The sequence below is a fragment of the Schistocerca piceifrons genome, chromosome 1 (genome assembly GCF_021461385.2).
Source record: "Schistocerca piceifrons isolate TAMUIC-IGC-003096 chromosome 1, iqSchPice1.1, whole genome shotgun sequence".
NCBI classification, from domain to species: Eukaryota; Metazoa; Arthropoda; class Insecta; order Orthoptera; family Acrididae; genus Schistocerca; species Schistocerca piceifrons.
The window spans coordinates 733956985-734029073 of NC_060138.1; positions in this window are offsets into that span (position 1 = coordinate 733956985).

Consider the following 72089-nt stretch of genomic DNA (forward strand, 5'->3'; position numbering starts at 1 on the left):
CAGCAGAAGTAATCTGCTCCCAATCTCTACGCTTCTGATATTCCGTGCTCTCACTCACAGAATGTTACCCTTTCGTTAGCTATTCAATCTTTTTCCAATATTCGCCTCCCTCTTAACAGTCTCGTCCCAGACATCTGAATTGAGGGGGGGGGGGAAATAACCTGAAATCTTTTTCCATGGAGTGATCGTCATGAAACTTCTTCACTTACAGGCAACATAACCTGTGGATTTACAATGTGTCTTTAATGCAGTGCCCTCCAGTTCCTTTTGCAGTCACTTGCCCTTGATCACTGCTGATTCTCCCGGCTGTTAATGGCATTTTCCTACCCTAAGGGCAAGCGGATGTCCTGAGTTTTCTGCACTATTCCTGCCTCTTTGAAAGGCAAATGCTAAATGATTTTTATTCGAAATATAACCACTGGTTGGGATCGAACCCGGAGCCCAAACCGTCTTTTTATTACTCGTTAAAGACAGCACCTCTAGGCTACAGTAACCACCAGTGCCGTTATGTAATCAGAACAGATTTGACTACCTTCTGAATTAAAACCAGTATCAATAATAAATCAAATACTTTCCTAATATTTTTAGAAGGACAATGAACCATGTGTAATTCACTGTTAAATTTTTTTCTTCCAAGGAACAACTTTCATAAGTTAAGGTATATAATACAGCAAAATATTCCTTTTAAGTACTTACGAGACGTACAGAAATCGTATAAACAATTGAAATAACATGAGTAAATAGTTCAAGTGTCTTATAGTTTCAGATTTTTCTCTGAAACCTGACTTTAATAGACATGGTCCACTATAATTCTGAATCGTTTATTTATTAGTCTTGCTATCACGTATTTAATCTATTTGTTTTCTTTCGTATATACCGAGCGACAATTCCTCGAAACGAGACATGGAAATTCGTTTTCACGATTCAGTGTTTTCTAAGGGATCTCTAAATAGTCATGGGCAGTTACATCTTCCTGCTATGGTATGCTGCTTATGTAAAGCTGTCTTTTCCAGCAACAGAGTAAGAACTTTTAGGTTTTTGGTCATGTCGTTAACATCATGTCGGATGGAATAAGTGTATCTTTAAGGAACTGAGAAAACCTGCAGAAAATAACCATCCTAATCTGTAGATAGCAAATAAATGTATGGTGAACTACTGGTCTGGACAAAAATGCTGGCATAAAATCTCATAAAATATGTCTTCAGACCAATAGAGACACAATGAAGTCACGGAGTACGTATTCTGAATGAAGTGTGTTTCCAACAATCACAGTAATTTCGAATTCACTGATGATCCAAAACATCATGACCACCTGTTTGATACCATGTTGGTTCACTTTTGGACAGCAATATTGCCATGACTGTGCATGGAATCTACATCTGCATGGATACTCTGCAAATCACGCTTAGGTGCCGGGGCAGGGGGTTCATCGAACTATCTTTGTAATAATTCTCTATTATTCCACTTCCGAACAGCGTGCGGGAAGAAATGAACGTCTATATCTTCCCGTGAGAGCTCTGATTATCGTTATTATGACCATAGTTTCTCCATAGGTCCCATCAACAAAATATTTTCGCGTACGGAGGAGAAATTTGATGACTGAAATTTTGTGAGAAGATTCTGCCGCAACGAGAAACGCCTTTGTTGTAACGAGTCCACCTCAAATCCTGTATCACGTTCGTGACACTCCCTCTCCTATTTCTTGATAATATAGAACTTGATGCCCTTCTCTGAACTTTCTCGATGTACTGTGTTCACCCTATCTGGTAAGGATCCAACACTGTAAAGCAGTGCTCCTAGAGAGGACGGACGAACGTAGTGTAGGCAGTCTCTTTAATACATCTGTTGCAACTTCAAAGCGTTCGTGAAATAAAACACAGTTTTTGGCTCGCCTTTCCCACAAAAGTTTCTGCGTGTTTTTCCAATTTAAGTTGTTCGTAATTGTAATTTCTAGGTATTTAGTTTATTTTACGGCCTTTAGATTTGTTTGATTTATCGCGCAACCGTAGTTTAACGGATTCCTTTTAGCAGCTATTTGGATAACCATATTTGGATAACCCCCCCCCCCCCCCCCGTTTCATTTTTCATTATTTTCACCACACAATACAGACACCTTATCGAAATCGTTTTTGTTTTTATCTTCTGATGGCCACCATTCCTACATTAAAGATTTATAACTAAAATGAATATTCTAATTGATGGGTTATGTCTGCTGACACTAATGCTTATCATTTTTAAATATATATCTTATGAACATCGACCTATTTGTGCTTATAGCGCATCCTCATTCATATTGCAATCAGCATTGACAACAGATTAATAAATCTATTCACTAATAACACAGTGCTTCATTTTATCAGTGTAATTGTGGAGAACCATCTGGTTTGACAGCCTCAGACATGAAAGTTTCATATTATAAATTATTTAACAACAATGTAATATCCGTTGTTTCTCCACTATGGCTACTGTGCAGTGCCATTATCGGCCATATGGTTTATTGTGTATCATGAGTTTATGCACCACTCAGTACGTGTAAACATCAGCGGTGTAAATATGATTATGATTGCATTTGGCAATATTTGATGCTATGTATTGCACTATAATTGACCTAATGCTCTTGCATTTACTGTACCAGTCTTCTTAGTGTCGTTTCACGTTGTTAAAGTGCGTGACATGTGTGCCGTTAGCAAGCCGTATACTTTAGGATCCAACAACCTGCGGTTCAAATGGCTCTGAGCACTATCGGACTTAACTTCTGAGGTCATCAGCCCCCTAGAACGTAGAACTACTTAAACCTAACTAACCTAAGGACGTCACACACATCCATGCCCGAGGCAGGATTCGAACCTGTGACCGTAGCGGTCGCGCGGTTCCAGACTGTAGCACCTAGAACCGCTCGGCCACAACACCCTGCGGTCCATCGCGGCTGTCCTGGTGGCATCTGTAACCGCTGTTCTTGTAAAATCCTTTTGCTCGCTGTCATTGTCCGTAGACCACCTCCATACCCGCTTAGTTATTATAGTCCTGTAAGCGCATCCTCAATCGCTCAACAAACGTTAACTACACGTTGGGTTCAGTTCCACCAAGGGTTTCTCCCTAGGCTCGTTAAGCCACATGGTGTAACATGATACGGGATTCATCTGACCAGGAGACACATTTGCATTTATACACTGTCCAGTATCGATGATCTCATACCCACTGCAGCTGTGATAGATGATATCGAGGGTCAAAATGGGAACACAGAGGAGCCATCTGTTGTGGAGTCACATTCTCTACAATGTACGCAGAACGGTGAGCTCCACAGCAGTAATGTCTGCAGCAGCATTATACTCTGTCGTCGGACCTGACAGAGATCGCCTCCTACCTTCCTTCACAGAGCATGCAAGTCTGTGACCTCCACGTCCTTTGATCAGGTGTGGTCGTCCAACAGCATGTCGCCAACTCGTGGTATCACAGTGTTTCAGCCACTTTCTGTATATATGTACGACGGTCGAATCCGTGTAGGATGTGGTGGTCGATGTGCAGTGACCAATTTTAGTCCAAAGCGCTGGGAGAGTTTATTCTTTGTTCAGAAGGGGAGACCGTCAGTGTTTGCCACCTTTCGGCCAATCGGAGGTGCCAGGATGGGGACGCACGCCCTGCAATCTTTCTCAGTCGTTTTTACGGAAACTATTCAGTAAAAAAAAAAAATATTTTTACCTTACTTATAGAAATATATGACAGATTCATGATGATGCATCCATCATTTCATTAATGGTCATAGTTATTGTGATATTTACGTAGAAGTTAGACCAAGAGCGACGTTCGAAAACATTGGCAATTAAACTTAGGGGTTTCTATGATTTTGTGTGTGGTGCGGTTTCATAACACGTTGCTGCATATTACATTTATCTAACATACTGAATTTTTCTTTAGACGTGGATGGAGGTCTGTATTGACGCAAATCTCGAGAAAATTGATGTGATGTAACACACTCATTTGGCATTATGCTGCATGAGCGATTCAGCCAGAGTGAAATACATCTACATCTACATCCATACTCCGCAAGCCACCTGACGGTGTGTGGCGGAGGACGCTTTGTGTACCTCTATCGGTTCTCCCTTCTATTCCAATCTCGTATTGTTCGTGAAAAGGTAGATTGTCGGTATGCCTCTGTGTGGGCTCTAATGTGTCTGATTTTATCCTCATGGTATCTTCGCGAGATATACGTAGGAGGGAGCAATATACTGCCGGCCGCGGTGGTCTCGCGGTTCTAGGCGCTCAGTCTGGAACCGCGCGACTGCTACGGTCGCAGGTTCGAATCCTGCCTCGGGCATGGATGTGTGTGATGTCCTTAGGTTAGTTAGGTTTAAGTAGTTCTAAGTTCTAGGGGACTGATGACCACAGATGTTAAGTCCCATAGTGCTCAGAGCCATTTAACCCATTTTGAGCAATATACTGATCGATTCCTCGGTGAAGATATGTTCTCAAAACTTCAACAAAAGCCCGTACCATGCTACTGAGCGTCTCTCATGCAAAATCTTCCACTGGAGTTTATCCATCATCTCCGTAACGATTTCGCGATTACTAAATGATCCTTTAACGAAGCGCGCTGCTCTCCGTTGGACCTTTTCTATCTCTTCTATCAACCCTATCTGGTACGGATCCCACACTGCTGAACAATATTCAAGCAGTGAGCGAACAAGTGTACTGTAACCTACTTCCTTTGTTTTCGGATTGCATTTCCTTAGGATTCTTCTAATGAATCTCAGTCTGTCATCTGCTTTACCGACGATCAACTTTATATGATCATTCCATTTTAAATCACTCCTAATGCGTACTCCCAGATAATTTGTGGAATTAACTGCTTCCAGTTGCTGATCTGCTATATTGTAGCTAAATGATTAAGGATCTTTCTTTCTATGTATTCGCATCACATTACACTTGTCTACATTCAATTGCCATTTCCTGCACCATGCGTCAATTCGTTGCAGATCCTCCTGCATTTCAGTACAATTTTCCATTGTTACAAGCTCTTGATATACTACAGCATCATCCGCAAAAAGCCTCAGTGAACTTCCGATGTTATCCACAAGGTCATTATGTATATTGTGAATAGCAACTGTCCTACGACACTCCCCTGCGGCGCACCTGAAATCACTCTTGCTTCGGAAGACTTCTCTCCATTGAGAATGACATGCTGCGTTCTGTTGTCTAGAAACTCTCCAATCCAATCACACAATTGGTCGGATAGTCTATTCCTAATATTTCAGAAACGATTTGAGACATCGAAATGAGATTTCAGAAAATCTTAGCACGCAATGAGGTGGGTATTTTTTCATGTGGATATCGTGCAAAACTTAATTATTTACCGTGTTACTCCACCAACTGCTAACTTTCGTCCGAAAAGAATGTAATTTTAAGTGTAATCGATATCTGGTGAAACGAGAAATGCTATGGGTTTTGGAAAAACGTAAGTGAAGACATACACATTTAATCTGTACCGACGATGTGCATTTTCATAAGCTACCGACTTTACATTTCCTCAGTTCCTGGCTTAACAAACTTAGAAAACCACTGTTTCATAATTCTCTCGCAAATGCGTCTGCACAACGTGTTAAAGAGGTGAGACAATGTAAACTCAGCTGTCTTTTGGCAAAAGAAGCAAATTCTAACGCGTTAACAATGTTAACGAGAGAAACATGTAGGTTTTACTCAAAATTTACCACTCACAACGCTTCTCTGAAAGTTACAAGTGGTTAGCGAGCCAGGTGAAAATAAACCCGCTACATTTTCAGCAGAATTCTTTTTAGATATTAGCCTAATTAGAAGTGACATCCTTTTGAATGGTCGCCATCGAAGTGTGGGCGTGGAGGGACTCTACTTGATATTCAGAAAAAATGAAAGCGCAGGCTCCAGTTTAAAACTGCACTTCCCCTCCGGCACTCAGCATTTCGGCTACGGCCCTGCCGGCAACCCCCACCTCTACTGCTCTCCCCACAGGTTCCCGGCCGACTGTGCATTTACCGGCCACTGTATTTTGCACAGATTCTGTAGCATGTGAACAGCCGGCAGGCTTCCCCGAGTTCGAGACTCCTGTTCCAGGGCACCAGACCACAACAATGTGCCTTTGTTAAAGTTGGTTATGTCATTCCTCACTCTCGGTCCATGCCATCGCGAGAGTGAGTCCTCATTCGTCGCTTCACCAATCATAAACTTGAATCACTATGCCACCAGGGACATTCAGTCTCGCGACGGTCAACAGATATAATGATCTCACTCATCGTAGTCTGTAACACTGGAAGGAAAATTGACAAAGATTACATTATTAGCTGAAGTCTTAGCATGAGACTGAAAGGAATGAAGAACTGAGGGGTAAAAATGTTATACAACTTACGTAGTGCTCTGAAGGATGCAACAAGATGTATGTACCAATATTAATTAATCCTGTTTGTGACTCCATCAATTACACATAGAGTTGCACTCTATAAAAATGCGGTTCAGTGGTTTTGATACCATACATAAATGACGTAGTAAGTAACAGGATTACCGGTAGTATTGACAGCATCGGTAGGGAAGGAAACATAAACGAGTGTATGAGAGAGAAAGTGCAAGTCAACGACTTCTCTTTGTTTTGCACATCATTAGAACCTCACATCATTCAAATGTTACTTCAGTGTGTATTTTTATAACCTTACAAGACACATATTGCATTTTATAAGGATCAAAATTAATATCGTAACCTCTGCGCATTTATGTGACCAAATCAATTACTTTTGATCCAAGTACAGTTTACATGCTCAAATACAAAAAAAATTAAATAATGATTGTTGTTATTTTGTACCCTATCATGTTCAGAGGAAAGAGCTTCCTGTTATTATTGATAAGTATGAAAATTGTTTACCAATAAGCGAATCAGGTTTTATAAAAGCTCGATGAAGTATTGCAGCGATGTTTGATATGTTTTTTTCAGCTTCTTTTATTTTGATGTTTCATCTGGAAATTGCATTTGCTAGCGCTACATGATAAATCTGTGTTCTTTTTTTATTTTACTCCAACCTCCCTCTGTTTCACTTACACAACACCAATTTTGACATTTTCAATTTTTCTGTAAATTCTATACATTTTTAAGTAATAGACAGAAGGATAACTGTATACAACAAAAATGTTCCATAGGTTACGCGGTCCTTTGCAAATCTCCTCTCATTTTCTAGACGGTTCACCGCTTCTAGTTTCTAGCGGAATCTAGCAAGACTGATTTCAAACGCAAACAAAGCTATCGAAACGAGGTAACGCTCGATAGGTAGGCAACACACCTAACTTACCGGTAATGCGGTTAAGGTCTTGAATAACCAAGACTACTAGGGGAACTGCCGTAGTCTATGCTTACTTATGATAGTCTACGGTAGCGTATGGCACTTTAAGACTAATTATATGACACAGTTTTACGACAGCTATTTCTTTTCCGCACTGCTAAACAGAGAAATTTAAGCTGCTTTTCATTGGCAAATGAGAAATCAAGATAATTACATAATGATCATAATTTTAGCACAGTCTCATTTTCAACAGAATAAAACAGAATATACTTTCCACGTCAGTAATAAATCATAATTTTGCAGTATAAGAGGCGTGGGAGAAATAATAATCTAAATCAGACTAATCTCATCGTGAGCTTATATTACGTCATCGTAAACAGTAATAAGGTAATCTTCTCACACACGAACGAGACAGGCGTAGAATTAGCATTCTGTTGGCATTTTATGCAGACCAGGACGGTAGTATAAACATGAAAAGCAAAAACACCTTGCTATTTGAAGTGCCGTCGTTTGGGGCAGCACAGCGCGTTTAACGGCGCTCGGCGACGAGTAGGAGGTCGTACTAGACGCTATGGCGCGATTGAACAATACGAGAGCGCAGTGCCGTTTACTCTGAACACCGGTCTCAAGGCACAGGCAATTACAGTGCTGCTACCTTCTGCAAGCACCCGGTTATTTTCCGAGATGGCGCAATGCCGATCCTGAACCGTGAATAATCCGCCGGTGGATGTGGGAAACTCACCAATTACGGAGGGGTATAGAGGCCACTGGGATAGGGTAAGATTAAAGTTACCAGTTCCACGTCGATGAATGGGTCAACATTCAATTGAGACAGCAAAACAATGAATTTTAAGTGTTAACCTCTACACAAATATGTTCTTCTGAAAGTTCCAAATCCCTCGCCATTTCGTAAGAGTTTAATCCTTTGATGCCTGATACAGCCGCACGGTATAGCCTCACCTACACAAGGGCTCTTCGCTGTACACGGAGAACGAGCCAACGATAGTAGTTGACTCACCACCCTACCTGCGTAATAAGTGGTACCCTATTTTATATGTGTTATTAACTACTGCACGATCTATTCCAGCTGTAATTTCGTTATTTCATTTAATTATCAATCTACAGTCTAGAAACAAAAGATAAATTAACAGAAATTTGGCCAGATTTATTGTTTCAATAAAACTGAGTTTATATATGAATTCACTCATAACACATCCGTCGGGAATACGCATACACAATGTAAAAATAGATATAGGTATGTTCCGCATCTGCTCCTAAACCACTGGATCGATTTTAACCACACTTGGTACATACATACCTTACTGTCAGGCTACAATCGCTATCGGGGTAAGAACCACCTACATCACATTTAAAGAGATATGGCGTCATAAACAATGAGTTGCGTGACGTTTAAATTTGTTACTCCTGTGCAACTAATTCTACACGCAAAACATTTTGTATTACAGTATCAACATGTGCCGCTGAATGTAACTACAAAGTTATATCATAGGACAAAAATGATTAGGAGATATGACGTCATGAACACTGACATCTTGCATGACGTTTAAATTTATTACTTCTTTCCTACCAACTCTATTCGCATCATATTTCGCAGACTGTATCCATATATGCCCCTTAATGTATCTACACAAATATATCAGTGTTAAAGAGGTATGACGTCATAAATACCGATATAGTGAAAAAAAAAGCCGCACCGTACACGAAGTTTCATTCATTCATCTTGAATGAACTGTGATAGGAGCCCGAACAACAGGGGTTGACTTACTAGAGCATGTGTTAAAACTCTGAAATACTGCATTAATGGGTTACTTACAAGCCAAAATCTGTATAGGCTTTAGTACAGCCAAAGAGGAAAGACTGAATGCTGCTTTCCATCATTTTCAAAGTCGTATCAGACGTTGAGTGCATTCCATATTCCCAACGGAAGGTAATTTGATAATACATTTAATCTTTGCTACTAACAGACTCCCATAGTCGAAAAAACTAAAGGAAATTCCAGACAACTGGCAACGCTTTTGACGGCTTTCAACTGAGAACACAAACGGCTGTAGGCGAAATCAGTACCAATCTGTGCAGTTGTGGAGAGTCGTTTACAAAACCTTGTTATAGACACATGAAGCAGGAGTACATATACATTTGTACGTTGTGAATATGTCTCTTTATGACTGTTTCATAGTCGGGAGGAGTGGCCGCGTGGTTTGAGACGGCACGTCACGGACTGCGCGGCCCCTCCCACCCGAGGTTCGAGTCCTCCCTCGGGCATGGGTGTGTGTGTTGTCCATAGTTTATGTTAGTTTAAGTAGTGTCTAAGTCTATGGACCGAGGACCGAAGCAGTTTGGTCACTTAGGAATTCACACACATTTCAGCACTTTTCAACTGTTTCATAATTTCAAAAATGTTTTCAGTATTACACTGCAGAAATAGCTCATTTTTTTATTCCAGTAGAAAACTGTCAAAATGAATACCCGGGCAGTGCCGGGTTTGTTACGTAACTAAGAACGAAAGTTGGAAGGATTGGAAACGTAGGCTGGGTTAATTTAATAACATAAATGGTGACGTTACTGAATGACTTAAAAATTTTATTTAGGGTGGTGTATTTCGAGTGAGGATTGCACAATCACAAATGTTATATTAAAGTGACAGGGATGATACAACGCCTGCACTAACGAACAATTGCTATTGGCGGCCGTCATATGATGGGCCTCTTACTGAATGCGAATTGAATGCCACCATCATTGTGACTTCAGACGACAGTCGGTTAGAAGGAATCTGTAAGAGTATAGTGCCACATTGCAGTACACTCGCAGTCTTTAGTAACCACAGGAAATGTAATTTATTCTTTTGTGTTTGAGGCATTAGCAAGACTAAACCATAGTTTGAGGACAGTAGGTATTTTTGTTTGATTTAGCAAAAGCGTTTGATTGTATGAACCATGCAGTGTTTTAAGTTGGAACATTATGAGATTAATCAGAAGTCCCAAAAACAGTTCACTTCATTTCAAGAAAGTAGAAGCATGAAATTGTTCTGTAGAGTCAACATACATGAAGAGATTTAAACTTGAATGGGATTATGTTAAGTTGAGCCGTGTGTGATTAGCCGAGCGGTCTCAGGCGCTGCAGTCATGGACGGTGCCGCTGGTCCCGGCGGAGGTTCGAGTCCTCCCTCGGGCATGGGTGTGTGTGTTTGTCCTTCGGATAGTTTAGGTTAAGTAGTGTGTAAGCTTAGGGACTGATAACCTTAGCGGTTAAGTCCCATAAGAAACTTCCTGGCAGATTAAAACTGTGTTACGGACCGAGACTCGAACTCGGGACCTTTGCCTTTCGCGGGCAAGTGGTCTACCAACTGAGCTACCCACGCACGACTCATGCCCCGTCCTCACAGTTTTACTTCTGCCAGTACCTCGTCTCCTACCTTCCAAACTTTACAGAAGCTCTCCTGCGAAACTTGCAGAACAACAACTCCCGAAAGGAAGGATATCTCATTCTGGAAACATCCCCCAGGCTGTGGCTAAGCCATGTCTCTGCAGTAACCTTTTTTTCAGGAGAGCTAGTTCTGCATGTTCGCAGGAGAGCTTCTGTAAAGTTTGGAAGGTAGGAGACGAGCTACTGGCAGAAGTAAAGCTGTGAGGAGGGGGCGTGAGTCATGCTTGGGTAGCTCAGTTGGCAACGCACTTGCCCGCGAAAGGCAAAGGTCCCGAGTTCGAGTCTCGGTCCGGCACACAGTTTTAATCTGCCAGGAAGTTTGAAGTAACTTTTATTGAACGCTGCCCTACCCGTAAAAGTGACACAGATGCTTAACATTATTTTTCAACACAGGCTCCAGACGTCTGCAAACAACGGTCGGAAATTTCTACCAGCCGTTGAATTCCTCGACGACAGATATCAGCTCCTTTGTCACGGAGCCATTTAAAAACTGCTGTCTGAACGTCCTCATCGCTGGAAAAATCTCTATCCTTCCAGATGTTCTCTGAGGTTGTCGAAAAGATGGAATTCGCATGCTGCAAGATCTATATTTCCCTGTCGGCATCACACACGTCTGTGCGGTCTTGGTCAATTTGTTGGTTTCACTATGGCTAGACAGGAAATTGCATTTGGTGCACACGCCACCAGAATTTCAGGGTTTACGTGAGTGCTATTTAAAAGTTTTGCCCACAAGAGTCGCATTGCCCACGTACTTAAACTTTGGAGTACGTTTCCAATAGCCACGACAGTTCAGACACACTCTGAGGCACCCGTTATCCGTACCACAGGAGAACTCAGCAGAAAATCTGGATCATTTGCTTTATATGCCAATGCTCCAGTTTTGGAGCACTATGTCTTTAGCATGCCGTGACGTATGTAACTTGTATTTTTTGAAGTCCCTAAGTAGTAGGGAAATCGGTAACATCAGAATACGGCTTTCAGAGAACAGAATAACGATTACTGCAATAAAACCCAACGTATACAGTTTGACATGCAAATCTTGTAAGAGTTAAATTTTACTCTCCCAAGATGGTCAAAATGTCACAGACGCATTTCAAATGCGTAGATGTGCTGGTGTAAGCTGTCGCCAGCACGCCGGTCGGCAAAGAGGTTGCAATTAGATCGGTAACAGGAGCTGAATCAAGCGCACCTATCAGGAGAGAGGCCAAACACAGACTCGCAAGCAACGCGCCGCAAACACCCCCTCCACCGCCAGTATTTAGATCGCCGCCGCGGGCCGGAGTGCCCAGTCGAGACATCAGTCGCAGCCCAGTCAGTCGCAGACAGTAATCCAGTCGCAGTCACAGAGAGTCAGAGTCTTAGTCTCAAGCTCTGTGTCAGTCAGTACCTAGCGACCAGAATAGTGCACATAGTGGGACTTGTGCTTCACCAGAATGAGTCTAATGCGGATTGTTAAGGAAGAGCTTGTACCACAACCACTTGCTGAAAGATAAGTTACTTCTCTTTCTTATGAATAAAGAACCCTGTTAATACATGCATTTAGCTTGTGTTGTAGATGAGGATGCCATCCACCAAACATAATCTCACTTGCTTTCCCTGGTACAAGACTCTATAGTGTCAACCTCGACACAAAAATAGGAATGAATGTACATGGAAGGCTTTCTTGGAAGTATCACGTTCAAGATCTGATGCAGAAATCGAATGCTGCTATTGTCAGTATACGAATGTTGTCTGCTATCTCTAACGCTGAAACGCGAAGACTTGTTGACTCTACGACCGTCCGAACGAATAACCAACGGTCGTTCCGGCTCCAGTCTCCTTCCGTCGGACAGTGCATGTGTGTCGCCAGCGGTCGGCGAGTACTGGGTGTCCGCACCTTACTGGCGCTGCGTGCCGACTCCCTCCAGACGCACGACGACACAGAGACACTGGCTCGTACCCAACCATGCGGAGGGAACAACGACCATTAGCCACCCGACATCTTTGCACAAGATGACCAGGGGGCCAAGAAGCGGTCGGAAGACCAAATACACGTCGCCCGATGAGACGACCGACCGAACGACCAACCAACGGTCCTCGCCGCTCAAGTCTCCTTCCGTAGGACAGTGGGTGTGTTTCGCCAGCGGTCGGGTGAGTACTGGCTGTGCAGACCTCACTGGAGCTCCATCCCGACTGAACTCACTGCGAACCACGACCCGGAAATACTAGCGGTTGCTCCAAAGATAGTACGACAGTGCTTTATCGATAGCGCTGCTGCTGCACTCTCAGGCAGGCAGGCCAGCAACTTAGTGACGCCAGTAAATCGAATAAGAAACAGGACGGCAGTACCGCAAAGACAAGATGTCAAGTAATGAACGCCACGAACACGAGTCGCGCACGGCTCACAGATCTTACACATCCGCCCTGCTGCTGCGACAGTACCGCGACTTACGATCGACCACACTGTTGCATCTGATTCAACATGTCCGCCTGCAGTTATTACAATAATGAGCGGCTTATCGTTGGATCTAGCCTCCACTATGAGATCGGCTGCTCCTAGTGTATATCTATTTAAGAGCGCCCACCGTTATTGTAGAATGGCATTAGCTGAAGCGTACGTTCGCTCTCGAATGGCCAAAATGAGACGTGTGGGTCTTCTGCGACCTCTCCCCGGGTCAAATTCAGTCTCTCTGTCGTCACCAGGACTGCTTTGCTTGCTGAGTCGCCTGTACGCCACAGCAACGTATTCGCTGAAAATTACTGTGTACTATGCACCAGGATGTTGACATTTTGACAAGGAGACAGAACCTTAAACTAATAAGTGAGTGATGCTGGGAAAGCGGACTGCGTGGCGCCACTGGGGGGAGGTGTGTTGCCTTCCGCAAATGGGTTAAAACCGCCAGGAGACCCTCTGAATCCTGGAAATCTTCGGACTTGTCCCGAAGTGCTCTTGTGACTCAGAGGCACCTGCGTGGGGTGGGGATCGCAATGTCCTATTCCGTGGTCTCAACGTTTCCCTGGCGCTCAGAAGTCTCCCTGGATGGGGTGAAGCTAACACGGGGAGGGTTGGGTGAGACATGGTCAGTCATGATCTCCCAGTACATGTGAAGGCCCTCCGGGGAACGTAACTCGGGTTTGAGGGCCGCACCATCTCGTTGATGTCAAACTCCACAACATAAGGTCTGGACCAACATCATTTTACATCTCCTGGCTGCGTTGTATGATGAGGGTTGTTGTTTGTCAAGGAAGGACGTTAAACTCGCGTCAAGGTAGGACGTTAAACGCCCCCAACCCAAAGCAAAGGTTGCGAGGCGCAGGAGAAGCTGCATTACGAGAGACAAACCATCTGTCTCTCCTGAGTTGAGTGGCGGCGGTAGGGCGGGGATGTGAGGGCAAGTCTAATGACGAGCCCGAGCTCCTGCGTTCTGGCTGCTGCCGCTCCTCACGTCCTGGACGACGTTAAAAGTCTCCCAACCCAAGGCGGAAGCAAAGGGTGGGTGGCGCAGGAAGAGCTGCGCAAAAGGGACACAACATCTGTCCCTCCTGCGTCGATCAGCGGTGTAGGGCGGGTGCGGCGTGTTGCTGACCTTGGCTGCGACGTGCTGCGCTGACCTGGTGTTGCTGTTCCCTAGAATACAGGGAGACGCCTCCATCTGTGTCTCTGCTGCCGGTAGCCTGGTTTGCTATCGTGAGATCCTGTCCCAAGTCGGCAAGTCTGCCTCGCCGCACCTCTGGTCTTCCGAGGCATCTTCCGTTAAGCCCAGGAGGTGGTAACACAGCCCGGGTTAGGTTAGATGGCTCCAGCCCCAGAACGACTGGGTGACCAGCCCACCACCTGAGTAGGCGTAGGTCCTAGGCCGCAAGGTGGAAGCTTGGGTTAGTAGGGGCCGAATAGGAAGAGGTGCATCCAATTCTCCGGAGTGCAGGGTGCACTTGCCAATGCGGGATGAGTGAAATCGGTTGTGACCCGGTACTGAAGGGGACCAGTGCACTGGAAACAGCGTGTCGAACCCGGCAGCTCAGAGGGGTCCTTGGTCTAGGGGCGAGGGCGGTGGGCGAGCTAGTCCTCGCCCCCCCCCCCCCACCCTCCCGCACCCCGTCCATGCCAGAGAAATACATTATGGCTACCAAAGAGACAAGCGGTTCCGGTGCGCCCATAAGGGCTTCGATGCTAGCTGATCCCTCGTCACAAGATAGCCTGGGTCAGGCAATGGAGGATAACAGGCATACAAGGATCACTCAGAGCCTTGATCAGAGCATTAGAAATGGGAAAATTCGTCAGGCCACTGTCCAGGCCATCAAAAATGAGCTGGCGGCATGGGAAATTGCCAACGCCATGTTACAAGGTCGAACTGTGGAGTTGGAGAAAGAAAATGGTAGATTGAGAAAGCAGCCTGTTAGAACATGAGCTGGCGTGGCTGCACAAGCAGCAGCTAAGGCCCTGTCAACGAAGGACACAATAGCCAAGGTCCCAACGGCCGGACACCGCAGTCCTTCTAAAACCCATGCTCGGCCAAGACGTTAAGAAAGTACAGGAGATTTTTGCCACAACAGTAAACCCACCTAGAGGAAAAATTAAAATAAATAAAGCCACCAAAACAGTCGTTATGGTTGATGTTTCCACAGAGGAAGATAAAAATAAACTGTTAGCCAGTCAGAAACTGTGCAAGTTCGTCAGATGCGAACCACCTGGGAAACGTAACCAATTGGTTATCATGTAAGATGTTCCCACGTCCTTAAAGGATGTGGACTTATGTAAAACCTTGTATCAACAAAACTTAGGCGACATTGACATTAACACCTTTATGAAAGACTTCAAGTTAAGGTTCAGGACAGGGCCTAGGGACCGAGATATAGTCCATCACGTCGCTGAAGTCTCAGGGGCCCTGTGGAAGAAACTGACAACCATGTGCAATGTTTACGTAAGTTTCTAGGATACAAATGTTAAAGATTACCTCGTGGTACCTCGTTGCCACAACTGCTGGGGCATAGATCATGTACACAAATACTGTAGCAGGAGCTGAGGAACATGTAAGGAAAGACTGTAGAAAATCAAACGTCTGCAGTCCATACAGGCGTAGGAGCAAAAAGACTTGCGGTGCCACTGGTAGAAATTGCCGAACATATAAAATGCTGGAATAGAGTTTGATATCTAGAATATACTATGGCTGAAGCTGTCATTGGGACCAAGATAGTCAAGTAAAGAAAGTCCCAGAGTTAGAGGAGGATGGATGCGGAGAGGGCATGCTAATTCAAAGACTTTCGAAAGTCTCCATCAGAGATGAGAGAGCCAGTGGTTCAGGCTCCCCTTGGTGTCTCCTTCTCCCTCAACCGGGGGCACAGATTAAAAGAGGAAGCGAAAAGACATGCGGGGCGACCAGTGGTAGTTCGCCGGCCAGTTATAATTCAAGGCGGTGAAGTACTAGGTAACCGCTCGCGTGGCAGTACAATTAACAGCACTACACCCGCAGAAGAAGGACAGTCACAACAAATAATACAGAATAGTACAGTTACCAGCACGATGCACCTAAGGCCAGCACAGCGAATAAGAGCTACGGGAGCAGACCCAATAAGGGTGTACCCTAACTTAGAACATGCTATGCAGCTCTCGCGTTTGGAGCAGCCGGCTGTCCTGACAACTGCACTCAGACACGTCGTTTGCGTAGGACATAAATATGGCAGAAAGGTCAACTTGTCGACAAGGGAGGCTCTGGACAAAATACAGCTAAAGTCGGTGAATCTCACCACTGACTTCGGTGCCCTGAGTGGTCTCATCAAAAAGGTATTCGAAAGAAGAAACGAAAGATTTGACCTGGAGGAAATCCATAAACAGTCTGTTTTAGTAAATGGACGCATTGCGCTCGATTGGAAAAACACCTGGCCTGATTGCAATGTGCACACGTATTTCCCATAATATCACGTGAAATAAACATTGGACATGTAAATGCACATAATAGTCGCTTGGGCATGCAGAGGTAGTGGAGGAGTGGAGTCTGGATGTAATCTGGCTGCAGGAGCCATCCTCCCAAGTTGGGCAAATTTTCTTTATGACTGCCACTTGGCAGGTAATTTACACTGGAGAAGAGCCTCAAGCACCTTTAATTGTAGTGAACAAGGCCCGACGGGTCACTACCCTGACACAAGTATCAAATAGCCATTGCAACGTCGTGGAACTACAGTCCCATGTGGGGCACGTCTATGTCATCAACATGTACTTCCAATACGGAGGTAACTGAAGATTTTTCGTATCATCTCACGCCAGTCACCGTTGGGAGGGCGTAAGATTATCATAACCTCCGATATGAGTGCAAAATCCCCCCTATGGTACAGCGGCACTAGAGATGGAGAAGGCTGAAGAGCTAATAATGGCCTCCCACCTAGTTGTGGCAAATAGACCAGTGAATCACCCCACCTATAGAGGTGTAGGTGGTTTTGGAACGAACATAGATGTCACCTTGTCAACATCCAGTACTATCATCAACATTAAGAACTGGAGAGTCCTAGATCAAGTCGCAACAAGTGACCACAATCTGATTGTTTTCGGCGTAAGTGATGAGAAGTGCCGCTGGGTGGGAGGTTCAATATAATTTCAATAAGGCAGATTGTAAATGCCTTTCTTGGGAATGTGATGTTCCCATATTACCTGAAGGTGGCGTAGACTTGGATAGGCCGGCCGGAGTGGCCGAGCGGTTCTAGGCGCTACTGTCTGGAACCGCGCTACCGGTACGGTCGCAGGTTCGACTCCTGCTTTGGTCATGGATTTGTGTGATGTCCTTAGGTTGGTTAGGTTTAAGTAGTTCTAAGTTCTAGGGGACTTCTGACCTCAGCAGTTGAGTCCCATAGTGCTCAAAGCCATTTGAACCATTAGAACTTGGATAGGTACGCTGAAGAGCTGATGGGGTCAATAGTTAGGGGTGAAAGCTGCTGTGCCAACCAGGAGGAGAGCCGTTGCGGCCTTCCCATCTCCATGGACCTTGAACGTACGTCTAGCCTGTAAGACGGGAGAGGAGGTACTACCAGCACAGCGATCCCGAGAAGCTAACCCGCGGTTCTTTCGACCATCAGGGATGGAGGCCGAATGACAGAGTATGGCAGGAGACTGCCGAGGTCCTCCTTCGAACTCGAAACCCAACGTCAGAACCGCAGGAACTATCTTGATGAGTGCACCAACAACACTGTATGTACCATTTCTCGGAGGAAGAAGTGGCGGCACATATCAAATCTCTTGAAACGGCGAAGGCTCCAAGCCAGACGGCATAGTAGCGGAGATTGTGCTATTCCTTACCCGTCAGCTAAATGCACGTCTCATAGGGTTCTTCAACGAGTGCCTAAGGCTAGGCATATTCCTGAAAATCTGTAAAAGGGCTAATATGCTAATTATAAAGAAAGGGAAAGACAAGGACCCCATGGAAGCCAAGTCATACAGGCCAATATATCTCCTGGATATCCTGGGGAAAATATTGGAGAGGCTATTGGCTGACAGACTGACAGCACACAGGATACTGCGCGGGATGAGATACAGACAGTTTGGCTTTCGACCAGAGCGATCAGCGTCTAACGAAATTGCCCTGGCTGCGGAAGTCTGCAGCTCAGCCCCGCACAAGTATGTGGTGGGCATCATGGTAGATATCGGTGGCCCCTTCGACAACCTGTGGTGACCCTCGCTCTTCTCCCGCTTGCGTGAGAAGGAGTGCCGAGGGTCCTTCTATGAACGTCTGAGGAGCTGTTGTGAGGACAGGGATCTGTCCTGGGGCCTCTCTTTTGGGATATAAATATAGGACCTCTACTAGAAACACTAAAACTCAGTGAGGATGTGCTAGACGTGATAGCCTGCGCAGACGACCTCCTGCTGCTGGTCGGCGGCCGTAGCCGTGAGGACCTAGAACCCAAAGTGGAAAGGACAATAACACTGCTTGTTGAATGGTGCCATAAAACGAAAATGAAGGTTGCACCACACAAATCTACGCATCTACTGTTGAAAGGTAGTATTATTAGGAATCCAACTGTAAGAATTGAGGGAAAACCAATTCTTTGGCGCCTCGAGGCTAGATACCTAAGGTTTATAATAGACAAAAACTGGAACTACACATCTCATATAGATACTATAGCTCAACGAGCGCTGGAAGTCTTACATAATCTCATCAACATTGGCCACAATACATTCCATCTGCCAGACAATCTCATTAAACTTTATAACAACAGCATTTTAACATCAATATCAGGATACTGGGCTGGGATCTGGGCACACAGGCTTAGGAGGGTGATGCCTGCCATGACTGTAAGAAGGGTGTAGCGGAAAATGTTACGCTCTGTTGGGGCGCCCCGGGCAACTCCTCTGAGGAGCTTCATTAGTGTTACTGAGGCTATGTCCATTAGACATCAGGATATGGGAACACGCAGCATGGTATTGGATAACCAAAGGGAAGATTGAAAAGACCAGGGAGATCATGGGTGCACAAGTAGGCGACAAATTTAATGTTAGGAGAAGGGGGGAGGAGCTATGGCAGGAGACATGGGAGAAAGAGGAAACGGGGCGAAGGGTATTTCAGCTGCTGCCTAATATTAAGGAGAGACTACAGATGGATTATTTCGAGCCAAGTAGGGGTCTGCTGCACTTCCTTACAGGGCAAGGACCATATCAGACATACTTACGTTGCTTTGGGAAAAGGGCTACACAAGTGTGTGACTGTGGCGCTCAGGACGGAACACCCGACCACATCTTTTATGAATGTCCAATGTACGTCGATGTGGTGACCGAACTTAGACATCAACTACCGAATCGTGACATATATTCACAATGTGCTGATTCCTATCATGTCCTAAATACACTGGCAAACGAGGTATCACGTAAGAACATGAAGGAATTCATTAGGAACCATAATGGTCAATCAATAAAAACTGATGAAGATTTGAGGTGCACCTGTCCGATACCGTTGGGTGCGGAATGGCCGGTCGCCGTTACGTCCGAGATCCGTCGCGCTTCAGGATCAGGAAGGCACGTGTATCAAAAATATACCTATCTGTTACAGCACTTCTATTTAAATATTAGGTATCAGAAGTGAAAATAGAATGTAGAAATAAACTAACAACACCGACACGATTGGGGACTGCAGTGGCTCAAGTAATTTGGGCCAGCCCAGTGCCAGGGGCACGCCCCCTGGGATTAACTCGGTGGGCAGGCCAAAAATAGTAGGTTTGAAGTACCTGTACCGCTGCAGAATAGACTGGTATTTGTAATTTGTAGAATAGATTAACAAATTCGCGTAACCCTTGTCCATAGCAATAGTGTGAGCCACCATGTAAAGTATAAACTGCATTTGTCATTGTAATAATTAAAGGCCCACTAATTAGTTTTGTGGTGCGTTATTTTGTATAATTATCATTGAATTGTATTGTTTTTATAAAGTTTTCTTTTTTTGTGACTCCTAATTTCACACCAAAATTCTAGTGGAACATTTTCATTCTAGTGAACTGCTTTACAATTAGAAACTTGACAAATCATACCATAAAAGCAGTTAGTATAAATAACAGAAAAGGATAATATCTTGGTCCTTAAGAAAAATTACTGGAGGAAACAACCAGAAAATAGAGTTTCAAGGACATATGATACTCTCAGTGAGACTAAACTAAATCAAATAATGAATAAATTGTCAAAATGCGACGGTGCAAAAGCATATTAGAATTTCAAGCGATCAGACTAGTCTCATACTGGGTACAGCCATCAAAAACATGTCCATTATTGTCTCTCTGTCCCTGAATCTATAGCAATGCTAAACTAATGTGTTAAAAAACGCCACGCACAGAAATGGGGTTTTCCAGCGCTGATACCTCCATTTCTATTGATGATAAAACGTTTTGGATAGCCCTTGGGTTAGGGACGATTTGCATACCAAGCAGGAGGATCGTCGCAGTATCCTGCAGCACGGGGTAAAATATGATCTGAGGTGCATAATTAGTGTTATGCTATTTCAATTTCACATACGTAAACTATCTAAATTATATTGAGCAATACGTTTCTTTTCGTATGAGTGTCGTGACCTGGTGTAACCGGTAAAAGAAGGGAACCAGCGAAAAAATGTTCACATCGGAAGACAAAAAAGGCGAATATGCTGCCGTTTATTTAAAAGACTAATTGGAAAGTGGAGTACCAGCACACTACCTACCTCAGCATCTTTAAAATATTTCCCAAAAATTTGGGCATGAGAACTTATTCGCGCTTTTTTCATGCTGAGAGAGGAGAAGACAGTTGCACTGGAAAAAATATGTAAAAATGAAAAATGCTGGAACATAGTAGATTAGTAGACAGTGGTTGAGTAATAGAAAGAGTGAAGGAGATAATGGCAGTGTATAGAAAGAGACGGACACAACGGCAGTAGAACATACAGTGCGGAGGGAGGAGGGGGGGTTGGGTGTGGGGGAGGGGGAGGGGGTAGAAATAAAGAGAAAGAAAAAGTGGTAGTGGATGAGAGCCAGTGAAGTGACAAACAGAGCATATGATAATGACGACGAGGAAGAGAGATATGGTGACAGAAGAGTCAGCAGCATTAGGAAGGAAGGAAGGAATGGTATTTGGCAGTGAGGGTGAGCAAGAGGGAGACAGTGACAGTGAGGGTAGACTGCAGTAGTAAGTCAGAACGAAGGAGACTGTGGCTGTGAGACAGAGGCAGTGACAGAGAGATGTAAATGCAGGCTTCCGCGGCCGTTGTCACAGTGAGTGAAATTCTTCTGGGTTTATGACCACATTGTCAACTATAAAATTCCGACGTTTCGGCAAGACTCCAAATTTTATTAACACTGACAGAGAGACACAAAATGATAATGACAGAAACTTGGGCTGAATGAGTGGGTGAGCAGGGCATAGAGAGTGGCCTAGTATGAGTGACTTACACCGGTGGACTAGTGGGTGTGAGTGAGTGAGTTACAGTTAGAGAATTCGTGGGAGTTTGAGGGGATTTGCATGTTAAAAGAGGCGCCTATATGTTCGCATGTCAAAATTTTTGGGAAAATATTTAAAGAAGCTGAGGAAGGTGGAATGAGGAAGCTGCTAACCCACTTTTCAGTCAGAGCCCTCTAAATTAACAGGAACATATTCGAATTTTCTGAGGTGCGATGGGATGTAAGCGTATCGTTATATCGCTGGCTTAGTTGTGGAGTATATTTGAGGGCAGCCGCGTCTGTAGGGAGTCGAACATGGGACACGGAACTGTTACATTGTGTAGTGTGTAGCTCTGCATGTGAGAGGCATTGTTAGTATGGAAGGTAAAGTGCTATTACAGTAAAGTGATAAAATAAGTAAATGATTCAGAGGAAAGGGCGTCAAGAAGTAATTTAAAAATGTGCAGTGCTGCTGACAACGTATTTGTGTATCCTCTCGTTGCGTGTCGTACCATACTCTGTTAATCATCCACGCCGTGTTCGGTCTCCAAGAATGAACTAATGTTAATCAGTAATACTATTTGCCACAAAAAGAGTGCAGCCAAGCGTCAGTGTCTTGTAGCGAGCGTGAGAACGTGCGTTCGATCATCACGTTCCGCATCATCAACAATCAACCGCGTCGTGTCGGTTACGCGTACGCTCGTCCGAATGATATTGTGGACTGTTAATTAGCCATTAATTGAGATAACACTTCTGAATTAGAAAGTAAACAGTGCAACCTGCAATTTTCCTTTAATCGTCTCAGAATATAGTTGTTCATGCCAGACGTCGAACAGTGTTGTTTTTTAACGTTGAGCGGCTCCCCTTATTCGCTTGCATATTTCGATAGATGATTTCAGGCAAGCCAGCAGCAGTGTGGAGCAGAACAATACGACCGCCACGGGATTATCAGGTACGTGGTGTGGACAGGGCGCACGGTCAGGAAACGGTTACGAAACGACATCCTGTTTAAGGTCGCCCACCCCCATTAGTACTCCCGGGCGTGTTACAAGGAGCATTTTTCCACTGATCTGTCTTATTCTTTTTCTCCCAAATTCAACAACTACCTTGCTTCTATTAAACCATGAAGAACATTAAAATTTTGTAGCATGCTGGATAACTGAGCTGATTGAGACTATTGATGTATGGTGCGGCTAAGACCCTTGGGAAGTTTATGTAGTACGTACAGCGCCTTGGTGCAGGTAAGGACTAGGGGAGTACGTACTGCAGAGAAGGTGCGGATGGAGACGGGCTTGCAGCGGCCCACGGTGAGTGTGGCGGCCCGGGTCGCGCGCGCCATCACCAGCAGCACGCCGCGTTGGAAGGACAGCTCGCGCCCTGGCCACTCGCTGCAGTACGCCGACAGCCGCACGCTCTCCGCCTGCACAGTGCCAGTAGTGGTAACAGTGGTAATAGCACCAGTAACAGCTTTACATCTGCTTCATAATGGGTGCCACAGTCTCTGCTACTACCATGAAATTTTGAGCCAAAAGTAACTTGGGTATTTCTTTTTCGACTAAATGATACTTCCCAAATGTACCATGGTATACGTTTATTAAAATAAGACATGAAAGTTTTTCCAGGGCCACAAGTAAGCTTGTGTCCTAAACTTAAAGACGAAAGTAGCTTTCTCGTGATGTGTCACTGCCAAGCAACATACGAGTAGTTCGATGAAACTAGGACCATACACACAAATAACTGCTACAGTGTAGCACATAACAAAAGCAAATACCCAATGACACGAACAGAAATGATACTTACATTCAAATATAATAGTTACAGTGAAGTCATCTCGATTTTTGATGTCTCCTGGATATTACAAAAGGCAGGATATAATTCTTAATAGGATGTCTGCTCATCACAGACAGCAATGTATGCTCTGAAATGTGATCCCAAGGTGCCCACATCGTTCGTAAGTAGTTACTGTGACAGTCTGGCCCATTCCTCAAGCTGCCTGGTTGACGATTGCTGGGCCGGCCGCTGCGGCCGTGCGGTTCTAGGTGCTTCAGTCCGGAACCGCGCTGCTGCTGCGGTTGCAGGTTCGAATCCTGCCTCGGGCATGAATGTGTGTGCTGTCCTTAGGTTACTTAGGTTTAAGTCTAGCTGACTGATGAACTCAGATGTTTAAGTCCCATAGTGCTCAGAGTCATTTGAACCCATTTAACGACTGCTCGATGGTCACTGGTCCGTGTTCTCATATACGTCTCCCCGACGCAGCCCACACGTCCACAATGGGATTTAGGCCGTGGGAACGGACTGTCAAGTCCATTATCCATCGACAACGATGGACGTATTACCAATGGCACGAAGTGGGAACACGTGATGGACCCACGTACGTTGTCGAAGATGATCATTTTGGTAGACCAGGAGGTGGTGTGTGGGGATGCATAATGTTGCAGGGGCGTACTGACCCGAAAAACTTTGAACACTGTACTCTCACTGGTCAACGTTATTGTGACACTGTACTCCTTCCCCATGTGTATCTTTTCAGGGGTACATTCTGGCGTGACTTCATTTTTATGGATGGCAATGGGTGACAAGTTCGAACAGCGCAGGTGGAGGAGCGCTTGGAACAAGACGATATTCGGCGAGTAGACTTGCCGACCCGTTCCCCCGACTTAAATCCCGTGAACCTTATGTGGGATGCGTTGCTGAGACGTACTGCGGTACGTACACATGCACCAACGATCATTCAGCAGTTATCCAACGCGCAGTTGCAAGAATGGAACGCCCGACCACAACAACTCCTTACTATCCTGTCGCCAGCATGGGAACACGTCATAGATCATGCACTGCCGTCCATGGTGATCACACTGTTATGAACTTTGTCCCGCCTGCTGTAATGTGTGGAAGACCATCTCAAATCGCGGTGACTTCAGTATAATTGTTGAAAAGTAAGACGCCAGTCACATAAGTGCTAAAAGGAATCCTTTAAACTTTGGTTACACGATAAATCAATCCAATCTAAATGCCGCAAATTCAACAAAATAGCTAGGAATTACAATTACGAGCAACTTAAATTGGAAAAAAACGCATAGACAATGCTGTGGAGCAGGCGAACCAAAGACTGCGTTTTTTTGCCAGAACACTTAGAAAACGTGACAGATCTACTAAAAAGACTGACTATACGTTTGTCCGTCCTCGAGTACTGCTGCGTGGCGTGGGATCGTTACCGCATAGTATTAACGGAGTACATAGAGAAAGTTCAAAGAAGAGCAACACGTTGTACTATCGAGAAATAGGGGAGAGAATATCGTGGATATGATACAGTATTTGGCTATGATACAGGATTAGATTTGGACATCATTAAAACAAAGGCGTTTCTCGTTACGGAGGGATCGTCTCACGAAATTTCAATCTCAAACTTTCTACTCCGAATACCAAAATATTTTGTTGATGCCGACGTACAAAGGGGGAAACGGTCATCATAATAAAATAAGGGAAATCAGAGCTCATACGGAAAAATGTAGGTGATGGTTTTTCCAAGCGCTTTTCGATAATGGAACAACAGAGAATTATTGTGAACGTGGTTTGATGAACTCTCTGTCAGGCACTTAAGTGTAATTTGCAGAGTGTCCATGTAGGTGTAGGCGTAGATGTAAAAAGTGACATTCCTATTCGTCTCACTGCGTATTTCTGTTAGTGATCTTCTGTGCTGCACTGTAACAGGTCTTTCTATGTATTGTTCACGTTTCATCGAGCTACGTGACTTAGTAGTGAGAAGAAACGCATCAATCAAACAAATTTGACTTTTATTTAATTGAAATACGCTCTAAAACAAAAAAGAAGAGGCAACACGAAGGAATTATCCAGATGAGACGAATATCGATAGATGTGATGTTCATGTACAGACAAATAAATACTTACAATATCAGAAATGTTGCATTCTACAGAAAGAGCTTCTCGGATAGAGCAATTCAATAACGCGTTTGTCCACCTCTAGCCCTTATGTGGCTTAGCGTCAAATTCTATCTAATTATTGCTTTACATTGTCAAAATCTCGAGCTGGTTGTAGGGCCCTGCCCGAAATGTTCCAGAAGTTCTCATTTTGGGGAGAGATCCGGCGACCCTTTTGGCCAAGGTAGTGTGTAGTAAGCACATAGAGAAGCGGGAGAAACTCTCGCCGTGTGCGGGATGCATTACCTTGCAGAAATGTAAGCCCAGGATGGCTTGCCATGACGGGCTTAGAAAATGCTCGACCTTTCTCTGTGGTTTAAAGGTGCCGCTGATGACAACGAAAAGGGTCCTGCTATGAAATGGACTGGCACCATAGACGATCACTCCTGGTTGTCGGGCCGTATGGCGGGCGACAGTCAGCTTGGTGTACCACCGTTGTCTCGGCGTCTCCAGACACGTTTCCAGGCTGGAATTTCCTTGACTAGAGTATAATTGTCTTCTGTGATGAGTTCCGCTTCGAATTCAGCCTCCATGACCAGCGAATATGTGCGTGCAAACGCCCCAGACAGCAGAGGGATACCAATCTCTTTGTCGCCCGCCATGGGCTGGATAACTAAAAGTGATCGCCCGGGGTGTCTTTTCTTTCATAGAAAGCACCCGTTTTCTTGTCATATGCGGCACCTTTACAGCACAGCGGTACGTTGACGATATTCTGCTCCCCGCTTTGTTGCTGTTTTGATCTAATGAAATTTTGAGAATAACCTTTGGGAAAACGCCTTTGACATTTTATGGGTCTTGCATGCCACGAACTGAGGAGTGGGAGAAATCGGTTTTCGTGGAAGCGAACTCAGTCATATTGTCTAAGTTCTATGAATCATTTGTTTAAAAGTCTTACCAGTTTCGCCAAATGAAATTCCACGCGCTGATTGCCACGTGCAGTTTGAGAGGCGCGGGTATTGGAAAGTGAATACTGACATAATGTAAATCAGATATCCGCTGGAAAACCCAGCTGAATGACACAATTACATTCACGCATTGTGCGATTACAAAGGGAGCCGCACCAGACTCCCGGGACATTTTCTTATTTCAGTTTTTGTGAAGCAAGACCCTTTGTGATGGGGGACGCTAGCCCTCAGCTTAAGCAAGTTGGACTTAAATGCGGCCGTGACTGGAGCAGTCAACAGGAAACACCACTATGTGTGAAAAAAGTCACGAAATTATTCAGAAATATGACGTAACCCCGGGACTTAAGAAAGTAAGTTCTGCAGATCATCCAACAACAGTGGCATATCTTCAGAAGAGATAACTTGTTCCGGGTTTTCTGCAGACACCGTTCTGCTGTGGCACAAATAAAGGATGAACCACTGTTGAACGTGTGAGTGAAATGGTACGGCAACTGGAAACATACTCCAAAGTTGAGGCACGTTGGACGCTAGAATTCTTGTGAGCAAGACCTCTAACTAGCACACGCATTTATCACGAAATTATGACGGTGTATGGATCAAATGCAATGTCGCGTCCAGTTGTAGAGACATGGTGACAAACAATTGGACCAATTACATGACTGCGTTGTATCTGTTCTTTCGGACATGTCGCAGCCAAGTACGTGATTGCGATCAGGAGGGAAGGTCATCGGCATCGACGATAATGGCGAGGCAATTGGCAAGCTGTAAGAACATCTTGGTGGATACATTTTCCAGCGATGACGACATTCACACAGTGGTTCTCGAATGGCCCCGTGACCAAGGAGGGGATTGCCATAGTCGAGGAACTGAAATAATGATAGAAACTACCGACCGTTGTTTGCAGAAATTTGGTGACTACGTTGAAAAATAGTATCAAGTATCTGTGTCGCTTTGAGGTGTAGTGCAACATTTAGTAAAAGCTACTCTCTCTGTCGTAATAATTTGTAACTTACTTTTTGAAGTCTCATCAAACGTCAATACCCTCAAGGAAAAGAATTTGTATGAGGTGCAGATGATTCCAGTAATGAATCAAAACAATTCTTCCAGTTACTCTTTTCTTTAGTCATGATACACTACGTCCTACTGTGCCATTTGATGAAAGACATACAATGAATCATTCATTTAGAACTTTTACCTGTGACGTTATCATACTGCCGAAGTAGCAAATTACGGCGACGTTACAGAAGTAAATAGCGAAGAACATCAGCATTTGTACTGTGGTAAGATCAAACGTGGCCTTCTGCAACACAAAAATAAATATTCACTCAAATAATGTCTCCAGAGAACTTCTTCCTTATTGTAATGTTTACTTAAAGTAGAAACAGTCTTACATTATCGGAGCACATGAAACACGAACCATGAATCATGTAAAACAGAAAAATAGTTTGCTATCTTCAGTACCTGCCCACAACAGACGACATCTTTGAAAAGGGTTACGTGTTAGTCAACAAAACGAACTGTGGTTCCAGCTGTAAGCGGGACAAACGAGAAAAATGCCTACGAGAAGTCATCCTCCCCTTCAGGCGCATGTTGTTTCTCGCCATTCTAGCACCAAACTGACTTCCTGGAAATGTCTTCGCGGACGGGCATCAGAGTTTTCTATTAACATTGTTAAATTGATTGCCACTGAGGAGCTACAGTATTAAATGAGAGTGTGTCAGGAGTGTCCACTGCTTTAATCACTGCGGAAAGGGCGCACAACAGTACACCAAAAAATTGAAATATGGAAGTTTAGACATGCAGTATCTAATTTAGCAGAGACCTTGGTTCTTTTACAGCACACGAACATCAGAAATAACGATTAATTGGCACTTAGCGACCACTACTGTAAACAAGAAGATGCAGTTACTGTTGCTTTGACTTCAGCTGACTTTGCCGTGTAATACATAGTAACGTCACTGCATCATCTTATCCTTCTGTTGTATCTTAATGTACTCTACTGTTGGAGAAAACTGAGACACCCAGAAGATATGGTCCAAATCTCTTAAAAATCGGATGTGGAAAACGATGGAACCATGATAAGAGATGACGATTGCAGGAAGATGAGGTGTACGTGAAGCCCAGCAGTGCCATCTTTTGTGTGACTGGAATTCATGGCACGCGTACCATTCTGTCATCATCTTCCATTGGCCAGGAACCTTCGGTCCCTCAGACTTCACTGGACAAGTCCTCGCTGGTGCACTGGGTGGCAAAACGTGGTAATTCGGACGAGTCCTACCCCAACAGGTGTGGGGTGTGGCAAACGAAATCGGTCAGGACTATTGTGCAGTGGTGACTTTCACTTGTGAACTCATCTCTTATGTGTGCCACTCATCGGCACAACGTCCGCCTGCTTAGCTGAGTGGTAATGTGCTTGCCTACCTTGCAGCTACTCTAGGTTCGATTCCCGTCCAGACTGGAGATTTTCTCCGCCCGTGGACGGGGTGTTGTGACACCGACTCGCAGGTCACCCAATATGGCGTCACCTAAAATAAGACGAGCACCCGACGGCCGAAATTCCCTGGACTAGCCAGGAAACTTATCATTAATTGTGCCAGTTGTAAATATACGCATACTTTTTGGAATTCTGATAAGTGTAAAGATAATTATTTTGAAGTAAATGTTAGGTTGTTTTATGGATTGAGAGCTGTTGGCGAAGGACACACTGCAGCAGAAACAATGTGTCCCGTGATGAATGTGCCACTCCCACCTTGTGAAATCGACAAGTATGTAGGATTTATTGGAGCTGCTGTGGAATCTTTTGCATGTGAGTCAATGAAGGTTGCTGCAAACGAAGCTGTTGAACTAAATGATGGCGTGACTGACACACCACTAGCTATTGATGGCACTTGGCAGAAGCGCGACTACAGGTCTAACAATTCTGTTGCTACAGTGACCAGTGTGGATACTGGAAAGGTAACAGGTTTCCAGACTTTAACCGAACATTGTTATAAGTGTAAATCAGGGAATGGACAAGGGCATATCAGCGACAGAAATTATGAAGGAACAAGTGGTGATATGTAGGCCTGTGCAGCTATTGAAATTTTTAGTCGATCTGTGAACGAAAGGGGAGTGTATTACACTAAGTTCTTAGGTGATGGAGACTTGAAAGCATATATCTGTGTAGTAGCCGCTCAGCCTTATGGTAAGAAGATTATCACAAAACTGGCATGTGTTGGTCATGTCTAGAAGAGGTTGGGCACCGGGTTGAGGAAGTTGACATAAAGTTTGAGAGCCAAGAAATTTTCTGATGGTAAAACCACCAGAGGCAGGCTGACAGACATAGCGACTGATGAACTACAACAGTTTTATGGGATGACCATTAGAAATAATACTGAGAATTTAACGAAACTGAAGCAGGCAGTATAGCCTACCTTCTTCCACAGATTGTCAACTAATCAAAAACCAGCACACCACCTTCCCCCACGCCCGCCCCCCCCTTCCTGGACCTGATTCATGGTGCAATTACCGCAATGACCAGTTCTCAAACAGTTCATACAGCCATAAACGTTCCATCCTAGCAGCAGTCCGTATCATAAAACCTATTTACAGAGACCTGGCAAACCCTGAATTACTGAAGAAGTGCCTGCATGGTCTGACTCAAAATCCCAATAAGTCGTGCAATAATCTTGTATGAACTTACTTAGCAAAAATTATTGTTGTTGGAATGAAGGCATTAAAGTGTGGGGTCAGTGATGCTGTTATTGCTTTTAATGATGGCAATATTGGTAGGGTGAAAGTGCTACAGCATATGGGAATTAATCCTGGAGCAAACTGTATCAGAGAACTTTAACTGATGGACAAGGTTCCCATTGATAAAGCAGGGTATGCAGCACAGTTGGCCACTTAGGACTGCAGAAACAAGAAAAGAAGATCAAGAGGATGATATGAAGGGCTTATTTCAATAGTGGTACAAGTCCATTACCTCTATTTTTCTGCCTATAATGCTTCTGACATTAATGGTCCATACAAACAGAAAGAAAGGTTCATCTCTAGCAAGAAGCCATATGCTTGAATATTTCTGGTGTCTCAACGGCAGATTTTTCAGCGGTCATTTAACTTCAGGACTCTGTATCTCAGAATGAACAAAAGTGGACTTGCACCAATATTGAAATAAGCCCTTCATATACAGTATAATGCAGGGTGCTTCTGAGTGACTAAAAATAAAAAATTAAGCATATATTAAGTGAGTTATAGTCTTTTGAAACTTTAGAAGCCGTTCCTGAAAATTTACATTTTCTGTTGTATTTTTCTCTAAATCTCAGAAACCACTTCGAGTAGAGTATTCAAATTTTCAGGAAGTAATAACATACATATTCTGAGTCTACTGAACTAAAAGAAGAGCATAATGTTACGTATAATTGGAATTATTTGGGATGACATACAAAAAGTACACGAAATTTTTACCGTGTAACTAAAGAAATTGTATTTCCGGAAGCAGTGGCTGAAATGCAATTATTGTAGTTCAGTGGACTCAGAACATACAGTTTAATGTCCTGTAAAAGTTTCATGTTAATGGCTACAGTGGTTCCTGAGATTGCAGTAAATTTGAAGGAAGATTTAAGTGGTTCTAGTTAACTCGTTAAATGAATCAAAACCAAATATTTGAAGATAAAATATTCATGCTATCTAAGTTTGATTCCTGTTAATTTTTAAAGGGTTTTGGTAACTAAATTTAAATTGAATTTGCTTCTTTTATTGTAAGGTTTTGCCGCTCTTTGGTTGTATCTTAACTTTAACTTTTAATGGCATTGCGTATGGAACATTTATTCCTTTATAAAACTGCAGCTGGGAATGAGAGCGAGTCTGTGCTGTCACCAGTGGTGGATCGTTTCATATTTTTTTTAGAAACAAATAAGTATTAATTCTGCATATCGACAAATTGGGTTCAGTGCCACCACTCCAGCATACCTGTTCGTTGCAAACTTTCTTTTGGTTTTAATTGTGCTACTGATGTCTTTACGACTCGACATGTCCCTGAAAGATACGCACATAGACAAAAAGGCCATCAATAAAGAAACCACTCACTACACCACATTGTGCTAGTATTACCAGACGACGGCTGATTGTGTACACGTAGTTCCACTGTCATCGAAGTCCTGAGGCGGCATCCAATTCAAAGACCAATGATTCGACGACTTCCACACACCAATACTGTGACTGGGCAGTTGAGATCACATTGTAAGCAGGATGCAGGACACCAAGTGTGGAAAGTGGTCCATTTTATGCCAAGAGGCTTCAGTGACACAGCAGTACCTGTAATAACATTTGTCTTCCAGATTCAGTTTACAAATTGTAAAGTGTCTCAGTGCATCAATCGGTAGCCAGGTTTAAGAGCGCATGGCGAAGAGGAGTTGATGCTTTGCTGCGCTAGTGTTAATCCTAGTCGAGGGAAAGGGAAATTTTATCAAAATTCAATAAAGGCGCAGTTGGGCGATGAAATTTGGGGCCGTTGGCAGAGTGTGGTAACAGTCGACAGCCAGCGGGCCAGGAAAGGTAAAACTGGCACTCGCGGGCGCAAAGCTGCGACACCAGTACTGCATGCACAATTTGTTTTACATGGAACAACAACGAGGCAGGAAACTGCAGTGTTGCTTTAAGTTATTGCAATGTATGAGTTAGGGCACTAGGCCAGAGCCAAGAGTGGCGATTTGTAAATGGCTGACGTGTGGGAATTTATCCCTGACATGGTTTTTGTCTCTCTGACACTACGTCAGAAGCGAAGGTTCAAATGGTTCAAATGGCTTTGAGCACTATGGGACTTAATTTCTAAGGACATCAGTCCCCTAGAACCACTTAATCTTAACTAAGGACATAACACACATCCATGCCCGAGGCAGGATTCGAACCTGCGACCGTAGCGGTCGCACGGTTCCAGACTGTAGCACCTAGAACCGCTCGACCACTCAGGCCGGCAGAAGTGAAGGAGAGACCAATATAAACAGACGGACAATTTTACCTTGGGGCAGAGTGTGCCGGGTCAGTCGAGCATCGGGACGGACCTGTGCTGGTCTTCACTTATAGGGGCCAGTCTGGCAGCAATGTTATAAGTATTCTGTATCAACTTGTATTTTGTTTTCTATGTACTTGTTCGGTCTATATTCCACCTCCTAGGCCACGACACCAGGGCGGGATGGAACGGCAACCTGGAACTTGGAGATCGCCTGGTCTGCCTGAAAGAGGGCAGTGACAGCGGTCTGCAGCAGGTGCAGGAGGGGCTCGGTTCCACTCGAGCCTCTGGGCCACGTTCGATTCCCACCTGGCGTACCGGGGTCGGGGCGAGGCGTGTGCTGCGGGAGGCGCAGCAGCACTGCAGCAGCGCCAGAGATGGCTGCGGTTGTTGCCATCCAGCAGGCACCACTAGCCACAAGTTGCGGCACAGCATCTAGGAAGGCTTGGGTTCGAGGCCGGTCCTGTCCTGGGAGCAGCGGCGGTCCGAGGGCCACGGGTGACCGGTACACCCACCTTCACCCCATGATCGGACAGAGTAGGCCAAACGGGGTGGAGGGCGGCGAGGACCAGCGACTGTAGCAGTCTCTGGAATCGAGGGTAACAGCGCAGCGCAAGTCGCAATGCATCGGCGATCGGTGACGGAGAGTGCGGCCGACTTCCAGCAGCGCGGCCTTGATGATGGCAGCAAAGGCGTCAGCATACCAGGAGTCTGCTAAGCAGGCTGGACTCGTGGGACAGCACATGGACACTACACTTCACCCATTGAGTACTGTAAATTACCGGATTAAACAAATGTTACCGAATACCGCTGCATCTCTCTGCACTGTTCCTTGACGCTCTTGAACTTGCTCGGCCTCCTGACAAAAATACGGCGCGGTGAGTCCCGGCTTCAGCTCTGCCATCTCGAGTCCCGGGTTCGACCCCCCCCCCCCCCCCGACCCCGCAATAGCTTCTTGAGCCACTGGTCAATGAGCTACGTGTGTGTGCAGTGCTGGCAGCCACGTGGAGACAGGAAAGTATCGGTCACCCACAGGTTCTGCAGTACAGTATACCCCATATCTTAGCACTCTCATACACACTCCACCACGAGCTTAGTTGAAGTCAGCCGACTGTGGGGTCCAGGCCCTGGTTATCCACCATGGAATAACAAAGACTACAGCAGATGTTCACAAGTCTGCCAGAAGACTGTAAAAACATGACACACCTGGATGTTAAGGAGATGACAGTTTGCAGGTCATCCACGATTGACCTTCAGTGGACGAGGGCTGGCACGCATTTGACTGCGCATCAGTCATGGTGTCCCAGAAGGCAGGAGCAGTAGATCATAACTGTGATTTACATCAGGTTGGCTGTGTCTCGGTGTTGAAATCAGCAAGCGAGTAAGAGCCAGACCATAATCAACCTGCTTGTCGTGGTTTCACTTAATCTCAGTACACTGTTATTCTCTCTGGCTCTAGCGACATGGACAGAATGCCAGCATGACTGGATGTGACCTTGTGCTCCGAAAACCTCGTTATTTAAGGACGTGAGGCAGACTGGCAGGGTTTGGAGTTTAAAGAGTTGGTGTCTCTGACGCGGTGGCTCTGGATGTACTGTCGAATTTTCCCTCATTTAATGATTTAATCCATGTCCCTTGCATCACAGTGGTAATTCAGTAATTATTCTGGGTTCCTAAGCTCGGGTCTTTTTTCAATATCAGATCGTTGCAGTGACGCTCTGGCGTTGAAGTTACAGTGTTACTTCACACTTCCTTGGTATGTAGCCCTGTGGCGTTTGCACTTCTGCTTTCCTCACTAGCTGGATGTGTGGCAATGCTGTCCTGGTGCCCTATCTTCCACTACATCAGCCGTAGATCTGCTGTCTTTCCGATTGGCACATCAGCCACTCGTTGGCTCTGAGCTCGTAGGATAGAACTTTAAAAAAATTAAGCAGGTACAACGACATTATTCAGCAGTGTAAAAGTCATATAGGTTTGCTATAGCGAGCCATTGTTGTCCTTTGTGGCAAAGCATTAACCATTGTTACTTTACGTAACATTGTAAAGGTACTACAAGTATATGACTTTTGCAGGCAAGGAAACGCATTAATTTGGTTGCCATTTCCCAATTTACGACCAAGAAAAATACTTCATGCTCATGGTTCTATGTATAAGATGACAATGTATAAACCTATGTAACTGGATCATATTATCACCTTTAATTTGTTTTCATATTTTTTTCCAGATTCTATGATTCATTTTATGAGCATTCCTTCAATTGTGAAGTGTCAGTTCAGCGATGGTACTGCTTCGTGTGACATGATGCCACAGCAGTTAAGGGAAAAAAGTAATTAGTTTAAATCTATGCAATGCATTTGTTTTCAATGGATTCTACATTTGTGACTCAGATTGTAATAAATACACTCCAGGAAATGGAAAAAAGAACACATTGACACCGGTGTGTCAGACCCGCCATACTTGCTCCAGACACTGCGAGAGGGCTGTACAAGCAATGATCACACGCACGGCACAGCGGACACACCAGGAACCGCGGTGTTGGCCGTCGAATGGCGCTAGCTGCGCAGCATTTGTGCACCGCCGCCGTCAGTGTCAGCCAGTTTGCCGTGGCATACGGAGCTCCATCGCAGTCTTTAACACTGGTAGCATGCCGTGACAGCGTGGACGTGAACCGTATGTGCAGTTGACGGACTTTGAGCGAGGGCGTATAGTGGGCATGCGGGAGGCCGGGTGGACGTACCGCCGAATTGCTCAACACGTGGGGCGTGAGGTCTCCACAGTACATCGATGTTGTCGCCAGTGGTCGGCGGAAGGTGCACGTGCCCGTCGACCTGGGACCGGACCGCAGCGACGCACGGATGCACGCCAAGACCGTAGGATCCTACGCAGTGCCGTACGGGACCGCACCGCCACTTCCCAGCAAATTAGGGACACTGTTGCTCCTGGGGCATCGGCGAGGACCATTCGCAACCGTCTCCATGAAGCTGGGCTACGGTCCCGCACACCGTTAGGCCGTCTTCCGCTCACGCCCCAACATCGTGCAGCCCGCCTCCAGTGGTGTCGCGACAGGCGTGAATGGAGGGACGAATGGAGACGTGTCGTCTTCAGCGATGAGAGTCGCTTCTGCCTTGGTGCCAATGCGTGTTTGGCGCCGTGCAGGTGAGCGCCACAATCAGGACTGCATACGACCGAGGCACACAGGGCCAACACCCGGCATCATGGTGTGGGGAGCGATCTCCTACACTGGCCGTACACCACTGGTGATCGTCGAGGGGACACTGAATAGTGCACGGTACATGCAAACCGTCATCGAACCCATCGTTCTACCATTCCTAGACCGGCAAGGGAACTTGCTGTTCCAACAGGACAATGCACGTCCGCATGTATCCCGTGCCACCCACGTGCTCTAGAAGGTGTAAGTCAACTACCCTGGCCTGCAAGATCTCCGGATCTGTCCCCCATCGAGCATGTTTGGGACTGGATGAAGCGTCGTCTCACGCGGTCTGCACGTCCAGCACGAACGCTGCTCCAACTGAGGCGCCAGGTGGAAATGGCATGGCAAGCCGTTCCACAGGACTACATCCAGCATCTCTACGATCGTCTCCATGGGAGAACAGCAGCCTGCATTACTGCGAAAGGTGGATATACACTGTACTAGTGCCGACATTGTGCATGCTCTGTTACCTGTGTCTATGTGCCTGTGGTTCTGTCAGTGTGAACATGTGATGTATCTGACCCCAGGAATGTGTCTATAAAGTTTCCCCTTCCTGGGACAATGAATTCACGGTGTTCTTATTTCAATTTCCAGGAGTGTATGTAGGTGAATGTAAACGAACACGTTGTTTTTGTAATAGTTGTTCTTAATCTATACATGTAAACTGCATTGCTTTTTTTGGTGAACGTACCATCACAAATGTAAATATTATAAGACATAAGACGCCAATCATCGGTAAGAATGTCCATACGAGAACCAGGTTGTAGACGTCCTCCATTTCTGCAAGGAACCTGTAAAGGAAAAACGTTGTTTACTGAAACGTATTTCATACTCATGAATTTAAATCCTTTCACTTGGATGGCATGTCCAGTGGCTTCCTTGCAAGAGTACAAATGCATCCTGTACAAACTTCAAACTCACCAGTGAAATAACTTAAATAAGTTTTTATCTTTTTCGTTTATACGTTTAAATGGTTTTGTCTAATATTGTTTCACTGACGACAGGTATTTCATGCGATATTATAAAGAAACAAGTTCACGAAGAATTGCTAAGTAAAAATCATTTCCGCAATGCTGATATCATACGTGAATCTGTCACTCATTTGCTGAAAGAAATTTTAGCAATCTGAGAAAACAATATGGAACAAGTTCTCGAAGGCGGAATCTGGTAGGAGAGGAATTTGAAAGATGAGATCTTCTCTGACATGCAAAGGAAAATATTTTTTTCCCTAAAATTTGATACACAGTCTACGGCGAAATCAATGACAGAATACGAACGTACACTCCTGGAAATTGAAATAAGAACACCGAGAATTCATTGTCCCAGGAAGGGGAAACTTTATTGACACATTCCTGGGGTCAGATACATCACATGTTCACACTGACAGAACCACAGGCACATAGACACAGGTAACAGAGCATGCACAATGTCGGCACTAGTACAGTGTATATCCACCTTTCGCAGTAATGCAGGCTGCTGTTCTCCCATGGAGACGATCGTAGAGATGCTGGATGTAGTCCTGTGGAACGGCTTGCCATGCCATTTCCACCTGGCGCCTCAGTTGGAGCAGCGTTCGTGCTGGACGTGCAGACCGCGTGAGACGACGCTTCATCCAGTCCCAAACATGCTCGATGGGGGACAGATCCGGAGATCTTGCAGGCCAGGGTAGTTGACTTACACCTTCTAGAGCACGTGGGTGGCACGGGATACATGCGGACGTGCATTGTCCTGTTGGAACAGCAAGTTCCCTTGCCGGTCTAGGAATGGTAGAACGATGGGTTCGATGACGGTTTGCATGTACCGTGCACTATTCAGTGTCCCCTCGACGATCACCAGTGGTGTACGGCCAGTGTAGGAGATCGCTCCCCACACCATGATGCCGGGTGTTGGCCCTGTGTGCCTCGGTCGTATGCAGTCCTGATTGTGGCGCTCACCTGCACGGCGCCAAACACGCATTGGCACCAAGGCAGAAGCGACTCTCATCGCTGAAGACGACACGTCTCCATTCGTCCCTCCATTCACGCCTGTCGCGACACCACTGGAGGCGGGCTGCACGATGTTGGGGCGTGAGCGGAAGACGGCCTAACGGTGTGCGGGACCGTAGCCCAGCTTCATGGAGACGGTTGCGAATGGTCCTCGCCGATGCCCCAGGAGCAACAGTGTCCCTAATTTGCTGGGAAGTGGCGGTGCGGTCCCGTACGGCACTGCGTAGGATCCTACGGTCTTGGCGTGCATCCGTGCGTCGCTGCGGTCCGGTCCCAGGTCGACGGGCACGTGCACCTTCCGCCGACCACTGGCGACAACATCGATGTACTGTGGAGACCTCACGCCCCACGTGTTGAGCAATTCGGCGGTACGTCCACCCGGCCTCCCGCATGCCCACTATACGCCCTCGCTCAAAGTCCGTCAACTGCACATACGGTTCACGTCCACGCTGTCGCGGCATGCTACCAGTGTTAAAGACTGCGATGGAGCTCCGTATGCCACGGCAAACTGGCTGACACTGACGGCGGCGGTGCACAAATGCTGCGCAGATAGCGCCATTCGACGGCCAACACCGCGGTTCCTAGTGTGTCCGCTGTGCCGTGCGTGTGATCATTGCTTGTACAACCCTCTCGCAGTGTCCGGAGCAAGTATGGTGGGTTTGACACACCGGTGTCAATGTGTTCTTTTTTCCATTTCCAGGAGTGTAGTTAAGGAACAGCAGAGGGCCTATAACACTACCCAGGGGGACGCCAGAAATCACTTTTGTTTTACTCGATGGCCGGCCGCTGTGGCCCGGAACCGGGCTGCTGCTACGGTAACAGGTTCGAATCCTGCCTCTGACATGGATGTGTGTGCTGTCCTTCGGTTAGTTAGGTTTAAGTATTTCTAAGAGTCTAGTGGACTGATGACCTCAGATGTTAAGTCCCATAGCGCTTAGAGCCATTTGAACTATTTTACTCGATGGCTTTCCGTCATTTACTACGAACTTTGACCTCTCTGACAGGAAATCACAAATCCAGTTACATAACTGAGACGATATTCCATAAGCACGCAATTTCACTACAAGCCGCTTGTGTGGTACAGTGTCAAAAGACTTCTGGAAATCCAGATATACGGAATCGATCTGAAATCCCTTGTCGATAGCACTCAGCACTTCATGAGTTTCATAGGAACGATGTTTTCTAAACCCATGTTGAGTGCGTGTGTGTCAACAGATAGTTTTCTTCGAGGTAATTCATAATGTTTGAACACAATAAATGTTCTAAAATCCTGCTGCATATCGACGTTAGCGATATGGGCCTGTAATTTAGTGGATTACTCCTAACTTTCTTGAATATTGGTGTGACCTGTGCAATTTTCCAGTCTTTGGGCACGGATCTTTCGTCGAGCGAACGGTTGAATATGATTGTTAAGTATAGAGCTAATGCATCAGCATACTCCGAAAGGAACCTGATTGGTATACAGTCTGGACCAGAAGACCTGCTTTTATTAAGTGATTTAAGTTGCTTCACTACTCCGAGTATCTTCACTTCTACGTTAATCATGTTGGCAGCTGTTCTCCATTCTAATACTAGACTAATTGCGAAACCGCTCTGCGGGTCTAGACTAAGCACACATATCCAACAGGGTAAAAGTTATGATCTGGTGTGATGTGTCCGAAGCCAAACCCAGTCCCTTGATACCTAATGGAATGCGCCATATGGTGTCTGATAGTGTGCATAACATGGCTAATCCTGGCACGAACACAAGCGTAAAACTGATGATGGGTACATCCATATGGTCCAACATTAAGGACTCCCGCAGGTGCACGAGGGAGAGTGTAGAATACTGCTAGGAATACAAAGTGGACACACATATCCATAAAAAGTTTAAAAAGACGGCAGACCGATTGTCAACTTACATATCTACATCTACATCCATACTCCGCAAGCCACCTGACGGTGTGTAGCGGAGGGTACATTGAGTACCTCTATCGGTTCTCCCTTCTATTCCAGTCTCGTATTGTTCGTGAAAAGAAGGATTGTCGGTATGCTTCTGTGTGGGCTCTAATCTCTCTGATTTTATCCTCATGGTCTTTTCACGACATATACGTAGGAGGGAGCAATATGCTGCTTGACTCTTCGGTGAAGGTATGTTCTCGAAACTTTAACAAAAGCACGTACCGAGCTACAGAGCGTCTCTCCAGCAGAGTCCCACTGGAGTTTATCTATCATCTCCGTAACGCTTTCGCGATTACTAAATGATCCTGTAACGAAGCGCGCAGCTCTCCGTTGGATGTTCACTATCTCTTCTATCAACCGTATCTGGTACGGATCCCACACTGCCGAGTAGTATTCAAGCAGTGGGCGAGCAAGCGTACTGTAACCTACTTCCTTTGTTTTCGGATTGCATTTCCTTAGGATTCTTCTAATGAATCTCAGTCTGGCATCTGCTTTACCAACGATCAACTTTATATCATCATTCCATTTTAAATCACTCCTAATACGTACTCCCAGATAATTTGTGGAATTAACTGCTTCCAGTTGCTGACCTATTTTGCAGCTAAATGATAAGGGATCTTTCTTTCTATGTATTCGCAGCACATTACACTTGTCTAACTGAGATTCAATTGCCATTCCCTGCACCATGCGTCAATTTGCTGCAGATCCTCCTGCATTTCTCTACAATTTTCCATTGTTACAACCTCTCGATATACCGCAGCATCATCTGAAAAGGCCTCAGTGAACTTCCGATGTCATCCACAAAGTCATTTACGTATATTGTGAATAGCAACAGTCCTACGACACTCCCCTGCGGCACGCCTGAAATCACTCTTACTTCGGAAGACTTCTCTCCATTGAGAATGACATGCTGCGTTCTGTTATTTAGGAACTCTTCAACCCAATCACACAATTGGTCTGATAGTCCATATGCTCTTACTTTGTTCATTAAACGACTGTGGGGAACTGTATCGAACGCCTTGCGGAAGTCAAGAAACACGGCATCTACCTGTGAACCCGTGTCTATGGCCCTCTGAGTCTCGTGGACGAATAGCGCGAGCTGGGTTTCACACGACCGTCTTTTTCGAAACCCGTGCTGATTCCTACAGAGTAGATTTCTAGTCTCCAGAAAAGTCTTTATACTCGAACATAATACGTGTTCCAAAATTCTACAACTGATCGACGTTATAGGTCTATAGTTCTGCACATCTGTTCGACGTCCCTTCTTGAAAAAGGGGATGACCTGTGCCCTTTTCCAATCCTTTGGAACGCTACGCTCTTCTAGAGACCTACGATACACCGCTGCAAGAAGGGGGCCAAGTTCCTTCGCGTACTCTGTGTAAAATCGAACTGGTATCCCATCAAGTCCAGCGGCCTTTCCTCTTTTGAGCGATTTTGTTTCTCTATCCCTCTGTCGTCTATTTCGATATCTACTATTTTGTCATTTGTGCGACAGTCTAGAGAAGGAACTACAGTGCAGTCTTCCTCTGTGAAACAGCTTTGGAAAAATACATTTATATTTCGGCCTTTAGTCTGTCATTCTCTGTTTCAGTACCATTTTGGTCACAGAGTGTCTGGACATTTTGTTTTGATCCACATCGAAGGGATCACTCCCTCCCCCCTCCTTCCCCTGTAAAGGTTTTCGCTACTTGCTGACTGCCATCAACAGGCGTAGGCGTACACGATGTACCGAAACAGCTCACACTGCAGGCATAACAGCCGAAGCGTTATCGAGAACCTTTTTGTCAACGTGGATAGCGCTGTTCGGCTGCCCGTCGCACGTCGTTATGGATCATGGATAGCAGTTTGACTCAGTCCTGTTCCTTGAGCTGTCCACTCTGCTCTTTTCGGCTGACCAGCAGTTTTGTTTTGTCATCAGTCTACTGACTGGTTTGATGCGGCTCGCCACGAATTCCTTTCCTGTGCTAACCTCTTCATCTCAGAGTAGCACTTGCAACCTACGTCCTCAATTATTTGCCTGACGTATTCCAATCTCTGTCTTACTCTACAGTTTTTGCCCTCTACTGCTCCCTCTAGTGCCATGGTAGTCACTCCCTCATGTCTTAGCAGATGTCCTATCATCCTGTCCCTTCTCGTTATCAGTGTTTTCCACATATTCCTTTCCTCTCAGATTCTGCGTAGAACCTCCTCATTCCTTACCGTATCAGTCCACCTAATTTTCAACATTCGTCTATAGCACCACATCTCAAATGCTTCGATTCTCGTCTGTTCCGGTTTTCCCACAGTCCATGTTTCACTACCATACACTGCTGTACTCCAGACGTACATCCTCAGAAATTTCTTCCTCAAATTAAGGCCGGTATTTGATATCAGTAGACTTCTCTTGGCCAGAAATGCCTTTTTTGCCATAGCGAGTCTGCTTTGATGTCCTCCTTGCTCCGTCCGTCATTGGTTATTTTACTGCCTAGGTAGCAGAATTCTTTAACTTTATTGACTTCGTGACCATCAATCCTGATGTTAAGTTTCTCGCTGTTCTCATTTCTACTACTTCTCATTACCTTCGTCTTTCTCCGATTTACTCTCAAACCATACTGTGTACTCATTAGACTGTTCATTCCATTCAGCAGATCATTTCTTCTTCACTTTCACTCAGGATAGCAATGTCATCAGCGAATCGTATCATTGATATCCTTTCACCTTGTATTTTAATTCCACTCCTGAACCTTTATTTTATTTCCATCATTGCTTCCTCGATGTACAGATTGAAGAGTGGGGGCGAAAGGCTACAGCCTTGTCTTACACCCTTCTTAATACGAGCACTTCGTTCTTGATCGTCCACTCTTATTATTCCCTCTTGGTTGTTGAACATATTGTATATGATCCGTCTCTCCCTATAGCTTACCCCTACTTTTTTCGGAATCTCGAACAGCTTGCACCATTTTATATTGTCGAACGCTTTTTCCAGGTCGACAAATCCTATGAACGTGTCTTGATTTTTCTTTAGCCTTCTGGTGCGATAATTCTCGCACTTGTCAGCTTCGGAATTGTGTGAATGATGCTTTTCCGAAAGTCAGATGGTATGTCGCCAGACTCATATATTCTACACACCAACGTGAATAGTCGTTTTGTTGCCACTTCCCCCAATGAGTTTAGAAATTCTGATGGAATGCTATCTATCCCTTCTGCCTTATTTGACCGTAAGTCCTCCAAAGCTCTTCTAAATTCCGATTCTAATACTGGATCCCCTATCTCTTCTAAATCGACTCCTGTTTCTTCTTCTATCACATCAGACAAATCTTCACCCTCATAGAGGCTTTCAATGTATTCTTTCCACCTATTTGCTCTCTCCTCTGCATTTAACAGTGGAATTCCCGCTGCACTCTTAATGTTAACACCGTTGCTTTTAATGTCACCAAAGGTTGTTTTGACTTTTCTGTGTGGTGAGTCTGTCCTTCCGACAATCATATCTTTTTCGATGTCTTCACATTTTTCCTGCAGCCATTTCGTCTTAGCTTCCCTGCACTTCCTATTTACTTCATTCCTCAGCGACTTGTGTTTCTGTATTCCTGATTTTCCCGGAACATGTTTGTACTTCCTCCTTTCATCAATCAACTGAAGTATTTCTCCTGTTATTCATGGTTTCTTCGCAGCTACCTTCTTTGTACCTATGTTTTCCTTCCCAACTTCCGTGATGGCCTTTTTTAGAGTTGTCCATTCCTCTTCAACTGTACTGCCTACTGCGCTATTCCTTACTGCTGTATCTATAGCGTTAGAGAACTTCAAACGTATCTCGTCATTCCTTAGTATTTCCGTATCCCACTTCTTTGCGTATTGATTCTTCCTGACTAATTTCTTGAACTTCAGCTTACTCTTCATCACTACTATATTGTGATCTGAGTCTGTATCTGTTCCTGGGTACGCCTTACAGTCCAGTATCTGATTTCGGAATCTCTGTCTGACCATGATGTAATCTAATTGAAATCTTCCCGTATCTCCCGGCCTTTTCCAAGTATACCTCCTCCTCTTGTGATTCTTGAACAGGGTATTCGCTATTACTAGCTGAAACTTGTTACAGAACTCAATTAGTCTTTCTCCTCTTTCATTCCTTGTCCCAAGCCCATATCCTCCTGTAACCTTATCTTCTACTCCTTCCCCTACAACTGCATTCCAGTCGCCCATGACTATTAGATTTTCGTCCCCCTTTACATACTGCATTACCCTTTCAATATTCTCATACACTTTCTCTATCTGTTCATCTTCAGCTTGCGACGTCGGCATGTATACCTGAACTATCGTTGTCGGTGTTGGTCTGCTGTCGATTCTGATTAGAACAACCCGGTCACTGAACTCTTCACAGTAACACACCCTCTGCCCTACCTTCCTATTCATAACGAATCCTACACCTGTTATACCATTTTCTGCTGCTGTTGATATTACCCGATACTCATCTGACCAGAAATCCTTGTCTTCCTTCCACCTCACTTCACTGATCCCTACTGTATCTAGATTGAGCCTTTGCATTTCCCTTTTCAGATTTTCTAGTTTCCCTACCACGTTCAAGCTTCTGACATTCCACGCCCCGACTCGTAGAACGTTATCCTTTCGTAGATTATTCAATCTTTTTCTCATGGTAACCTCCCCCTTGGCAGTCCCCTCCCGGAGATCCGAATGGGGGACTATTCCGGAATTTTTTGCCAATGCAGAGATCATCATGACACTTCTTCAATTACATTCCACATTGTGGATACACGTTACGTGTCTTTAATGCAGTGGTTTCCATTGCCTTCTGCATCCTCATGTCGTTGATCATTGCTGATTCTTCCGCCTTTAGGGGAAATTTCCCACCCCTAGGAGAAGAGAGTGCCCTGAACCTATATCCGCTCCTCCGCCCTTTTTGACAAGGCCGTTGGCAGAATGAGGCTGACTTCTTATGCCGGAAGTCTTCGGCCGCCAATGCTGATTATTTATCAAAATTTAGGTTGTGGCGGGGATCGAACCCGGGGCCGAAGACGTTTTGATTATGAATCAAAGACGGTACCCCTAGACCACGGGTACCCCCCGTTCCAGCACTTACCATTCATCAAGTAACCGGAAGGTGGAGCGATGGCACAGAACGTTGCAGGCTGCGCTCATGTGCCATGACATCAGCTGGACCTCCACTCTGTCGCTGGTTTTGATGAGCCTCCGAAACACGTGCAAACTAGACCCTGGTAACTCCACAGCGGATGGTATATGGACATCTGTTACGGCTACCGTAGGAGGTTAATTTTTCCACAGGCCCCGAACCGGAAGCTACAAACCTCTCACATTTGCTTGCTTCAACAAGTGAAAGGCAAATTGCGAAGCTACTCTCAACTCCCGCATCACGGCGAGGGTATAATTATTTTTTCGCACAGAAGAACTTGAGAAAATGCTCGCGCGTAACGTAATATTAAGGGCTGATCCGGTACGTCTTACTTTGCAACCACCATACACTGGGCTGCACAAAGTGTTAGGACGGGACAAACATACCATGCGTGTACAGTGTAACGGGAAGCAGCAGACAGTATCCATCTAACTGAAATCTGATTATACCCTGACGTCAGACGACGAAATTGTTCAAGAGGACGGACAGAACCAGCACCTACCATGCAAACAAGTTGCAGAAGAAGAGGAGCAAACAGAAGTAACGCAACTACCGCTGCTCCAGAAAGCCCAAGAGGTGACACTAAAGACTCCAACAATTCACATCAGAGCACATTCCAGGAGCTGCGATCTAACGCAGGGGTGACGGTGCAGCGTGGTACGGGGGTGGGAGGGGTGGGACGGGGGGGGGGGGAGGTGTAGAGGAGGGTGCCCTGCGTGGAAATCGTCACTTAAAAAGTAACTTGCAAAGTGATGTATTTTCGGACAGAGAACGCTTTTACATTATGTTTGCTCCTTGGAGCGGAGATTATTCTTTGTTCGTTCCGCTTTGACAGTTGTAAATTTTTGGAAAGAGAATAAAGTTCTTGTAGCGCAGTAATATGACTGATTAATCTGCTACAACAACACCATTCACAATAACTACAGCCTTTTCAAGCACTTTTGTTTCATATTTCAATTAGATAATACGTGATTTTACAGAAGATCATCAGCACTTTGTCAATATGGTATGATTTTTCTAGCCGCAGTCGTTATTTTTCTGAAATATTGTTGTGTTTCTCTTGGGGCAAGGTATGAGCTTCATGACTTGTTGAAATTAGAGTGAGTAGAAAGGTGGTTTCCAAGAGAGCATGGTTCGTTCCTTTGGGAACAATGGGATCTCGTTTGACAGTTTCCTCGTCCAACTACATACAGTACAGGAAGGTATTGTGCACTAAAATCGCTTTCATTTATAGCAATGATTCATTATTGATTGGGAACAGTCCTTAAATCAGACTTGCGGTAAAGTGTCTAAATGCCCTTCTAATCTATTTCTTTCCCATGGATATGTTTACTATATTTGTCAAATAACTGAATAATGGTGTATGTGTCGAAATGTATGAAGTGGGCTGTTACGGCTGCAAATGTACGGGAGACTCATTGTACAAGTTTGTGAACTACTTCAGTAACTCAGTACCAGCAACTATACAGGCCATTGAATAATAGCAACATGTTTCATATTGTACAATGATTTTAGCAAGGCGCCATTATCAATTGCTATTTATCTTGTGATGCATGTACCGTCAGGCCGATGTTCACCAATTAGGGATTAAAGATAAGTATTCCAGAAGCTCCGTACTTTCTTTACTAGACAACTCCTTCAACTGTTCCAGACCTCACGTCAGCCTACGTGAGCTTAAACGCGTGCCTTTCGGCTTCCTCCTAGTGGATTGGCTGTCTTGCCAAGCCACAACAGCATCTCCATGTTACGTAAGATTCTTTATCTGCTATTCATCTACTAGTGAAGTCACATGAATGATTTCGATATACAGGGGAAGCCCGAAGCTACCGACGAAAGTTCTGTGGTACTTCAGAGAAATTTTCCGAATATTTTGGGACCAGGGCCCAATATTAGATGTGTTTATTTTCAGAGGATACTTTATTATTTTCTTTATTTCGCTAGTCATCTAAGGACCACTATGTTACCAACATCGATCACAGTTTTTCTTTTTTCCTTGTAAGCAAAGTGTTTTTCACGCATGCAGTACATCTAGCGATAATGCGACCATTTGGTGCCAGTTGTTCATTTCTCATCTCGGAAAGTCCCAAACGACGGTGCTGCTGTTCTGAATACGTCTTCGTTTTGCGTGTCATGTACCACGTCGTCCATGTTTTCAGTTTTAAGATGTGTTTGATCAATAGGGAGTCATTCATTAGCCTTAGATGCATAAAACCGAGCTCTGCATTTGCACATAATCTCCGTAATTTTTCCCATTTCGGAAGAGTTTTCTTCTTTTAATTTTATTCATGTATATACAGTATTGTATTTATAGCTGTATCAGGTGTATTGTAAAAGATCTTCTCTTTTCTTTCCAATTGCCCTAGTAAACTGCTCATAGAGAGCATAAAGTACACCGATATTTGTAGACACCTTGTTTTTATGGCAGCGTTGGAATGATGAATTTTTGTATTTATGGAAAGGCCCTTTTTGCTATCAATGTTTGGTATGCGTTGTGTGCTTGTTGTATTTAACTATCTTAATATTCTGGACAACAGTAGTGGACAGAGAATGTTATGTAAAAAATTTATATATTATGTTTTAAGAAGTATCTCGATTAATTAGTACCTCAGTCTCATACATTACCTAATATCTATCAAGTTGCCATGAGGTTTAAGAAAGCAATTGGAGAAGCTGATGATAATAATTTAATGATGTGTAATTTAAAATTTTGTTATTGATATGCCTGTTAAATGTTGAGGCTTGATCTGAGTGAGTTTTGTTCTAGGGCATATTCTTCTGTATATCATAATTATCTTATGGAGTGTGGTACGTGGATTTTTTAAGGTTTCCTGAAGTTTAGCCTAGAGTTGGGTCTGCGTTACAACATTCATATTTGCGGTATGGCTGGAAGTGCAATTAATTGGATAAGAAACTGTAACTTTCTGTTTTTCCCAATACTAATCATGTTTATTTTTCAGAATGCTGGGGTTGTCACTCTGCAGTTTAATAGCCTATATGGCGCTTCACTACAGCCTGTGGTGCAATTGGAGTGTTGTTTCTTTTCCCTTGGCGCTTTCTTTCAAGGTTCCTTTATATGGTCTACTTGTTGTAATTCATTCGACGAGACTTTAAAAAGATTCACGGGTTCTTTTACTGTCGCTTATCTAGTGTTTGACTTAGTATTTGTCATTGCTTGTGTTTTCTTTCCCCTCAAAAGATATTTGCCGGCAGTTTGTTCTGTTAGATCTTCCAGTAAATTAAATTTTCAGGTGCCATTTTCGATCCTGCAGCCACTATGGGCCAAGACACAAATGAATTAATTATATTAGCATGTCCCAATGAACACACACCACACATAGTTAAGGTTAGGGTGACCAATTGATCATGTCAGTGCGGATGCACACCACGCTCGAACTCTCACGGAAATCGGCGACATGACCCAAGCAACGAGGATATTATGCAATGGGCACTACACCAGTAGTGTCTAGATAAGTTGAGAATTCGAGTCTGAAGCGTGACGTGCTAAAGTTAGCCTGTGCAGTGGCGATGACCATTGCATCCGAATGGCATAGTTGTCAGCGCATCTGCCTCGTAAGCATGAGACCCAGATTCGATTCCCAGTCCAACACCAATTTTCAACTTTCCTCACCGATTTAAATATGTGCCCACTGGTAATAAATGTCATAATTTCATATGCGTCATGATTGGGCTGGCCTTCCTGTCGGCACATTCTCGTAGGAACTTCAGACAATAAGTTATACCTGGTCAAGGGGGACGGGGGCGGGGGGGGGGGGGGGTGTATTGTGCGAAGGGGGTATCTGTACCGGGTTTTCTGCACACACACACTTGCACCGAATGGATAACAGGCGTATCACGGGGTCGGAGTAAAATGGCAGGGCAACCCCCTCTCTCTCTCTCTCTCTCTCTCTCTCTCTCTCTCTCTCTCTGGATCACGGGGTCCCGGGTTCGATTCCCGGTCGGGTTAGGGATAGTCTCTGCCCGGGGACTGGGTATTTGTGTTGTCATCATTGTCATCACTCGTGACAGTGGCTAGATTGGACTGCGTAACAATTGGACTGTGAAAAAATTGGGACTTTGTACAGGCTCTGATGACAGCGCAGTTGAGCGCTCTGCAAACCAATCATCTTCATCATCATCTCTCTATCTATCTATCTATCTCTCTGTCTTGTGGTGGGGTCGTTGCTGGGTGCAAGTCTTTTGACGTAAGTTCTCCGATGTAGAAGTATGCAGCACAATATAATTCTTGTAGGCAACACGTCTAAATTATTAACACATTCATAGTGAAATTGTGGTGACATATCGACCAAATGTAACGCCGGGTCCAGCCGTAGTGAAATGGCGCCAACAATTTGACCTACGCCTCACAAACTGGGTGATGGTGATCGTGAAGTCGAGATCTTCCACCTAGCGACTTCCATCTTTGCGGTAATGTAAAAGACTAGCTGGAGAAGAAGAGGACGTTCACAGAAGGGTTCTAGAATAACTCAGTGACCAAGGAGTAGATTTATATTGTCAATGAATTGAACGTTAGGTAGAACTTTTTTACTTGTTTACAAAGACCTGGTGACCATGCTGAAAAACAGTCTCATGCGTCTGCATCACTTTGAAGTATATTACAGCATTCAGTTAAAGTTGCTTCGTCTGGCACAACAACGTGTAACCTACTTTCTGTGTCCCCTCGTAATATACTATTAGTGTTTTCAGATTCACTTCTTTCTGTGTTGTCGACTGACCTCATGGGAATCCTTGGTATTCACCCAGTTTATTCCCAACTTATTGTTCTAGGAGTTTTGAGGTCGATAACGACAGTATGTTGTTTGTCACATGAAGCAGTGAGTTGTCCCGACAGTTACTCACTTCCCCAGTGTTTCCTTTTATATGAAAAGGATGAGTGAAACGTAACTACCAGTCACCTAGTAATACCCCTCTATTTCCTATGTTTTTATGGTTTATTGCTTCCATAATTCTGGTATTTTGGAGTGTTCTCCAGCGACCTTGCTGTTTTCTACTCACTGCAATATGAGGGAGGAAACGGCCCATTTTGCTCCCTTGGTTTGTTATTCCTGATTCTTTAGTTGATGTTTCACACTTATAAGTTTTTAAAGTATTTGCAAGGGTTTCACAGTTTTCTTCGTTTGACTTTGGTAAAGTTCTTTCTTCCGTTTGAAAAAAAAAGGAGAGGTATTTTACATCCTTGTATCTTCTTTTAAAAACTTCCGTAATATTTGCTAGATTCGTTATAGTTTTGTTCTGTTTTGCCCAATACTTCATTTTCGAACTTCCCCTGCTCACTGAGAATTCGTGTTGCTGTTTGAGCTCGCTGGGTTTGATATATGTCCATATCGTCTTCTTTCTAGTGTATGTGGTGTTCCCTTCATGCATTTAAACGGTTTTTCAATGTCTGTTCGCAATTATCATTCCACCACACGCGTTTCATTCCCTTTTTGATCATTGTTATTTCTTTGTCAATCTGTATCAACTGTCTTTTATTACTATCGAGGTATGTTTTAAGGATGTGGTGCCCCACAGCTGGCAGATATTTGAAAAATGTCACGATTACCACGCCGAACTGCTGATAAAATTCATTACTTGAATCAGTTTCATTCGACGGAGAACATCATTGGGTTCTTAAAAACATTTACAACTTCATATCAGGCGAATATAAGATCACAGATGTCAGAAGATAAAGTTATGAATTTGTTACTGTTGCGTCGTAATGTTTTCATCGTCAGAATACAGAGTGAGTCAGGAGGAAGGACACATACATTAAGGGGTGATAGTATTGCTGATTCTCAACAAAAACTTCAACTGAACATATGACCTTTTCTTAAACGTAGACAACATGCAGCTGTTTGAAAATCAGGGACGTCAGTCGCGTGTTCCTCTTCATCATGACTCACTTGCTAACACAACCAAAACGACAGACTACGAAGCGCATTTACTGACCATTTCAGAGTGCATCTCACTTACGCATGGTCGGATGACCAGTCCTGCAAGTGTACACGTTGTTCACCTCCCGGCTCAGTACGACAGTGGTTGCACCACTATACTACAGTGTTGTTACGTTTCCAGTCAAAACATTAAGGGTCAGTGCAGTGAAAATGCCACAGGTCTTCACACGTGGAATGCTACATGATCGTTGTCTAGGCATTTTGAGGTGGGAATTCCAGAACCTCCGTTTGCGAACATGAACGACAATTTCCTAATCGCAGAGTCCCGGTGAGCAGAGCATTTAACACAGGGTGTTTGACTGATTGCGTGAGCGTGGTACGCTTCCCAGCGTACATATTGTATCTGAACGTCCCGTCCTACAACATCTAAGTGATGCTGAGAACATTCTTGAAATGATGGAACGCAGTTCATTTACCAGCTCTAGAAGAATTGCTGCACAGCTTAGTATTCCACAAACACGAGTGATGTGCACAGTACATGAGCAAGGTGTGCACCCGTATCACCAGCTAAGGATACAACGTCCGCACAATTCCAAATGGAAGGAATTCTGTCAATGAATCATTGACAATGAACGCTATATTCCACGTAGGAGTCTTTCACTGGCGGGTCAACATTTATTTGCAATGTCATAAATAACATGCGCAACTCTCATGTGTGGGCAGATGAAAATTTGCACTCTACTGTGGAAACAAATGTTCAACGATGTGTCTCACTTAAAGTGTAGTGCGATATTATTGATGACCAGCTCATCGGCCCAGTTGTTTTACGTAATCGTGTTATTGGAGTCCAGTGTCTCGCTTTGTTTCAAAATGTGTTATCAGAATACTTGGAGGATATTTCTTTTGCAACACGACTTCGTGTGCATCTTCAGCACCGCGAACCTCCTGAATATTCTACACTGCCAGTGACACAGTACCTCACTGAAAAGTTATCCTTGGCGTTTGGCTCTGTCGCCCTGAAGTCATTTCTGCGCTTGAAGGCGACACGATCTTAAGATTATTGTTTGTGGGGTTGGCTTAAGAGCGATGTCCACATGCGCAGAGTGGACACAAAAGAGGAACTTCACTCGAATTTTACATGCGTGTGCTTGAGTAAAGGACCGTACGAGTGAGCACATGTCAGCAACACAGCTGCTGTTTACAGGAGTTGCAAAATCTATCTTTTTTGAAGAAATATGCAGAATTAAAAAGAATCTTTAGATCACAACGTTTCATTTACTATGGCCTGCACTCATTTGTCCTGTTCCCGACTGTTTTCATGAGTTTCCTCGGGAACTGTTAAGAACAGGACACATGTTCATATGACGTTTACTGTTCAGAATCACTAATCCTATGAAGCGTCAAAGCATGTATCTTTCCTCCTGACACATCCTGCATAAACTGTGCTACGCAGTGCACTCTTTCATGTTACATCAGCAATCGGCGTTAACTCACGAATGGATGCATACCGTATAAAGTCGACTGCACAGCTGATCATCGACTACGTTCTGCCAGTAAACAGTGATCGGCTGTAGTGGTATACATCTGTTCATAGCGTTAACGCCTACTGATGACGTAACGTGATGGAGTGCACTATCCAGCACAGTTTATACAGGGTCAGTCACTAACTATTGCCACTAAGAATAGCTCCGAAAGTACGATGGGAGCTGAAAAGTTTGTGGAATAGAAGTTGCATGGGACAACGGGCGCCAAAATATGACGGTGGTTTTTTGTTGCTAGGTGGGGTCAGTTCAGAGGTATGAAGGTCAATTTTTTTAAAATGGGATACTGTAGTTTCCTTTATTTTATTTTAATTCCTATGATAATGTGTGACATCACCAACAGTTCTAATTTTGGTACAATTAAGAGCACCTTTGACCCATACTGAGACAGATTCTGATTCATTTATTTTACGATGGTTCCTGGTCCTAATAACCAACAGCATCGTAGACATGTAATAACATCTACCCATGCCTCTGTTGTAGACCTCATAAATCTGTAATGTACGATAAGAAATAATTTATTGCAAATATTAAAATAAAGTCTTCCTTGTCTCTCATCCTTACCTATATTATATAAAAAATTACAGATTGATCTTACCAAAAGAAAATTGTAGAGTCAGCCGCTAACCGGACAAAGGTACATCGAGAACCGAGGGCTCAAGGATGCAACAGTTGTTCCTATATAATTAATGATTCTGGTAAGAAGGCGTGTTAGTCTTCGTGCAGCCGGTCGAGCAACAGCATTCGACCGATCACACAGTAGATGCCACGTTATTAGAGGAGAAGGCGTTCGCGCCCGATAGTGTATAAAGCTGTCGATAACTGTGATTAATACCGCAAACGGTGTAGGTGCACATGTGATTTTGCGTGGTCATTCAGTGTTCTGTGGTTGTGTTTTTAATTTTACGCTTACCAACAATGATGCCGCACAGCACGGTAATGGTTGGGCTACCGTTGCTATAGTACGTGGTCCTAAAGTAGACAAGATAGCAGGGCTCGAATCTTTTAACAGGCGGGAAATTATTGCTTATCGTACATTTCAGATTTGTGTGGTCTACAACAGAGACAATGTTAGATCTTATTACACGTCTACGACGCCTTTGGTTATTAGGACCAGGAATCATCGTAAAATAAATGAATCGGAATCTGTCTCAGCACGGGTCAAAGGTGCAAAGTAATGTGATACGAGTGCCGTGGCAGCGGTAGCAGTTGTGCGGTTCTTGCAGTGCATTCAGTGAAACCATACATGAGGTACGCATCGGTCAGTTCTTCATCAGTAAACTGCTTTGTAGCACTGCTAACGTGTAACTGAAATTACCGGAAAAGAAATCCCAAAACAGAACTAAGCTGTACTGAATGTTGATTTGAGAGCGAAAAGTGAGCGTTGCTGTTGTCAACAACAAGTACTCTGAGTGAAGAGATTTTGTTTCCAAACAAGACGCATAACGCATACCGGCGACATCTACAGTGCGCTGCAGAAATTTTCGGTGCAGTACAAGTACTAAAATAAATAGCGGCAATAAACTGAAACGGAATGGAATTACTCTGTAATTAGAAAGAAGAGAAGTTCTGCACAGAATAGTCCAGGAAATAATTATACGGAAAATACTAACTAGAAGAGACATTGTGGCAGTATGAATGAGAGAATGACCCCCATGCCAGAAGAGGTAACCGTACAGAGCAAAAACTGCATGTAAATTCAGGCGTTAGATTATGTCCAAGAATTAGTTGAGGACATTTGGTGTCAGTGCTACTCTGAGACGAACAGGATGGCACAAGAGAGGAAGTTGTAGTGAGCAACATCGAACCAGGCTCTCTTATGACGAACTGAAGGACAAGGGAAGGGGTTGCCTTATAACTAATGTTGACTCACGGGATTCGTATCCAATGAGCGGTTTGCAATGAATGTCGCCTGTTGTACTTATTTGCGCAACTTAATTTCACGCAATCTAAGACAGTAATAGGAAACGTTGACTCATTGAAGAGTCATTCAATAGGTCAAATTACGAGACGCGTCAATAAGCAAAGCAACACTTTTTTCTGAGAGCAGGTTGGTTTTATTCCGATTGCAATACACCATAAATCCTTTCGCTACAAAACCCAATGTTTCAGCATAATTTCCGTTCAATGCGACAACATTACGTCACACTACTGGAAGTACCAGTATTCCCGCATGGTACCACTCCACTGGTCGACGTCGGTGTCAACATATAGCAAGCCATTATCCGTATATTGCTTCCCGTGGGATGCATTCTTCATTGGGCAAAAGAGGTGGAAGTCGGAAGATGCGAGATCCGGTCTGTAGAGTGGATGAGGAGGAACAGTCCAAAGAAGTTTTGTGAGCTCCTCTCGGGTGCGCAGGCTTGTGTGAGGTCTTACATTGACGCGGAGACGGAGAAATTCGTTTGTGGTCCGTTGATAACTTCGAATTACAGGGTCTGCACGTTCCAACTTTGCGGGAGTCTCAGCTGTGTGCGACAGGCCGGCACTCGACAGATGGGACGGGTTTGGGTGACTATGTAGCGATGATAAAAGACACCTCGCCTCACGACCTATCGGGGCTTTGTTCACTGCCAAGTCTTCGTAGACATTCTGCAAGCGCTTATCAATATCTGCGAGTCAATACCTGGGAGCCTCTGATTTTCCATCAAAAGAAACTCAGTGACAGCATGCTGCTTGTAACACACCTTGGAACGAAACTCCGTTAGAGACAGCGTTTTGAAGGCTGCTTATTGCACCGCAACTTGCTGGAACTTCATGAAACTATGAAGCCTGAGCCGGCCGCTGCTGTCGAGCGGTTCCAGGCGCTTCAGTCCGGAACCATGCGGCTGCTACGGTCGCAGGTTCGAATCCTGCCTCGGGCATGGATGTGTGTGATGTCCTTAGGTTAGTTAGGTTTAATTAGTTCTAAGTTCTAGGCGACTGATGACCTCAGAAGTTAAGTCGCATATTGCTTAGACCCACTTGAACCATTTTTTTGAACCCTGAGGCGGGAACATTCAACGATGTCCCACAACGTTTCGTATTTTTTCAGCCGAAATTGGCCGATAAAAAAAAAGTGTCGCATTACTCCTACTTTCCCCTCGTAAATTTTACATTTGTTATGAGCCCACATTAACTATTGTTAACGGAAAAATTTTGTTAAAAAGCCAGTCTTAGTGTTGTACATGGCAAACATACAAGGTTACTTTCGTATTGTCTGCCCTTTGTCCCCATTTGATTCTGAAGCCGAATTTGTTGTGGTTTTTACTTTTTAAAGTTTGAAATGTTCTATAGCATCACATTTGTCGCACCCATTTATCCCTTTACTGCCTTTCTCATCGTAGTGAATTGTAGGAGAAATGATGTTGCCGCTGATCGTCTCACCTGATGTTCGTTAATGTTTACAGGGAGATAATAGTGAATGGTGTTTTTTAATGGATTACAACACACTTCGCTACTGAAATCAGTCTAGAGGTGTGGTTGAGCGTAAGTCTGGTCGTGCTGAGAGATACGCGTGCAGTACCTGAGCACGCCCTGGTGATGGCGCACGACGGGCGGGAGGCGACACTCGGGCCGGCAGAGGTCCCTCTTGATGGCCTCGAGGTGGGCGGCGGCGAGCAGTGAGAAGTGCACGAAGAGCGCCGTGAAGCCGACGGCGCCGCACATGTGGTTGACCGCCACCGCCGTCTGCGACGCCAGCAGCAGCAGCTGCCGCGCGCGCCGCCACGCCGTCTCCTCCAGCGGGTACCACAGGTCCAGCAGCAGCTGCGGAACAAGCAAACGACACCTGACTAGTTACCGCCGTGGCACGGAGGCGATCGTCCGAGCTTTTCTTTTTCCTCTTGCAGAGTCAGCTACAAATTGGTGTGAGGAATAGTTTCCTTATAACTCACTATCAAGGAAGAAAATACGTTTCCTGGTAGATTAAGACGATGTGCGCGACTGGGACTCGAACTTGAAATGTGTACCTTTTCGGCCGGCTGCTCTACCGACTCAGCCAACCAAGTATGATTCATGACTCTCCCTCCTACTTTCCCTACCCACGCCTCCTACTTTCCAAATTTCACAAAAGTACTCCTGAATATCTTTTGGCACTAGCAATCAAGGAAGAAAGGATATTGCAAATACACTCAAGCTCATAAATTACGGATAATTGCAGAATGTGGTGCCACACAACGTGGCGCTACACAAAACTGGCGTTAACAACATAGGCACATAGGGAACACACACGACACAGGTCTGTAAGTCCACGGTATTCGTGATAAGTTGAGAAAACCGTCCCGAAAAACATGTGCTACAAAACGCCACTGTTTCCTGCGCATGTACCCCAACATCAATGTTATTGTTGTTGTGGTCTTCAGTCCTGAGACTGGTTTGATGCTGCTCTCCGTGCTACTCTATCCTGTGCAAGCTTCTTCATCTCCCACTACCTACTGCAACCTACATCCTTCTGAATCTGTTTAGTGTGTTCATCTCTTGGTCTCCCTCTACGATTTTTACCCTCCACGCTGTACTAAATTGCTGATCCCTTGATGCCTGAGAACATGCCCTACCAACCGATCCCTTCTTCTAGTCAAGTTGTGCCACAAACTTCTCTTCTCCCCGATCCTATTCAATACCTCCTCATTAGTTATGTGATCTACCCATCTAATCTTCAGCATTCTTCTGTAGCACCACATTTCGAAAGCTTCTATTCTCTTCTTGTCCAAACTATTTATCGTCCATGTTTCACTTCCATACATGGCTACGCTCCAAACAAATACTTTCAGAAACGACTTCCTGACACTTAAATCTATACTCGATTTTAACAAATTTCTCTTCTTCAGAAACGCTTTCCTTGCCATTGCCAGTCTACATTTTATATCCTCTCTACTTCGACCATCATCAGTTATTTTGCCCCCCAAATAGCAAAACTCCCTTACTACTTTAAGTGTCTCATTTCCTAATCTAATTCCCTCAGCATCACCCGACTTAATTCGACTACATTCCATTATCCTCGTTTTGCTTTTGTTGATGTTCATCTTATATCCTCCTTTCAAGACACTGTCCATTCCGTTCAACAGTTCTACCAAGTCCTTTGCTGTCTCTGACAGAATTACAATGTCATCGGCGAACCTCAAAATTTTTATTTCGACCGAGAGCATCCCAGACGTGCTCGATGGGGCTTAGGTCTGGAGAACAGGCAGGCCACTCCATTCGCTTGATATCTTCTGTTTCAAGGTGCTCCTCCAAGATGGCAGCTCGGTGGGGCCGTGCGTTATCATCCATCAGGAGGAAGGTGGGACCCACTGCACCCCTGAAAAGGCGGACATACTGGTGCAAAATGACGTCCCGATACACCTGACATGTTACAGTTCCTCTTTCAAAGACATGCAGGGGTGTGCGTGCACCAATCATAGTCCCACACCACACCATCAGATTACGACCTCCATACAGGTCCCTTTCAAGGACATTAAGGGATTGGAATCTGGTTTCTGGTTCTCGCCAGATGAAAACCCGGCGAGAATCACTGTTCAGACTATACCGAGACTCGTCCGTGAACTTAACCTGGGACTACTGTTCCAATGACCACGTACTGTATTCTTGACACCAGCCTTTAGGGATCTCCTGTGACCAGGGGTCAGTGGAATGCACCTTGCACGTCTCCGGGCGAATAAACCATGTCTGTTCAGTCGTCTGTAGACTGTGTATCTAGAGACAACTGTTCCAGTGGCTGCGGTAACGTCCCGAGCAAGGCTACCTGCAGTACTCCGTAGCCGTCTGCGGGCACTGATGGTGAGATATCGGTCTCCTTGTGGTGTTGTACACTGTGAACGTCCCGTACTGCAGCGCCTGGACACGTTTCCTGTCTGCTGGAGTCGTTGCCATAATCCTGAGATCACACTTCGTGGCACACGGAGGGCCCGTGCTATGACCTGCTGTGTTTGACCAGCCTCCAGTCGCCCTAGTATTCTACCCCTCCTAACGTCATCAATATGTGTTCTTTCAGCCATTTTCAACACACAGTCACCGAGCGAGGTGGCGCAGTGGTTAGCACACTGGACTCGCATTCGGGAGGACGACGGTTCAATCCCGTCTCCAGCCATCCTGATTTAGGTTTTCCGTGATTTCCCTAAATCGTTTCAGGCAAATGTCGGGATGGTTCCTTTGAAAGGGCACGGCCGATTTCCTTCCCAATCTTTCCCTAACCCGAGCTTGCGCTCCGTCTCTAATGACCTCGTTGTCGACGGGACGTTAAACACTAACCACCACCACCACCAACACACAGTCACCATTAGTACGTCTGAAAACATCTGCACACATACTCGCTGCACCGTACTCTGACATGCACGGACGTATGTGGACTGCTGCAAGCGCCACAGTGCGACGACCGCAGGTCAAATGCACCGCATGGTCATATCCCGAGGTGATTTAAACCCGCAAACCTCCCACCAAAGCGTTGTTTCACCAAGTATCAGCATTATCCTTAATTTATGAGCATGATTGTAGTTGACTTAGCCATAGCCCAGGGGATTGCTTCCACAATGAATTTTCACTCTGCAGCGGAGTGTCTCCTGATTTTAGACTTCCTGATTAGAACTGTAAAACTAGCATAGGCTACTATATAAGCCGGTGGGTTTCTGGCGCCAGCCGATATCGATTCTTACTTCCATCTTTGATCGTTATCCCTGTGCCTTGTCCTCTTTGCGTCTTTGGGGCAGGCAATTTATGGTGGCGCACGTGCGCAAGTCGAGGACAGTGGGTCCGCGCATGAGCCGAGTCGGTCTGTGACGTGACGTGCTTTCGATGTTGTCTATGTGGGGAGTTGGCGACACCATGTCACGTGGCATGACGGTATGCCATGAGGACCAGTTAAGTTGGGGCAACGAAGAAGCATGGGCAGCTGCCGGAAAGTATTAAAGTTGTATTGATATGGCTGGCCAATGGCGACCAGGATTTGCTAATACCTCGAGAGATGTGTGGATGGATGGCGTGTGAATTTCAAATGAAGAAGAAAAAATTTATCGCCAAGCTTTCGTGGTGGGTTCCTCCTTCTATATATATTGAATATTATGGCGTACTTAAGGACTGTTGACTGTTGCAGTTGCTCGTGCTCGTGGCCAGCAAAACATTCACTGCAGTGGTGGCGAGGCGAGTAATGTTTTGGAACGGCCATGAAATTATGTTACTAAAGTGGCTAGAAATAGTGCCTCGCATTTGTAAGTTTGGCACGCTGAAGGTAGCTGATTCACTTGACCGTCATTTCTAGATTTAGTTATAGATTTAGAATTTTCTGGTTTTACGAATTAGTGGTAGTTGTTGTTGTTGTTTCTTAATAATTTCTTGTGTGTACTGAAGTGACAGTTTCCTATTGGAATTTCAAATACCTATCTGAAGGTTGATTGTCACGTTAGGTACTGCACGTTTGATTTATGTGGTATCAGCCATTCAGCAAAGACGGATTACCTGAAGTCATTGGGTGTGGACTGGCACATTTTTTCACGTAGTATCTAGATATTATTATTATTATTATTATTATTATTATTATTATTGGGTCAAAGGAAACTAAGCTCCTTAATTCTGTTCATTGGTTAATTTGTAATATGTTTATATTAAGGTATGGCTTTTGTGTAGCTTGTATATACTACAGTGTGTCTGCCGCTCATGTTTTCTTGTTTTCAGAAACGTGTATAGTGGTAGACGCGAGCAAACCTCGCTCCGCGAACTTGCAGTGTGACGGAAATCTCAGGATTTGCACTCAGGGCCGTCCGGACCCCGTTAAGAAGCGATTTCTCTGTTCCATTCAACGAGAGGCTTGTTTTAGTCAGGAGATTTCCTACTGCCCAAAGTTGAGTGTAATTTCACCCTTTCGATCGTGTGTTTTTGAAATCATAATAAATTTACGTTTGCTCGCGTCCATCACATGTTCATCAAATTGACGTTTTTGCATAAAGTCTAGAATCTTCCAGACGTTGAGTGTAGTAGAATGCTAAGTGTAAACAGAACAATTAATAGTAACCTTCAGGTCAAATAGCATCAAATTAATTTTACCTTTTCAGTAAGTGTAAAACTGATTGAGACCCCGGCCGCGGTGGCTGAGCGGTTCTAGGCGCTTCAGTCCAGAACCGCGCGACTGCTACGGTCGCAGGTTCGAATCCTGCCTCGGGCATGGTTGTGTGTTATGTCCATAGGTTCGTTAGGTTTAAGTAGTTCTAAGTTCTAGGGGGCTGATGACCTCAGAAGTTAAGTCGCATAGTGCTCAGAGCCATTTGAACCAACTAATTGTGGATAGGGCCTTGACATGGAAATGTTTTAACTGATTATTACTGCTGATGAATTCATGTGTATGTGTAATCAATAAGGAAGTGTTGCAACTACAAATTGGTTGTGTTACAGGTATACAAGGTTATAATGTGCAATCGCCACACTACTATACACTGTCATAAGTAAACTTCGACTACGGTATTCTTCCTAGTAGTTTTGGTCAGGTAAGGTCATACCCACGTTCCTGAGCGTTAGGTTTGTGGCATACCCCTCGGGCGTCAACTCACAACGATCGCTTTCTTTACGTATGTGATCAGTGTCTTATTAGATTCCCCTTAAAGTTGGAGGTGGTGAACTATCTATAAACAGTCTGAGGATGTGAAGAGAGCAGGTTGACCTACAGAACATTTTCGTTCTACATAGTTTTTGTCCTATCTATTACTTAAAAGTTGTTAATATTTGAAAACCGTTTATTTGTAATGTGAAACAGGGGGATGTTACACTAAAACGAAAGAAAGCAATACAGATTTATCGTGTAGCTACAGAAAATGAAATTTTCTTTAAAAAAAGGTAAAATAATAAAATGCAAACAAATACAAATCAAAAATCGCTTCATTACTTCGTCGAACATTTATCTCTTATTCCTATTCAATTTCTCATTTATCAGTAATAACAGGAACCTTTTTCTTTTGATCATCATAGAGAACATTCTATTGAGTACAAAATAACAACAATAATTATATACAGCAATTTGCCAGAACATTATGACCCCCGACCTATCGATATAAACCCGTTCATGCGATAGCTGCGTCACGTGGCGAGGAATGACTGCTAGTCTGACACACGCACGGTGCGTGTAGTATCAGTGAGCGTGCTGACCGTGTGTGGAGTGGGGAAGGCGCGCAATCTGTCTGAGTTTCACCGAGGGCATATTGTGAAGGCCTGGAGGCTCGACAAGAGCATTTTGGAAACTGTACGACCTGTCGGGAGTTCGAGAAGTGATGTGGTGTCTGTCTTCAACACGTGGTGAAACCACGTCGTGCAGTTGGGCAGCCACCCCTCATTACAGATGTTGGGCATCGTTGGCCGGGCAGGCTGGTAAAACAGGACATGTAGCGAACTGTAGCGCAAATAACATCAGGTTTTAATGCTGGGCAGTGTACAAGTGTGCCTGAACAGACAGTGCACCGATCACTCCTAACGATGACCCCCACAGCCGACGACCCCTACATGTGCCATTGCTAACACCACGATATCGGCAGCTACGATTGAAATTGGTACGTGACCATCGGCACTGGACGTTGGTGCAGTAGCAGACCGTTGCACGGTCTGATGAATCCTGATTCTTCTTGATCATGCCGACGGGAGGGCGCGAATCCGTCGTCTTACAGGTGAACAGCTCCTCGACACCTGTACTGCGAGACAGAGATAAGCTGGTGGCTGTTGCATTATCCTCTGGGAAACATTCACGTGGGCATCCTTGGGTCCAGAGGAGCTCGTGCAAGGCACCATGACGCCAAATGGTATCGTACACTGGTTGCATACCACGTACTCCCTTTCATGACGATCATGGTCCTGACGGCAGTAGCATTTTTCAACAAAATAATGCGCCATGTCACAAGACCAGCAGTGTGATGGAGTGCTCCGAGGAACACAGTGCCGAGCTCCAATTGTTGTGCTGCCCTCCCCCCCCCCCCCCCCATCCCCCCACCCCGCAACCAATTCACCAGACCTGGACCCAGTCGAAGACATCTGGGATGTGATTGAACGTGGCGTCAGAACTCATCGCCCCGCTTCCCGGAATTTAAGAGAATTTGGTGACTTGTGTGTACAGATGTGGTGTCAGTTCCCTCTAGCGACCTACTAAGGTCTCACTGCTTACATGCTACGACGCATCTCCCTTGTTATCCGTGCCAAAGGTGGATATCCCGCCTATTAGCTACTATGTAGGTGGTCATAATGCACTGCCTGGACAGTGTATATTTTTTATGCTTTTTATGTAAAATTTACTTGCGTCAAAAGTAACTGTTTTGGTTACAGAGAAGCACAGAAGACACACGATCAAATAATTTTCATTGCTTACGAAATGCATTTTATATTCTCTAAAAATATAATATGAGCAATAGACTAACACTGAATGATGTGCTTGTTCCAAATATGTGCAAAACTAACAACCAAATAAACAAAGAGAAGTCTTTGGCTTCCAGATTCTCTCTTACACAATCATTTACGTTTCTCCGTACCAATGCTGCCGATACTACTTGTAATCCTAACATTTACTACGTCATTTATGTACTCCACCAAAACTACCGAGCCGTACTTTTGGTAGATCGCAATTCTATTCTTGAGAGATTAAAGTTGTGTTCCAAATGGGACTCAAACCTTGGATCTTTGCTTGTTCGCTTCACAATATTTTTTCCTCTGGGGCTGCTAGACCTGAAGGTATGCAGGAGTGCTTTCTTGAAGATAGCAAGGGAAGAGACGAAGTACTGGGGAAAGTGGAGCTGTGAGGGATGGGTGTCATGAGTCATGCGTGGATATCTTTCTTACCTCGATATGTTTCCAAGTGTCGGCAACTTGCAGCCAGAGGAGCCGCCTATCTCGAAAAAAATGTTGAGCCTGCATGCGGAGATCCTCCGTTGATCTACTTTGGCGACTGCAAGTTACCACATGCTGGGTCTTGTTCCACGTAGCTGGGCCTCGGACGAGACTGGACGTGGTACCATTTTATAATAAATCTAAGGCGCGCCAGTATAAATGGTGGCCGTTCGTTCCCAATAGTCTCTGTAGCTGACCGTGAAAACTGCCTGCTTTAATCACCCATCTTTTATATGTGCCTTTCATTTACATGTCGATTTCTGACATCAACCTTTTCTTTTGTATCGGTAACGTCTTAATCGATTCCAGCATTTTCTCTGTTACATCCCCTAAACTTAGGCCTTTGCCAGTAGTCTTTACAGTGAGTTTGGCTCAAGAGCCCAATTGCGAGGGCGCGGTCGTCTTACTTGGGCAGACTAGTTTCGAAACGAGGAAGTTATAGTTGGAGTGTGGCAGGAAGTTGGAGAGTAGCAGTCAGTTGGAGTGTGTTCGTTGTTGTCACTGCGAGTCGGCAGACAGTGCTGGGCAAGAAGTCGTCACGAGAAGAGTTTGCGATGATCAGACAGGTATCCGACTATACGTCTCCTCTCTGTCTATTGGGCAACACAACGTAACTGTACGTTTCTTTTGCGAGTTGGCGTGTTACGTTGGAGCAATGTGGTTGCGTAGTCTTTTTGTCAGATATGTAGCAGACTGGCACCAACGGCTGTGACGAATGGGTGGCTAATTTTGCCCTGTTTGTGAACTGAATTTAACTATTGACTGGGTGTAGTAAGTCGGTACATCATTCATTAAATAGATTATGCACTTTTCATACCATTTTCCACTGTGTATTAAAGAATCGATTTTGGTACAACCATGCAGAAAGCAGCAGGTGTTTATACAGCAACATTGTAACTGTGTAAGACTTTTGTGAATTCTGAAGTACTATAATAATTACAGTGTTAACGGAAATATTTAATCTTTATTTAAAACTGGCAAGTGTTGTAAATTTAAGTTACAGAAGCATCAGCTTTATCACATAGCAGACGAGATTAAGCGTCGGACGTAGCCTAGGTGGAAGTACTTAAATCAAATATTCTCTTACCTAAATCAGTTTTTTCTATCAGAAAATCATTTCTGTTCGTATTAGGTACTCACAAAGAACAACTTTTCGGATTAGTAAATTTTCTTGTGATCGGATAAGATAATACACTACGAGAGCTTCGAGTCGGCAGCTACTCGATATTTTATTAACTTGTTTTGTTGTGTTGTGCCGTTGTGAGGTCATTTGGACCAAATATAGCAACTTCATACTCTAAAGAATGAATTAGAATTTCTGTCTTGCTAATCCAGGAGATTAATATGAAACAATACATTTTGTTACGTTATGGGTAAGTATGGACGTCTGCAGAACCATAAGTAAGAGTAGCTGGATTGCACTTTGTTAATTTGGGCCTTACTCATATACATCCATTCAATTTAACTGACGCCCTACAAACACATGAAGAGGGTAGACATAGCAGCAGTCAGTATTCTAACTATAAATTTTCGTAATTGTGTTGAGAAAGAACCAGAGCTCCCTTACTAACAGGAAGCAATGAAGTTAAAATCGCTATGTGTACCAAGATCTAACTAAGCTCGCAGATAAGTTCAGCCAATTTTTTTTACAAAGAATCTGTGTTCAGAAAGGAGAGATTAAATACAGTTGCTGACGACGTGTTTGATGCTGCTAGATGTATCTTGTAGCAAAGATGAAGCAGACAGTTCCGGTGAGTTAGTATTAATAATTCATTCCCTTTACCAACTCCACCTACCCCCCATGCTCAGGTGATACAGTTGTTTAAATGTTCACACAAAACTTGAGTATCATATACAATAGGTACACGCCCTCCTCCATCCCAAAAAATGGTTGAAACTGCTCTGAGCACTATGGAACTTAACATGTGAGGTCATCAGTCCCCTAGAACTTAGAACTACTTAAACCTAACTAACCTAAGGACATCACCCACATCCATGCCAGAGGCAGGATTTGAACCTGCGACCGTAGCGGTCTCGCGGTTCCAGACTGAAGCGCCTAGAACCGCTCGGCCACACTGGCCGGCTCCTCCAATCCAACCGATACAATTATAATTGGTGGTGACCCCAGTCTACCCCCGATATGATGGCGAAAGTAAGTGTTCAAAACCGATGGTAGGTATAAAACACCGCCATTAATCGAACTAAATGCTTTTTCCGAAAATTATTTTGAGCAAAAATTATTTTGAGCACTTAGTTCAGGAGCCCACTCGAAGGGTAAATGATTGCGTAAACGTACTTGACCTCTTAGCAACAAATAATCCTGAGCGTATAGGTAGCATCATGACTGATACTACGATTACTGACTACAAGCTCTTTTTAGTGAGACTGACCACGGATACATTCAGATCCACCAAAATTAATATCAAAAATACCTCTTTAAAAAAAGTAGATGAAATTCGCTTAACACCTCCTTAACAGACACTCAACACTCCTTCCGGACTAACTTTGTAAGCGTAGACCACATGTGGCTTAAATGCAAAGAAATAGCATCGGCGGCGAATGACAGATTTACATTGAATACATTTTAAGAAAAGATAGTACTGGTTCCCCGTGGTACACAAAAGAGGTCACAACACTGTTTCGGAAGCAACGAAAAAAAACTTGCTAAGTTTAAAGCAACACCAAATCTCCAAGACCGGCGAAGTCTTACTAAGCTCGAAACTCAGACTGGATATCAATGCGAGATGCTTTTAATAGCTTCCGCAACGAAACTCTGTCTCGAAATGTGACAGAAATTCCAAAGAGATGTGCCAATGTTACCGATGACGGTGCCATTAAAGCGGATTTATAAACATAGTTTTCCGATATACCTTCACCAAAGAAAACGAAGTAAATATTCCAGAAATCCAATCAAGAATAGCTGCCAACATGAATTACTTTAAAGTGTAGCGAAACATCTCAAATCACTTGATAAAAGGATGTGGTCACGTCCAGATAGTTATCAATTAGTTTCCTTTCAGCGTATGCTGAAAGAATAGTCCTCAATTTGTCAGTCATACAGAACCACTGGCTTCACGAAAGATCCGTACCAAACGACAGTTTACACGAAAAGTCAAGAAAGGAAATAGGAGTAATCCGATGAATTACAGACCCATGCAACTTACGTCGATTTGCAGTAGGATTTTGGAACATATGTTGAATTCGAACATTATGAATTACCCCGACGGAAATGATCTATGGACACATCGTCAATACGAAATCAGAAAATATCGCTCTTGTGAAACATAACTACCTCTTAATTCGCACGAAGTAGTGCGTGCTATCGACAGGCTATCTCAGATTGACTCCATATTTCTAGATTTCCAGACAGCTTTTGACGTTCCCCAAAAGCGACTTCTAACCTAATTGTATGTCCATGGAGTATCGACTGGATTCGCAGATTCCTTTCAGAAAGGTCACAGTATGTAGAAGTCGACGGGAAAATCATCGAGTAAAACATAAGTGACATCCGACTTTGTCCAAGGAAGTGTTGCAGACCCTAAGTTGTTCCTAATTTATTTAAATGACTTAGGAGACAATCTGAGCAGCCATCCTAGATTGGTTGCAGATGATGCTCAGATTTACCATCTTGTAAAGTAATGAGAATTGCAAAATGCCTTAAACAAGATATCTCTCGCATTCGGGAGGACGACGGTTCAATCCCGTCTCCGGCCATCCTGATTTAGGTTTTCCGTGATTTCCCTAAATCGTTTCAGACAAATGCCGGGATGGTTCCTTTGAAAGGGCACGGCCGATTTCCTTCCCAATCCTTCCCTAACCCGAGCTTGCGCTCCGTCTCTAATGACCTCGTTGTCGACGGGACGTTAAACACTAACCACCACCACCACCACCACCACCACCACAAGATATCTGTATAATGCGATAAGTACCACGAAAAGTGTGAGATTATCCACATGAATACGGAAAGTACACCGCTAAATTTCGATTACACGATAAATCAAAACAATTAAAGGCAGTCAATTCAAATAAATACGTAGAAATTAAAACAAGTGTGTTTTTTGTAGGAACGAAATCTTTTCACAAAATTTCAATCACCAACTTCCTCCTGCGAATGCGGAATCGCTTACATATCAGTGATCAGAACTTTTTCGATTCCCTTTTTTTGTTAAACATGTAGAGTAATTAAAATAAATAAATAAAAAAGCCTTGTAGTGTTACTTCGCTGTGTGCGTGACGTTACTGGATAGACTAGCATAAATTGATGGCTGAAGTTAATAGAAAACATAATCCGAAGTTTATCTTTGAGACGTCATTTGATCATTTGCAAAGCCGGAATCAGTCGAAACTGAAGATTGGTCAGAAGCGGTTGTCAGAGGTCCAATTGACGATGTTGTAGGAATCTGTACACCAATGTTGCTACACTGATGTTCCTTAAATTAAGAACGCCTGATATATGCAAGAAAACAGGCGAATCAACTGAAGTGATAGTACCACTGATGAGGTCTTCATCATTGACGTAAATATTGCAGAAATCCAACCATTCGCTTCTTCTACCTACCGCCTGAAGTCCCTGCAGATAAAATAAAAGATGTAGTGTCGCTGCATGCGAAATTAATCAGTAAGCTTGCGAAGAAACGCTCAAATTATCGTAGTATCGCGTTTTGACTGGTATTTGCTAAAAATCAACCTGCACAGCATACATTTGATAGCGATACGCAATTATGCAGATGGCGGCGGTATCGAGTTCACAAGGTATAAAAAGGCAGTGCATTGGTGGGGCTGTCATTTCTACTCAGCTGATTTATGTGAATGTGTTTCCGAAGTGATTATGACAGCACACCGGGGATTAAGAAACTATGAAAGTGGAATGATAGATGGAGCTAGACGCAGGAAAAATTTCATTCCGGAAATCGTTTGGAAATTCCATAGTGTCAAGAGCGTGCTGAGAATACCAAATTCTAGGCTCCACCTCTCACCAAGGCACAATAGTGGTCGACGGCCAACACGTAACGAGTGAGAGCAGCGGCGTTCGCGTAGGAGTGTCAGTGCTGACAGACAAACAACACCGCGTGAAATAACCGCAGAAGTAAATGCGGGACATACGTGTTCGTTAGACAGTGCGGCGAAATACGGCTTAATACGCTGAGGCAGCAGAAGACGAATGCGAGTGCCTTTGCTAACAGGACAACATCGCCTGTAGCACCCCTACTGGGCTCTTTAAGTGACCCTATCGGTTGGAAACTAGGCGATTGAGAAAAATTGGCGTGGTCAGAAGAGATCCGCTTTCAGTCAAAAGAGCTGATAGGGTTAGAGCATGGCGCAGACCCAAAGAAACCATTGACCCATGTCGTTAAAAAGGCGCGTTGCAACATGGTGGTGACTCCATAAAGGTGTGAGCAGAGTTTGCAAGGAATGGACTGGGTCATTGACTGGAAACGGTTATATTCGGCTACCTGGAGACCAATTGCAGCAATTCATGGACTTCATGTTCCCAAACAACGATGAAATTTTTATGGATGACAATGCCCCATGTTACCGGGCCACAATTGTTCGCAATTTGTTTGAAGAACAGTCTGGACAATTCGGGAGAACGATTTGACCAACGATATAGCCCGACATGAATCCCATCGTACATATAAGGGATATAATGGAGAGGTCAGCTCGTGCACAAAATCCTGCACCGGCAAGACATTGCCAACTGTGGTTGGCTATAAAAGCAGCGTAGCTGAGCATTTCTGCAGGATCTTCCAACTAGTTGTTGAGTACATGCCACGTCGAGTTGCTGCACTACGGCGGCACAATGGAGTCTGACACGATACTAGGAGGTATCCCATAATCTTTTGTCATCTCAGTACGTACAGTCATACACGAATATAAAATGCTTAATAAAAAAGAAAAAAGTGAAGCACCAACAAATCTTGGTCGGATGTCAATGTAAATGTGAACATGTATACACCACTGGCTGGTCTTTAAATGATTAAAGGTGCTATTTGCTTTGACAGATACAAGGCAACTGCCATAAATGTTAATACGTTTATCCCACAATGAAACAAGATGGTCAGTCCTCGATGAAAAAATGTTTGCCGTTGCCTACGCAACCATGATTGGTCGCAGGCGTGCACCTCATTGCCCGAAGCAAATAGTCGGCCACGAATTTGCTAAGGGCTCCAGTAACATGTAACTCGCACGGCGGGAGTTCGGGATTGTATAGAGGATGTGTAAGGGCTTCCCAGTAAAACTTCTGCCGTGTACTCGAAACATCGTTGGTAACATACGCGCACGCTTTCTAAATCTGAGTGAACACAAGAACAAACACGAGAATCCGACTGCAATGTATTGGGCATAATATGTAGAAAACACCTCTGACGCAGAAAAGGTAGATACCTTAAAAACCTGCAGAATCGCAGAATTAATCTTACAGTATTATAACAAATTCAGGGAATCAGGGAATTATTAGGAACTGGGAAATGCAATCCTTGCTAATGACGGTGTTGTTACTGACGACGTGGTCAGACTCGCCAGTAACAGAGGTTGACCAACATATGTGCACCTTCCGGCACAAATAACAAGCGACACCGGGACTTTTTTTTTATAGGGGGGGGGGGGGGAGAGGATATCGTTCCCCTTTTTAGAACACGATACGATGTAATACTATGAGTAGATGGACATTTGAACTGTGTCATTAGCCACAAAGACTAAAGAGTAAATTCTAACAAATCGGTATAATTAGAACAGATAATCAAAAACTTACCTTTAGTTGTTTCTTGGGAGAACAAGCACGGTGACCTGCCCAGTTTTATCTATGTCAACAAACCAGTTGGCAAACGGACTTGAAAGAATTTATTGAAGAAGAAACTTTAATGCCACATTTTACAAACCGAAATCTGGCAGAGAAACTTCTCTGAAGACGCGGCGTATACTCGTATTTGTATGATAAATATGACCATTCAGTAAACCTACAGTGGCAGAGGTCTTTGGTAGTTTCATTTTTACAAGATACAGAATGCAGAGCAGACAAGTTTTCTGAAAGACGTGAGTCTAAGTCGAAACTAAGTGTAACTTTTATGACTGTTTTAAACTGTGAGAAATAAAAAATTGGAAGTTTTTAATGAATTACGTGTAAAAAACTACTGGAACACGCAAGCAATTGTATTTTATTTCGAATGCCTTAGGGATTTCTTATAAACTTGGTATCACCATCGTAGAAAATTATCCCACAATTACGAAAATTCAAGTGAAAATTCGATTCCTGAGACAGAAAGAGATGACATTTAAATCAGAGGAAGGACCATAAAAACAGTGCACGTTGAAGAAACGTCTATATTCCGTAAGCACGCAATTTTACTACGAGCCGCTTGTGTGGTGCAATGACAAAAGCTTTCCGGAAATCCAGGAATACGGAATCGATCTGATATCCCTTGTCAATAGCACTTAGCACTTCATTTGAATGAAGAGCTAGTTGTGTTTCACAGGAACGATGTTTTCTAAACCCATGTTGACTGTGTGTCAATAGACCGTTTCCTTCGAGTGATTCATAATGTTCGAACACAATATATGTTCTAAAATCCTGCTGCATATCGACGTTAACGATATGAGCCTGTAAATTAGTGGATTACTCCTACTACCTTTCTTGAATATTGGTGTGACCTGTGCAACTTTCCAGTCTTTGGGTACGTATCTTTCAGAAATGCGGTTTTAGAATACTACTCTGACCTGATGGCCAACCAAGATGAGAGTATACTGGACGAAATTGCATTCAACCCCAGAGGAAAACTACATCCAGCCGACATGGAACATCTCATACAAGAAACCGACGGAGATGAAAGATATTCCAAAGCTCTAAAATCAAATCCCCCAGGTCTGACGGCATCCCGTAGACGTATACCAAACATACTGGCATTAGATGAAGAACAAATTCACATCGATCTCCAACGAATTACTGAATCCGAACGTCATAAGTCTCCACGAATTCAGAGAAGGAATAGTCGTCTTAATGTCGAATAATCGAGGAAGTTGTTTCATTTTAAAAGTAGTGACCTATTACTTAATAGCGACTACAAAATCTTAGTAGGCCTACGCGTCCTAACACAAAGGATGAGAAATTTCAGGAATACCGTGACGGGACATCAGAGTAGTATAGGCAAATACAGATCCACACAAACCGTTCTACAAAGCAAGGATGACCAGTGCCGATGTTCGCTGTTGCAATAGATCCATTCCTTGCTACACTCATGAATTAGGTGAAGGGAGTATAAAGGCCCGGAGAGAAAACTGAACGTCAGATTTACGCCAAAAATATATGGTTAGTAACGACTGCAAATGAAATCGAGACAGCTTTGTGAATAATTAAGCAATATGAACCTCCAGAATGGGACTTCCTCTCTGCAGCGTAGACGGAACTGCTATGAAACTTCCTAGCAGATTAAAATTGTGTGCCGGACTGAGACTCTAACTCGTGACCTTTGTCTTCCGCGGGCAAATGCTCTATCAACTGAGTTACCCACTCACAACTGCCGACCAGTCCTCACAGCTTTACTTCAGCCAGTACCTCTTTTCTTATGTTCCAAATTTCACAAAAGCTGTCTTGCAAAGCTTGCAACACTTTTCATAGGCCGATACCAAAATGACCAACTGAAACAAACCCAAAAATGAAGTGCCTAAGCATTGATTTCAAACATAAAATACAGCACACTAATGCCACAAATTACAAACGTATCCTCATGCAGATACGAATCTGTTTACAATAGAATTAGGTGAACCGCAAAACACTGAACTGGTTAACATCTACATATTGTCGAATTACGTGGCATAAATTCTATCCACACCTGACATCATCGCAAAGAGTATCTGTCCGAGCTTCCCTTGGGCATTTGGCCGTTGACCGCCTAAACCAATCGCTGTTCTCCTCAGGGGCACGGGCCTGCCCGCTGAGGGAGGCCATTAGCATCGGCCTCTACGATTCACGAGCCACTACCACAGAACCGACTGTACCTCCGCCCCCTTGCACTGGGACAACACAACAGACTGTCTAACCCAGTTTCCACTACCTGTGAATAAACTAAGAGTGACAGTGAAAAGGTTGAAAAGTGAAAGTGTTTTTTACACCACCCAACAGTTTATATGTTTGTCTGCGTGATGTAGAGAAATT